Genomic DNA, 60148 nt, shown 5'->3' with positions numbered 1-60148 from the left:
ATAAGTGTGGTGTCATCTGCATATCTGAGGTTATTGATATTTCTCCCAGCAATCTTGATTTCAGCTTGTGCTTCATCCAGTCCAGCATTTCTCATGATGTACTCTGCCTATAAGTTAAATAAGCAGGGTAACAATATACAGCCTTGACCTACTCCTTTCCCAATTTGGAACCAGTCTGTTGTTCCATGTCCAGTTCTAACTGTTGCTTCTTGACCTGCAAACAGATTTCTCAAGAGGCAGAACAGGTAGTCTGGTATTCCCATCTCTAAGAATTTTCCACAGTTTGTTGTGGTCCACACAATCAATGGCTTTGGCATAGTCAATAAAGCAAAAGCAGGTATTTTTCTGGAACTCTCTTGCTTTTTCAATGATCCAATGGATTTTGACAATTTGATCTCTGGTTCCTTTGCCTTTTCTAAATCCAGCTTGAACATCTGGAAGATCACAGTTCACATACTGTTGAAGCCTGGCTTGGAGAATTTTGAGCATTACTAGCATGTGAGATCGGAGAAGGCAATGGCACCCCCACTCCAGTACTCTTGCCTGGAAAATCCCATGGATGGAGGAGCCTGGAAGGCTGCAGTCCATGGGGTCGCTGAGGGTTGGACACAACTGAGCGACTCCACTTTCACTTTTCACTTTCATGCATTGGAGAAGGAAATGGCAACCCACTCCAGTGTTATTGCCTGGAGAATTCTAGGGACGGGGAAGCCTGGTGGGCTACCATCTATGGGGTCGCACAGAGCCGAACACGACTGAAGCGACTTAGCAGCAGCAGCAGCAGCAGCAGCAGCAGCAGCAGCATGTGAGATGAGTGCAATTGTGCAGTAGTTTGAACATTCTTTGGCATTGCCTTTCTTTGGGATTGGAATGAAAACTGACCTTTTCGAGTCCTGTAGCCACTGCTGAGTTTTCCAAATTTGCTGGCATATTGAGTGCAGCACTTTCACAGCATCATCTTTTAGGATTTGAAATAGCTTAACTGGAATTCTGTCAACTCCACTAGCTTTGTTTGCAGTCGATGCTTCCTAAGGCCCACTTAACTTTGCATTCCAGGATGTCTGGCTCTAGGTTGGTGATCACACCATTGTGATTATCTGGGCCTTGAAGATCTTTTTTGTATAGTCTTCTGTGTATTCTTACCACCTCTTCTTAATATCTTCTGCTTCTGTTAGGTCCATACCTTTATTGTGCCCATCTTTGCATGAAATGTTCCCTTGGTATCTCTGATTTTCTTGAAGCAGTCTCTAGTCTTTCCCATTCTATTGGTTTCCTCTATTTTTTTGCACTGATCACTGAAGAAGGCTTTCTTATCTCTCCTTGCTATTCTTTGGAAATCTGCATTCAAATGGGTATATCTTTCCTTTTCTCCTTTGCCTTTTGCTTCTCTTCTATTCACAGCTATTTGTAAGCCCTCCTCAGACAACCATTTTGCCTTTTTGCATTTCTTTCCCATAAAAGTTAACAATGCTTAAATAGTGATATAACATCAATACATTTTTTTATGGTACATGGTAAGGTAACAGAAAGGAAAAAAGACAAGGATAGCTTGAAAAAAGTGAAAGTGTTAATTGTTCAGTTTTGTCTGACTCTTTGTGACCCCATGGGCTATAGCTGGCTAGGCTTCTCTGTCCATGGAATTCTCCAGGCAAGAATAATGGAGAGGGTACCCATTCCCTCCTCCAGAGGATCTTCTTGAGCCAGGGATCAAACCTGGGGCTCCTGTGTTGTAAGCAAATTTTTTACCATCTGAGCTCTCAGGCAAGCCCATGCATATAAATCCACACACAACTGTATTCATAATAAGATAAGAGTGAAATACTCATGACAGTTACAGTCCTTATTTCTATAGCTTGTCATGTGGTCATAGTTGATAATTGTAATGTCTTCTCCTATTACTTATTCTAGGGCTTCCCAGGTGGTACTAGTGGTAAAGAATCCACCTGTAATGCAGGAGACATAAGGGACGCAGGTTCTATCCCTGGGTTGGGAAGATCCCTTGGAGGAGGAAATGGGAACCCACTCCAGTATTCTTTCCTGAAGAATCCCATGGACAGAGGAGCCTGGCAGGCTATAGTCCATGGAGACTCAAAGAGTCGGAAACAACTGAAGTGACCTGGCACGCATGCACTACCGATTTGATGACTCCTTTGCCTTCAGCAAGCACCCAAACTGGTCATGTTTCTTACCAAGTGAAGTCACCCAAACCTTCATTCTTGAAGGGTCTGGACCATCTGTAGTCCTGTTTGAATTGGGTGGTTGTAGTTTTCCATTTACCTTAATCAGAAGGCATGATAATACTAACAGACATCCTAACAGATCTGCTGTATTCTGGACATACATTTCCTTACCTCCATGGTGGAATCATAGTTCAGTCTTCCCCTGGTAATTATGATCAGTCACCCCAGCCAACACAGTAATTCTCTTCTTTACCTGTCATGAGGGGCTCCAAGTAGCCAGGTGGCAGTATTAACCTCCAGTTCAATAGAATCATTGTTGAGTCATCTGGTGGAAGCATTTCCTTCTCTGGAATGAAAACATCGAAGTCAGCAAAGCATAAAGCCACAAATATAAGAAGCAAAAATTTTGCTATTGGGTCTCTAAGATTAACAGTGAGTGGTGCCACTACAGTTTCTACCCCTTGATCACTAGACTCATGAATCTAGGCTATCATATAAGTATGATATTGCACCATATAAATATGATATTGCATCATATATTGTACACGGATTTAGAGCATATGCAGCTTTCTGTAGAGCCTTACCCCAGCCCAGGAAAGTATTGCCACCTAACTGGCTTTGTAACTGAGTCTTCAAATCCTTTGTAACTGAGGATTCCACCATCCTGTCAAGCCAGGTAGTTCAGTATGGTGAGGGACATAGTAAGACAAGTGAGTCCCATAAGCATGGGTCCCTTGTAGCTCTTCTTTTGCTATGATTTGAGTTCCTTGATCAGAAGCAAGTCTGTGTGGAATATCATGGAAGTGGACAAGGTATTCTAAACACCAAATCCATATTTGGTGGTTTGGGCATAAGCATTGCTTGTAGAGAAGGCAGATCGATACCTAGAGTGTCTATTCCATTAAGAACAAAATACGACCCCTCTCATGACATATACCATCCAATCAATCAGCATGGATCAGGTAGTTGGCTGATCACCTTGGGGTATAATGCCATATGGGGCTCAGCATTCGTATCTGTCGTTGGCAGACTGGACACTCAGTGGTGGCCAGGGCCAGGTTGGTCTTGGTGAGGAGTCCATGTTGCTCAGCCCATGCATAGCTTCCATCCCTCTTTGCTGATGACCCTATGGGGCAATGACAGGGGTCTGGGGAAAGAGGCAGACTGGTGTTCACAGAATATGTCATCTGATCCTATTGATTATTATAATCCCCCTCTGCTGGCATCACCCTTCCGTGAGCATTTACCTAGGACACGAATATCCTCATGGTTTTGCACAGAGATCCATCAACATACTTCCTCCTGAAATGTCTTCATCATCCACTTTCCAATCATGCTTCTTCGAAGTGCCTGATCATCCAACAAAACCATGACTACCACCCCATGAATCAGGATAAAGGTTCAAGCCTGCCCTTTTCTTCTTCAGAACGAAGTGAATAAACAGGTGCACTGCCCAAAGTTCTGCCCACTGAGAGGGTTTGTTTCACCACTATCCTCAAGGGCTATTCCAGAAAGAAGCTGTAGGGCTGCAACTGTTCACTTGGAGGTGGTGCTTGCATATTCTGCAGAGCCATCTATAAACCAGGTCTGGGTCTTCCACTCCTCAGTCAACAGGTCATACATAATGCCCCATGAGGTCATAGGTACAGGCTAGGAGAGAGAAGGCAGCGGAGCAGGAGTGGGGATCTTGAACATTTGGGTCACTTCTTCATGTAACTTACTTGTGCCTTCAGGGCTCAGACCCAGTCATGTACACATTACTTCTATTTGCTGATGGAGTGTTGCTGCGAATGCCTAACTCTGTAACTTCACAAATCAGGTAACGCTTAGTTCATAATGGGATGCTCAGGTCACACGGTAAATCGTTCAGTCTCTACAAAGGCCCCATAGCAGGCCAGGAGCTTTCTTGAAAGGAAGGCAGTTATCTGCAAATGACAGCAGAGCCTTGCTTGATTATCCTAAAGGATTATGCTGCAAGTCACCTGTAGGGACCTGCCAAAGGCTCCAACAGCATCCTATGTGCCAACGACATTTCAAGGACCACTGGATCTTCTGAGCCTTATGGCCCACTTGGCAGACCAGCACACACAGCACAACTTTTTTCAGGGTGCAGAGAGTAAGCAGAAAAAAAGAAACAAATCACAGAAGTTATGCAAAGTCCAACAGGTGGTGATCTGGAATGGGTGATATTTAAAGAACAGGCAGGCATCCAGGAATTCTGCCCTAACTTAGGAAAAGGACTGGCAAGATAAGCAGATTTTTGGTTTCAGCAGAAATATACCTCCTGAGAAAGCAAAAATTAGCTTGGACTGAGAAAGTAAAAATTTCCCACCATTTGTCAGACTGAAAAATCAGACAGAAATGAAGCCAGCTGCAAATGTAACAGAAAATAACATCTCTCTCAAGGACACTGAATTTATAAAGGGTCCTAACAACCTCCTACTCTGAATGCTGTTTTTGTTGTTGTTCAGTCACTAAGTTGTGTCTGACTCTGCAACCCCATGGACTGCAGCAAGCCAGGCTTCCCTGTCCTTCTTCATCTCCAGCAGTTTGCTCAAGCTCATGTCCACTGAGTTGGTAATTCTATCCAACCATCTCATCCTCTGTTGTTCCCTTCTTCCCTTGCCCTCAGTCTTTGCCAGCATCAGGGTTTTTCCCAATGAGCGGACTCTTCACATCAGGTGGGCAGAGTATTGCAGCTTTATCATCAGTCCTTCCAGGGAACATTCAGGGTTGATTTCCTTTAGGATTGACTGGATTTGTCTCCTTGCAGTCCAAGGGACTCTCAAGAGTCTTCTCCAGAGTCCTGCTTTATTAATCACTGTGAAATTTTATTTTCTAAAACCATAGTTTAGCAGACACTTTTCCTTTTAAACTTATATTAGTGGGACTTCCCTGGTGGTCCAGTAGCTAGGAATTCATCTTGCATTGCAGGGGATGTGGGTTCAATCCTGGGTTGAGGAACTAAGCTCCCACGTGCCACGACTCCCTAGACAAAAGATCCTACAATACAAAAGGAAGAGCCCACGTGCTGCAACTAAGACCCAGCACAGCCAAAATAACTAAATAAATACCAAGCTTCTGTGTTTTCAAAAAATAAAATAAAAATATATCAGTAAAAATAAAACATCCAAATCTTGCCCAGAAGGTCTAAGGCACTTTGACACAAAGACTGAGTCTCAGTTTATAACCCAGGTACAGATATTCAGACCCAATGGTATGCATTCATCTTAACTTTACTTGGCACTTCCCAAGGACACAGGAACCTGAGTCTATTTTACAGTCCAAACCTGATGCTGACCCCTTTAGCCATAGCCTGCTTTGTTTTGCTCCTCTCAAACACAGCTTCCTTTAAAGTGACCTTTAAATCTTCCTTTAAAGGGTCATGTCTGACCCTTTGTGACCCTATGGACTGTAGCTCATCAGGCTCCTCTGTCCATGGGCTTCTCCAGGCAAGAATACTGGAATGGGTTACCATTCCTTTCTTCAGGGGATCTTCCCAACGCAGAGACTGAATCCAGGTCTCCGGCTCTGCAGGCAGATTCTTTACCATCCATACCATTTAAATATCACTTCAATTCCACCCTTTCCCCCAAATCCTACAAGAGTTCTATATTTTCCTTTGCTAAGACTCCAAAGCTGTTCTGGTGGGCAGTCTCCTTCCTTGCATTGGGCCTGGAAGCCTGATTGTATCAGACAGTTTGCTTCTGGTTGTCCAAAGCTGATGGGCCTGTGTGCTCAGGCTCTCAGTCATTTAGTAGCATCAGATTCTTTGGGACCCTATGGACTGAGGGCCCTCCAGGCTTCTCGGTTCATGGAACTTCCCAGGCAAGAATACTGAAATGGGTTGCCATTTCCTTCTCCAGGGGATCTTTCCTTAAGTTGACGGGGCTGGGTACAATTCTAATTAGTGTACATGCTAGAATGAGATAAGGAAGCTATGAGAAAGCCCACTTAGAAAGGGGAAAGGAGATTGTTGCTTGAGGACAAGGTAAGAATCCATTGAAGGGAGTCAGGATATTAGGATGAGACAAAAAGTATTGAATGCACTTTGGTGCCAAGCACAAGTGTTGGTTGTTTAGAGCCTCAGTATCTCCTGCCTTCAGTGCAGATTGAGTGAGGATAGCAAGGAAGATTCCAGGGTTTCAACTGTGGAAAGTATTCACACTAAAGAAGTAGGAGTCAGGCCCCACTGGTTGTGACTGAACTCTTAGAAGCAAGCAAAAGAGCCAGCAATACAAATTCAGGCAGAGTAGCCACTGGTGAGCCGGTTTGACTGGAGCCTCACACAGGGTGATGTGTGGGAATTAAATTCTGCAAGGGACAAAGTGTTTTTCTCCCCATAGACACTTCTTCATCTGTTTGCAGGGAAGATGCAGCAGGGAAATGCTAGGGAGGAAAAGAAGGAAAGAGTAAAGGAGGGGGACTTGCCTGGTGGTACAGTGGATAAGAATCCACCTGTCAACGCAGGAGACACAGGTTTGATCCCTGATGCAAGAAAATCCCACATGCCGTGGAGCAACTAAGTCTGTGCACCACAACTTCTGAGCCTGGGCTCTAGAGCCCGAGAGCCACAAACTGCACCCTTGTGCCGCAGCGACTGCAACCCGAGCTCCCTAGAGCCTGTGCTCTGCAACAAGAGAAGCCACCGCAATGAGAAGTCCCCGCACTCCAGCTAGAGAGTGTTCCTGGGCAGCAAGAAAGACCCAGGGCAACCAAAAATAAAAAACAAAACAAACAAAAAGAGCAAAGGAGGGAGAACTTTAGCTAGAGGCAAAGCCCCAAATAATGGACTTGGGAGTAAAGGAAGCACTTTCTGATACAGCTCTGTAAATACAGCGTTTCATGCTAGGGTTTGGGGCGGTGCAGACTGATGGAAAACACATTGAGCCTCCTGTATGGGTGACCTTTAGGCTTTATACCATTTTCTGAGCTACATGAGTGCCCTGTAGGAATTCAGGTTTGTATTCCTTTTTCTTTCTTTCTTTTTTTTTTTTTAAGTTTGAACCTAAGATCCCTGTTCAGAGGGGAGGGGTTGGGAACATTGAGTTGTTGGCTTGTTTCATTCTCCAGAGGATTTGCTTACAAGCAGCAGGGAAAGGATCACTGTGAGAACACAATGATATTTTCATCTGTGCCTGGGCTTTTCTGTTCTGTTTCTGCTCCTTTTAGGGAGAAGAAAATTGTTCTTGGTTATTTTGGGCTACAGATTTTCAGAACTTCCATTACAAATCATAAAGCAAATTTGACTTCTGGGAAATTCCACTCCAATTGATAATTTAAAATGTATTTCTATGGTGAGGTGAGGACTCTCTAAAGGTTATCTTTTAATAATCTGCTTTAGAAAATAGATTTTATAGCAAAAAAACCCCAAAAACCCTTACTACATTTTTTTGATTTGTGGTATGAGTAGGTGCAGAAGAAATTTCTGGGTCAGGTGCAGGATAAGATGACCTCTGAGAGCCAGTTTTAAAATCATGCATCTTAGTCATAGGCTTCCCGAGTTGCTCAGGGGTAAAGAATCCTGCCTGCTATGCAGGAGTTGTGGGTTTGATTCCTGGGTGGGGAAGATCCCCTGGAGGAGGGCATGGAACCCACTCCAGTACTCTTGCCTGAAGACATGGACAGAGGAGCCCGGTGGGCTATGATCCATGGGGTTACAAAGAGTCGGACATGACTGAGTGACTGAGCATGCATGCATCTCAGTCATACGTGGGGTAATTCATGCAACAAACATGAAACCTTAAAATCCCAATAAACCCACCATCAGCATCATGACAGCCTCCTGTTCAAAAGATGGCACTGTCACCTCGGCTCTTTTACTGTAGCACAGAAACCGGCCCCCCGCCGCCACCCTTCCCCCACCCCTCCACACACATATCACTCTTTCTTGTTCTATTGTTTTTTTTTTTAAACCACCACTTCGAAAGTAGGAAAGAGACTTAGAGGTTTGTAAGAAGAAAAGTGAAGATGAAAAGTAAGCCCATAATGATTACTAGCAGTAATAATGTTTTATAACACTTTTCCAAACCAATGACTTTTGCACCTTTTTTTACTGCAACCAACAGCATACGCATATTTAAACATATTTGTGTATGTGAGTACACAGAAACAAACAACATTGTTTCACAGAACACTACACATTGTGCACTAAAGGTTTTTCTTTCTTATTCTTTCATTTTGCAAAGTGTTACTCATGATATCATGATCGACTAAATGAGTGGCAACCTGCAGTTTAAAAAAAAAATAAGGCTCTGATGGGCAATAATTAGCAGATAGTTCATTAATCTTTAACCCAGAGAGTAACCTAAAAGCAATTTTATTTTCTAATACCAGATTTCTTGTGTTAAAAGGATCTACTCTTGAGACATTCTCTGGGAGTGTCTTCTTCATTTTTACCTGGAACACAAATGGAGGTCAAAGTAGACATGATTACAGAGGAAAATCAGGACCATAGTCTTACTTCCTGATTTCTGACATTGGCCGTAGATTCAGAACAACATCCACCCCAACACCCAGACCAGAAACACCTTTTAAAGTAAACTCTTTATAAGAACTGGCTGGAAACTTACCCAGCTTGACTCAGGTGACACCTGCAAAGTTTCTCAACTAGAAATAAAGGGTGACAGAAAAATAGGGACAGGTGAAATACCTAAGACATTTCATAAAATGAAATACAAAACGGCTGTGAAAAGAATGTCAGTCTGTGTGTAATGAACCCATATTCAAAAAGAGTAAGTTAAACATATCATGTGTGGTAGACTTCCACGTGTTTTTAAAAGGGGGATATACCTGTTTATATGTGCATAGAATATTTATGAAAAGCTCCACGAGATATTAATTGTAGTAATGGGAATTGTCTTTAGGGAAGAAAAATAGAAGACAGGGAGTCTGGAATGATAGTCAGTTCAGTCGCTCAGTCATGTCCAACTCTGTGACCCCCGTGGACTGCAGCACACCAGGCTTCCCTGTCCATCACCAATTCCTGGAGCTTACTCAAACTCATATCCATCGAGTTGGTGATGCCATCCAACCATCTCATCCTCTTTCGTCCCCTTCTCCTCCCATCTTCAATTTTTCCCAGCATCAGGGTCTTTTCTAGTGAATCAGTTCTGTGCATCAGGTGGCCAAAGTATTGGAGTTTCAGCTTTAGCATCAGTCCTTCCAATGAATATTCAGTACTGATTTCCTTTAGGATAGACTGGTTGGATCTCCTTGCAGTACAAGAGACTCTCAAGAGTCTTCTCCAACACCACATTTCAAAAACATCAAATCTTCAGAGCATCATATTTTTGTATACCTTTTCATTGTGTTTTAAATTTTTATTTTGTGTGTGTGTATATATATACATTAATTTTTCAATTAATTTTAGGAATTCCCTGGCTGTTCAATTGTTAGGACTTGGTGCTTTCACTGCTTGGGCCCACATTTAGTCCCTGGATGGAAATTGAAATCCTACAAGCCTCGAGGTGGACTGAAAAAAAAAAAAAAAAAACTAACTAATTTTTAAAAATATGATAGAGAACAGAAATATAGATCAATGGAACAAAATAGAAAGCCCATAGATAAATCCACGCACATATGGACACCTTATCTTTGACAAAGGAGGCAAGAATATACAATGGATTAAAGACAATCTCTTTAACAAGTGGTGCTGGAAAAACTGGTCAACCACTTGTAAAAGAATGAAACTAGAGCATTTTCTAACACCATACACAAAAATAAACTCAAAATGGGTTAAAGATATAAACGTAAGACCAGAAACTATAAAACTCCTAGAGAAGAACATAGGCAAAACACTCTCCTACATACATCACAGCAGGATCCTCTATGATCCACCTCCCAGAATATTGGAAATAAAAGCAAAAATAAACAAATGGGACCTAATTAACCTTAAAAGCTTCTGCACAACAAAGGAAACTATAAGCAAGGTGAAAAGACAGCCTTCAGAATGGGAGAAAATAATAGCAAATGAAGCAACTGACAAACAACTAATCTCAAAAATATACAAGCAACTCCTACAGCTCAACTCCAGAAAAATAAATGACCCAATCAAAAAATGGGCCAAAGAACTAAATAGACATTTCTCCAAAGAAGACATACAGATGGCTAACAAACACATGAAAAGATGCTCAACATCACTCATTATCAGAGAAATGCAAATCAAAACCACTATGAGGTACCATTTCACGCCAGTCAGAATGGCTGCGATCCAAAAGTCTACAAATAATAAATGCTGGAGAGGGTGTGGAGAAAAGGGAAGCCTCTTACACTGTTGGTGGGAATGCAAACTAGTACAGCCACTATGGAGAACAGTGTGGAGATTCCTTAAAAAACTGGAAATAGAACTGCCTTATGACCCAGCAATCCCACTGCTGGGTATACACACTGAGGAAACCAGAATTGAAAGAGACACATGTACCTCAATGTTCATCACAGCACTGTTCATAATAGCCAGGACATGGAAGCAACCTAGATGTCCATCAGCAGATGAATGGATAAGAAAGCTGTGGTACATATACACAATGGAGTATTACTCGGCCATTAAAAAGAATACATTTGAATCAGTTCTAATGAGGTGGATGAAACCGGAGCCTATTATACAGAGTGAAGTAAGCCAGAAAGAAAAACACCAATACAGTATACTAACGCATATATATGGAATTTAGAAAGATGGTAACCATAACCCTATATAGGAGACAGCAAAAGAGACACTGATGTATAGAACAGTCTTTTGGACTCTGTGGGAGAGGGAGAGGGTGGGATGATATGGGAGAATGGCATTGAAATATGTATAATATCGGGGGAGGAGCCATGATGGCGGAGGAGTAGGACGGGGAAAACACTTTCTCCCCCACAAATTCATCAAAAGAGCATTTAAACGTCGAGTAAATTCCACAAAACAACTTCTGAATGCCGGCAGAGGACATCAGGCACCCAGAAAAGCAACCCAACTCTTCGAAAGGAGAGAGAAGAAATACAGCTCCACCCACCAGAACACCGACACAAGCTTCCCTAACCAGGAAACCTTGACAAGCCACCTGTACAAACCCACACACAGTGAGGAAACCCCACAATAAAGAGAACTCCACAAACTGCCAGAATACAGAAAGGACACCCCAAACTCAGCAATTTAAACAAGATGAAGAGACAGAGGAATACTCAGCAGATAAAGGAACAGGATAAATGCCCACCAAACCAAACAAAAGAGGAAGAGATAGGGAATCTACCTGATAAAGAATTCCGAATAATGATAGTGAAATTGATCCAAAATCTTGAAACTAAAACGGAATCACAGATAAAGAGCCTGGAGACAAGGATTGAGAAGATGCAAGAAAGGTTTAACAAGGACCTAGAAGAAATAAAAAAGAGTCAATATATAATGAATAATGCAATAAATGAAATTAAAAACACTCTGGAGGCAACAAATAGTAGAATAAAAGAGGCAGAAGATAGGATTAGTGAATTAGAAGATAGAATGGTAGAAATAAATGAATCAGAGAGGATAAAAGAAAAACAAATTAAAAGAAATGAGGACAATCTCAGAGACCTCCAGGACAATATTAAACGCTACAACATTCAAATCATAGGGGTTCCAGAAGAAGACAAAAAGAAAGACCATGAGAAAATACTTGAGGAGATAATAGTTGAAAACTTCCCTAAAATGGGGAAGGAAATAATCACCCAAGTCCAAGAAACCCAGAGAGTCCCAAACAGGATAAACCCAAGGCAAAACACCCCAAGACACATATTAATCAAATTAACAAAGATCAAACACAAAGAACAAATACTAAAAGCAGCAAGGGAAAAACAACAAATAACACACAAGGGAATTCCCATAAGGATAACAGCTGATCTTTCAATAGAAACTCTTCAAGCCAGGAGGGAATGGCAAGACATACTTAAAATGATGAAAGAAAATAACCTCCAGCCCAGATTATTGTACCCAGCAAGGATCTCATTCAAGTATGAAGGAGAAATCAAAAGCTTTTCAGACAAGCAAAAGCTGAGAGAATTCTGCACCACCAAACCAGCTCTCCAACAAATACTAAAGAATATTCTCTAGACAGGAAACACAAAAACAGTGTATAAACTCAAACCCAAAACAATAAAGTAAATGGCAACGGGATCATACTTATCAGTAATTACCCTAAACGTAAATGGGTTGAATGCCCCAACCAAAAGACAAAGACTGGCTGAATGGATACAAAAACAAGACCCCTACATATGTTGTCTACAAGAGACCCACCTCAAAACAGGGGACACATACAGACTGAAAGTGAAGGGCTGGAAAAAGATTTTCCATGCAAATAGGGACCAAAAGAAAGCAGGAGTAGCAATACTCATATCAGATAAAATAGACTTTAAAACAAAGGCCGTGAAAAGAGACAAAGAAGGTCACTACATAATGATCAAAGGATCAATCCAAGAAGAACATATAACAATTATAAATATATATGCACCCAACATGGGAGCACCACAGTATGTAAGACAAATGCTAACAAGTATGAAAGGAGACATTAACAATAACACAATAATAGTGGGAGACTTTAATACCCCACTCACACCTATGGATAGATCAACTAAACAGAAAATTAACAAGGAAACACAAACATTAAATGATACAATAGACCAGTTAGACCTAATTGATATCTATAGGACATTTCATCCCAAAACAATGAATTTCACCTTTTTCTCAAGCGCACATGGAACCTTCTCCAGGATAGATCACATCCTGGGCCATAAAGCTAGCCTTGGTAAATTCAAAAAAATAGAAATCATTCCAAGCATTTTTTCTAACCACAATGCAGTAAGATTAGATCTCAATTACAGGAGAAAAACTATTAAAAATTCCAACATATGGAGGCTGAACAACACGCTGCTGAATAACCAACAAATCACAGAAGAAATCAAAAAAGAAATCAAAATTTGCATAGAAACGAATGAAAATGAAAACACAACAACCCAAAACCTGTGGGACACGGTAAAAGCAGTCCTAAGGGGAAAGTTCATAGTAATACAGGCACACCTCAAGAAACAAGAAAAAAGTCAAATAAATAACCTAACTCTACACCTAAAGCAACTAGAAAAGGAAGAAATGAAGAACCCCAGGGTTAGTAGAAGGAAAGAAATCTTAAAAATTAGAGCAGAAATAAATGCAAAAGAAACAAAAGAGACCATAGCAAAAATCAACAAAACCAAAAGCTGGTTCTTTGAAAGGATAAATAAAATTGACAAACCATTAGCCAGACTCATCAAGAAACAAAGGGAGAAAAATCAAATCAACAAAATTAGAAACGAAAATGGAGAGATCACAACAGACAACACAGAAATACAAAGGATCATAAGAGACTACTATCAACAATTATATGCCAATAAAATGGACAACGTGAAAGAAATGGACAAATTCTTAGAAAAGTACAACTTTCCAAAACTCGACCAGGAAGAAATAGAAAATCTTAACAGACCCATCACAAGCATGGACATTGAAACTGTAATCAAAAATCTTCCAGCAAACAAAAGCCCTGGTCCAGACGGCTTCACAGCTGAATTCTACCAAAAATTTAGAGAAGACCTAACACCTATCCTGCTCAAACTCTTCCAAAAAATTGCAGAAGAAGGTAAACTTCCAAACTCATTCTATGAGGCCACCATCACCATAATACCAAAACCTGACAAAGATCCCACAAAAAAAGAAAACTACAGGCCAATATCACTGATGAACATAGATGCAAAAATCCTTAACAAAATTCTAGCAATCAGAATCCAACAACACATTAAAAAGATCATACACCATGATCAAGTGGGCTTTATCCCAGGGATGCAAGGATTCTTCAATATCCGCAAATCTATCAATGTAATACACCACATTAACAAATTGAAAAATAAAAACCATATGATTATCTCAATAGATGCAGAGAAAGCCTTTGACAAAATTCAACATCCATTTATGATAAAAACTCTCCAGAAAGCAGGGATAGAAGGAACATACCTCAACATAATAAAAGCTATATATGACAAACCCACAGCAAACATTATCCTCAATGGTGAAAAATTGAAAGCATTTCCTCTAAAGTCAGGAACAAGACAAGGGTGCCCACTCACCATTACTATTCAAAATAGTTTTGGAAGTTTTGGCCACAGCAATCAGAGCAGAAAAAGAAATAAAAGGAATCCAAATTGGAAAAGAAGAAGTAAAACTCTCACTATTTGCAGATGACATGATCCTCTACATAGAAAACCCTAAAGATTCCACCAGAAAATTACTAGAAATAATCAATGACTATAGTAAAGTTGCAGGATATAAAATCAACACACAGAAATCCCTTGCATTCCTATACACTAATAATGAGAAAACAGAAAGAGAAATTAAGGAAACAATTCCATTCACCATTGCAATGGAAAGAATAAAATACTTAGGAATATATCTACCTAAAGAAACTAAAGACCTATATATAGAAAACTATAAAACACTGGTGAAAGAAATCAAAGAGGACACTAATAGATGGAGAAATATACCATGTTCATGGATTGGAAGAATCAATATAGTGAGAATGAGTATACTACCCAAAGCAATTTATAGATTCAATGCAATCCCTATCAAGCTACCAACAGTATTCTTCACAGAGCTAGAACAAATAATTTCACAATTTGTATGGAAATACAAAAAACCTCGAATAGCCAAAGCGATCTTGAGAAAGAAGAATGCAACTGGAGGAATCAACCTACCTGACTTCAGGCTCTACTACAAAGCCACAGTTATCAAGACAGTATGGTACTGGCACAAAGACAGAAATATAGATCAATGGAATAAAATAGAAAGCCCAGAGATAAATCCACGCACATATGGACACCTTATCTTTGACAAAGGAGGCAAGAATATACAATGGATTAAAGACAATCTCTTTAACAAGTGGTGCTGGGAAATCTGGTCAACCACTTGTAAAAGAATGAAACTAGACCACTTTCTAACACCATACACAAAAATAAACTCAAAATGGATTAAAGATCTAAACGTAAGACCAAAAACTATAAAACTCCTAGAGGAGAACATAGGCAAAACACTCTCTGACATACATCACAGCAGGATCCTCTATGACCCACCTCCCAGAATATTGGAAATAAAATCAAAAATAAACAAATGGGACCTAATTAACCTTAAAAGCTTCTGCACATCAAAGGAAACTATTAGCAAGGTGAAAAGACAGCCTTCAGAATGGGAGAAAATAATAGCAAATGAAGCAACTGACAAACAACTAATCTCAAAAATATACAAGCAACTCCTACAGCTCAACTCCAGAAAAATAAACGACCCAATCAAAAAATGGGCCAAAGAACTAAATAGACATTTCTCCAAAGAAGACATACAGATGGCTAACAAACACATGAAAAGATGCTCAACATCACTCATTATCAAAGAAATGCAAATCAAAACCACTATGAGGTACCATTTCACGCCAGTCAGAATGGCTGCGATCCAAAAGTCTACAAATAATAAATGCTGGAGAGGGTGTGGAGAAAAGGGAAGCCTCTTACACTGTTGGTGGGAATGCAAACTCGTTCAGCCACTATGGAGAACAGTGTGGAGATTCCTTAAAAAACTGGAAATAGAACTGCCTTATGATCCAGCAATCCCACTGCTGGGCATACACACTACGTGTACCCCAATGTTCATTACAGCACTGTTTATAATAGCCAGGACATGGAAGCAACCTAGATGTCCATCAGCAGATGAATGGATAAGAAAGCTATGGTACATGTACACAATGGAGTATTACTCAGCCATTAAAAAGAATACATTTGAATCAGTTCTAATGAGGTGGATGAAACTGGAGCCTATTATACAGAGTGAAATAAGCCAGAAGGAAAAACATAAATACATTATACTAACGCATATATATGGAATTTAGAAAGATGGTAACAATAACCCGGTGTACGAGACAGCAAAAGAGACACTGATGTATAGAACAGTCTTATGGACTCTGTGGAAGAGGGAGAGGGTGGGAAAATTTGGGAGAATGACATTGAAACATGTAAAATATCATGTAAGAAATGAGTTGCCAGTCCAGGTTGGATGCACGATACTGGATGCTTGGGGCTAGTGCACTGGGACGACCCAGAGGGATGGTATGGGGAGGGAGGAGGGAGGAGGGTTCAGGATGGGGAACACATGTATACCTGTGGCGGATTCATTTTGATATTTGGCAAAACTAATACAATTATGTAAAGTTTAAAAATAAAATAAAATTTAAAAAAAAAAGAAAAAAAAAAAAGAAATATGTATAATATCATATATGAAATGAGTCCCCAGTCCAGGTTCGATGCACGATACTGGATGCTTGGAGCTGGTGCACTGGGACGACCCAGAGGGATGGTATGGGGAGGGAGGAGGGAGGAGGGTTCAGGATGGGGAACACATGTATACCTGTGGCAGATTCATTTTGATATATGGCAAAACCAATACAATATTGTAAAGTTAAATACAATAAAAAAATAAACACAATGAAGAAAATATATATATATACGATAGAGGAAGTAAGTACTCACAAACTCATTAAGATGAAGTCATACAGATAGATGTTTATTATAGCACCAAAATTCATTTTCGCTCATTTGTATATCATATAATTTACAAAGAGTTTCATATTCATTGCCTGACCTAATGCCCATGACAACATTTTGAAATAGGTAGGACAGTTACTAGAAGCCACAATTTACAAATTGGGAAAACAAAAAATCCTGAAGCCTAAAAGAGTTAAAAATCTAGAGCATATTTTAAGGGAAGAAGTTTGGAGTCATTTCCATGACTATAATATAGTAGAAATCTGAAATTTTACAGTATTACGAGTTACCAAGTAGTATATTAATAGCCAAATTTTTAAAGCCATCAGCATTATTACTTGCAATATTGATCTCTTAACTAAGAAAATCTTGCATAAAGGAAGGAGGAAAAAAAACCCTACTGAAACTCTTTGTGTAAAATATGCCTAGTAGTAGAAAATAAATTGTCAACTAATGACTGGTTGAAAATTAAAATTAAAGAAGCTGCATTCAAAACTTTGCCATATAGAACTTTACCTTTGAATTAGAACAAATACAAAATGATTACCAAAGTGGAAAAAGAGGGAACTTACAAATCATCACTACTAAATCTTGAATAATACACTAAGGTTTATGGTTATGGTCGTTATATCTTCCAGAGTCCCAGACAAGCCAATTCTATACCTCCTTTCCCCAAGTAGTTATTCATAGCCGCCCTTTCACTTTCAAGGGTGTCCTAGTTTGGGTGATAAATTATATCAGCCTGTTAAACATCACACTCTAGTCTCACACATCTTTAAGATCCTCATGTTCTAGGGTTGGGACTTCATCTCAAAACTAAGAAGTGCCCTCACTCATGCAAATCACGCTCAGATTTTAGTTGAATGTACCAAAGAATATTCAGACTACCGCACAATTGACTCATTTTATATACTAGCAAAGTGTTGCTCAAAATCCTTCAAGCTAGGCTTCAACAGTGTATGAAGAGAGAACTTCCCATGTACAAGCTGGATTAAAAAAGCAGAGGAACCAGAGATCAAATTGCCAACAGCCGTTGGATCATAGAAAAAGCTAGGGAATTCCAGAAAAACATCTACTTCTGCTTCATTGACTACACTAAAGCCTTTGACTGTGTGGATCACAGCAAACTGTGGGAAATTCTTAAAGAGATGGGAATACCAGATCACTTTTCCTGCCTCCTGAGAAATCTGTATGCAGGTCAAGAAGCAACAGTTAGAACCAGACATGAAACAACAGACTGGTTCCAAATCAGGAAAGGAGTATGTAAAGGCTGTATATTGTCACCCTGCTTATTTAACTTACATGCAGAGTACCTCATGCAAAAGGCCAGGCTAGATGAAGCACAAGCTGGAATCAAGATTGCTGCAAGAAATATCAGTAACCTCAGATATGCAGATGACACTACCCTTATGGCAGAAAGTGGGGAGGAGTTAAAGAGCCTTTTGATGAAAGTGAATGAGGAAAGTGAAAAAGCTGGCTTAAAACTCAACATTCAAAAAACGAAGATCATAGCATCCGGTCCCATCACTTCATGGCAAATGGATGGGGAAACAATGGAAACAGTGACAGACTTTATTTTCTTGGGCTCCAAAAATTATTGCAGATGGTGGCTGCGGCAATGAAGTCAAAAGATGCTTGTTCCTTGGAAGAAAAGCAATGACAATCCTAGACAGCATATTAAAAAACAGAGATATTACTTTGCCTATAAAAGTCCATATAGTCAATTCTATGGTTTTTCCAGTAGTCACGTATGGATGTGAGAGCTGGACAATAAAAAAGGCTGAGCACTGAAGAATTGATGCCTTCGAACTGTGGTGCTGGAGAAGACTCTTGAGAGTCCCTTGGATAGCTAGGAGATCTAACCAGTCAATCCTAAAGGAAATCAATCCTTAATATTCCATTGGAAGGATGGATGCTGAAGCTGAAACTCCAATACTTTGGCCACACATACAAAGAACTGACTCATTGGAAAAGACCCTGATGCTGGGATATATTAAAGTCAGGAGGAGAAGGGGACGGCAGAGGATGAGATGGTTGGGTGGCATCACCCACTCAATGGACATGAGTTTGAGCGAACTCTGGAAGATGGTGAAGGGCAGGGAAGCCTGGTGAGCTGCAGTCCATGGGGTTGCAAAGAGTTGGACATGACTGAGCAGCTGAACAACAACAAATGAGTCTCAGATTTTAACAAAGTGAGCAGTTTCCAGACCAACTGTTGGCTTTATTAAAGAGATTAATAGGGAGTCTTCAGGGTCTGATTTGGGATTTTTCATCTACGGGGATTTAAAAGCAAATATGAAGCAGGTTTGACTTGGTGAGATGGAGGAAAGTAAAAGTGAAAGTTGCTCAATCTTGTCTGACTCTTTGCAACCCCAGGTACTGTAACAGTCCATGGAATTCTCCAGGCCAGATTACTGGAGTGGGTAGCCATTCCCTTCTCCAGTGGATCTTCCCAACCCAGGGATCAAATCCCAGATCTCCTGCATTGCAGGCGGATTCTTTACCAGCTGATCCACTAGGCAAGCCCGAGATTGAGGAAGACAACTAAATCCTCTTAGCAGAGTTCTGAACAGAGTTCAAAAAGTGCACACCCTCCAAGAGCCCTTCATTCATGAATTCGTTTATTTATTAATAGTTGGAGAGTGGCAACTTGAGGCAAGGCATGTTCTAAGTACTGCCTCAGTTTCGTCAATAATTTTACGAACTTTATGCTACATTTCCAGCAGTGCTTTGCAGGAATGTGATATTATATGTAAGATTTTGCTGTTTAAATGAGTCTCTAAATTCTTTTCTCTCTAGAACTCTTTAGAATTTCCATAATTTGTAGTTACTCTACTCACTAATTACAAAGATTATTCCCATGGTTTGGGTAAATTAAATGGTTGCTGTGATTTTTTTTTTATGTTGCAATATATTTCTTCCTTAGAACAAGCAAATGAATCGTAGCCAAGCTGGAGATCATGATGAGAGCATCTTTTACTCAGCAGCAAGCAGACCATCTACGTAGAATATAGATATAATTACTGCAAGATTAGGCTAATGCCACTGGTTATTTATAAGATGTGTTTGCGTGCTAATACATTTTCTAAAGCACTTGGCATTTAAATTGAAGTTATTAGTATGTGATTACTTGAGGTTTCTGTGTAAAGAACATTTTAATTGTTCTTCTATGTTTGCATTTACAGTTTTAACAAAATCTTTTCAAAATATATTTAACATGCATGTACACAGATTCTCTCTCTCAGGGTGTTGGGACCCGGTCCTGAATCCGACAACTTGACTCTTTCCTTGTGTCTGTAGATGTATGGATCTTTACATAGGTCTTCTCTTTATTCCTCCCCCTTCTTTACTTTCCTGGAAATCTGTGTTTCCTATCAATTACTCACCACACTTTTCACAAAAGGCATCTTGTGGGGTTTTCTTTAGTTCTAATCGTCACTTGTTGAGTGATTACTGTCACTGCCTTCACTGTCACTGTCACTGTCGCTGCTACCTCCATTGTGGTTGCCATTACCAGACTTGCTCTGGCTGTCACTGCTGTCGCTGCTGTCGCTGCTGTCACTGTCGGATTTAGTGTTGCTATCATTGCTGTCACTGCTGTCACTGCTGTCACTGTCACTGTTGTCACTGCTGTCACTGTCACTGCTGTCACTGCTGTCACTATCGCTGCTGTCACTACTGTCACTGTCGCTGCTGTCGCTACTGTCACTGTCACTGCTGTCACTGCTGTCACTATCGCTGCTGTCACTACTGTCACTGTCGCTGCTGTCGCTACTGTCACTGTCTGACTTACTGTCACTATCACTGCTATTGCTGCTGTCACTATCGCTGCTGTCACTGCTGTCACTGCTGTCACTACTGTCACTGTCACTGCTGTCGCTGCTGTCACTGTCAGATTTAGTGTCGCTATCACTGCTGTCACTGCTATCACTGCTGTTGCTGCTGTCGCTGCTGTCACTGTCTGACTTACTGTCACTATCACTGCTATCGCTGCTGTCACTATCGCTGCTGTCACTGCTGTCACTGCTGTCACTACTGTCACTGCTGTCACTACTGTCACTGTCACTGCTGTCACTGCTGTCACTGTCTGATTTACTGTCACTATCACTGCTGTCACTACTGTCTGATTTGCTATCACTGCTGTCACTGCTGTCACTGCTGTCTGACTTGCTGTCACTACTGTTGCTACTATCACTGCTGTTACTACTGTCACTGTCTGATTTACTGTTACTGTCGCTGCTATTGCTGCTGTCACTGCTGTCACTACTATCACTGCTGTCACTGCTGTCACTATCACTGCTGTCACTACTGTCTGACTTGCTGTCACTGCTGTCGCTGCTGTCACTGCTGTCACTATCACTGCTGTCACTGCTGTTACTACTGTCACTGTCTGATTTACTGTCACTGTCGCTGCTATTGCTACTGTCACTGCTGTCACTACTGTCACTACTGTCTGAATTGCTGTCACTGCTATCACTGCTGTCACTGCTGTCGCTACTATCACTGCTGTTACTACTGTCACTGCTGTCACTGCTGTCACTATCACTGCTGTCACTATCGCTGCTGTCACTACTGTCTGATTTGCTATCACTACTGTCACTGCTGTCACTGTCTGATTTACTGTCACTGTCACTGCTGTCACTACTATCACTGCTGTCACTATCACTGCTGTCACTACTGTCTGACTTGCTGTCACTACTGTCACTACTGTCTGATTTGCTGTCACTGCTGTCACTACTATCACTGCTGTCACTGCTGTCACTATCGCTGCTGTCACTGCTGTCACTACTGTCTGATTTGCTATCACTGCTGTCACTGCTGTCACTGTCTGATTTACTGTCACTGTCACTGCTATCACTATTGTCTGATTTGCTATCACTGCTGTCACTGCTGTCACTGTCACTGCTGTCACTACTGTCTGATTTGCTATCACTGCTATCACTACTGTCACTATCTGATTTACTGTCACTGTCACTGCTGTCACTGCTGTCACTGTCACTACTATCACTGCTGTCACTGCTGTCACTATCGCTGCTGTCACTGCTGTCACTACTGTCTGATTTGCTATCACTGCTGTCACTGCTGTCACTGTCACTGCTGTCACTACTGTCTGATTTGCTGTCACTGCTGTCACTACTGTCACTATCTGATTTACTGTCACTGTCACTGCTGTCACTACTGTCATTGTCTGATTTACTGTCACTGTCACTACTGTCACTGTCTGATTTACTGTCACTTTCACTGCTGTCACTGCTGTCACTGTCACTGCTGTCACTGCTGTCTGATTTATCTTTGCTGTTGCCTGATTTGCCACTGTCATCACCTCCATTGTCATCATTGCCATCACTACCATTATCATTAGCATCTGATGTGTTATCACTACCATCATCATCTCCTTTTGAGCCACTGTCATTGCCATTGTCATTTGATTCATCAGAGTTATAAGAAGCATCTCCTCGGCTACTGTGATTATTATCACCTTCAGAATTGGCATCATCACTGCCATTAGACTCATCACTGCTGTTGGGATCATCTCCTTGCATGGATTCATCGTCAAACTCGTAGCTGTCATGCCCATCACTGTTACTGTCACTATGTACTTGGCTGGGTCCAAGCTTGTTTCCAGACTCCAGTTTCTGGCCAGCTCCTTGTATAATGTCAATCTCTCCTTGTGTCTTGACATTTCCTTTGCCCACAATCATTCCATGTTGGCCTTTACTCTCTTTATCTTCATTCACTTTCCCAGCTTCTTTGGTAACATTGTTTCTGTGGCCACTGCTGGGACTTTCCATTTCCATTCCCTATGGAAAGATGGAGAAAAGAATGATTAATTAGTGAATGTTATGCTACAAAGTTGCATTGGTCTGAGGAAGACTGGGGAAATTGGCCAGAGAACAGGAGTTTGGATTCCAGTACCTCAGAAACACCTGTCTGTGAAAATGTGCTTTATTGTACTTGAAAGTACTCTAGTGTTTAGATTATAGACCATCCCATTCATGTTTTTATCCAGTAGGAACTTTTGTAAACAGTTACATGATGCATAAATTATTTAGCATAAGGTTTTTGAAGAACTGTAACCAAATCTTCAGAAATTTCAACTTTTTAAAATTGTTCCATAGCAATGTCTAGTAAGGACTCTAGCTTCCCCCCATTAAATAGTCCCAGTCCTAAATCAAGGTGCAAAAATACATGACTGTTCATCATGATTTATTTTTGTGCTACCATCACGGGCTTCACGGGCAGAGCAGTCTGACAGGCTACAGTCTATGGGGTTGCAAAGAGTTGAACACGACTGAGTGACTGAGCATGCACACACACACCATCTTGAAAGGAAGTGGGGGAGTTAAACTGCCATTGAAAGAAATCAGCTTCACAAGCTAACCTTATCTTGGTTCTTCCCAATAGCAGTTGGCTGTGACTTTTCAGTGAGTCTATTTTCCACAGCTTTGTTCTCTCTGTGACTGGGTTTTTGAGTGTCCTCTGTTTTCTGGCTACCATTGTCTTCTGGAATACCTGCAGAATCTTCCTCACTCTTGGAAATGTTGTCTCCATCAATGACATGGGAGTCTTCTTTGTCCCCAGGGCCATCATCTTCACTACTAACTGAATTTTGACCTAAGCTATTGTCCTCATCATCCTCTTCTCCGTGAGATTGACCCTCCTGGCCCTTGCTGGTATCACTACCCTTTTCTCCATTCCCTATTTCATCACCTTCACCATCACCAGAGCCCTTGTCTTCATCTTCATCTGCTCCATTCCCACTAGGACTTCCTTCAAAATTATCCAAACCAACATCTTCTCCATTTCCAGCTCCACTCCCTACTGGCAATACCCCTACCTCCTCATTCCCATTTCTCTCATCTTCTCTCTGAGGTGTTGTTTCACTTGTGTCAGCCCCATTTCTACAGGAATCCCCATTGATTTCAGCCTCCTGACCTGTACTGTTACTGCTTCCAGCTACTTGATGTCCATCTTCTTGGACAACAGTGGCGTCCTCATTTTGACTTGTATTTCCAACACCTGCGTTTTGGGAATTGTTCTCAGCAATCCCATCAATATGGCTCCCATTTGCCACTCCAGCATCGTGGACGATGCTTACTTGTCCCCTGAGGCCGTTTGCAGTGATGCTCTCTTCTTGTCCTTGCATCCCATCATGGTCATATGTTTCTGGTTTTCCTGTGCCCCCCTTTAGATCCTCTGTATTCCCCTTTTCGTTTGCTAACATGGAACCTGTAGAAGAACTTTTCCCTCCCAGCTCTGCCCACTCAGAACCATTTCTGTCTCCTTTGTAACCATCTTGGATATCCTGTTGCCTTCCTCGTTCATGTTCATGCATGAGGCCACCACTTTCTTTAGTGGTATTATTGTCATTTAATGCATCCTGAAAAAGAGAGACAATTCAAATTAAGTTGTGGATATCATCTTAAAGTAAAGCAAACTGAAAAGATGAGCATCGATTTTCTGGAAGTTAATGGGATCTAAAAGAGTTTAGAAATACATTTTACATCTTATACCTGTATTGGCACTTTTGATTTTGCTAGAAGATTTACGTTCACCGATTTGTCAACAGCATGTCTCTCCAACGGCTTGATTTGAGGAACCTACCAAAGTGAAAATACTGGAAATTGAAAATATTCTTATTTTGTGTACATGTGTGCACACATGCACTCACACACGTGTGCACAGACACACTCACACACATATTATCACTAAATGAAGAAAAAAAGATATAACATAAAGGCCAAAGTATGATCTACTTGGGTAGAAAAGAAAAGTGACTTGTTACATGAATTCCATAGAATTTAAACTTGGCATATAGATATTTTTCATAATAATATTATCAAGTTTACCAAGGTTTTAACCAGATCACTTATATCAACACTAGAAAGTGAATAGTCTTTTATTAAAGATGAGGAGACAGCCTGTAAATATGTTATCACACTTACATAATTTAAAAAATAAAAAAGAAAGAAGATTCCCTAAAAAAAAAAATAAACAAGCAACAAGAATATATTGTGTAGCACGGAGATCTACAGTCATTATCTTGTAATAACTTTTAATAAGGTATAATCTGTAAAAATACTGAATCACTATGCTGCATACCTGAAACTAATATAACACTGTAAATAAACAATACATAAATAAATTTAAATAAAAATGACATTGAAGAAAAAGTGAGGAGATAGACCTTTGGTGTTTCTGTATGACAAGTTTCTTGCAGCAGCACCAGATCCACCCTAAGAATAATCCTGGCCAAAACCCCTAAGAGAATAGTTGCTGCTGCTGCTAAGTCGCTTCATTCGTGTCCAACTCTGTGCCATCCCATAGACAGCAGCCCACCAGGCTCCCCTGTCCCTGGGATTCTCTAGGCAAGAACACTGGAGTGGGTTGCCATTTCCTTCTCCAATGCATGAAAGTGGAAAGTGAAAGGAAGTCGCTCAGTCATGTCCGACTCTTAGCGACCCCATGGACTGCAGCCTACCAGGCTCCTCCGGAATAGTAGGTCTGACCAAAACCAGGGCAGAAACAAAGGCAAGTCTATGCTACTTCTGTGCCCTCAGGAGCACAAGAGAAACAGTTAAGAAAATTCTCAACTACAGAAATACCATGAGGAAAGCATATCAAAATGGTAACTGTAGCAGCTGGCTAATAAAATTACAAATGACTTAATTTCCCTAATTTATCTTTGCTGGTGTTTATCTTTCAAATTTAACTTTCTAAGTGAAACATTAGTTTTCCCTTTGCTGAAAAAAATGTGATTTTTTTTCCTATTTTTCTTTCTTGAAACCTTCTTAAACAAGGCTTCATTGATAATTAGAATGAAATTCATAGGGCATGAGCAAAGATGGACAGGCTCCACAACTTCTAAGCATTAAATGTAAATTAATCTGAATGAATTTTAAAAGTAACAATCCTTCCAACAAGACAGGAGTTTCAATTAGAAGACTGGGAGCATGAGTCAGAGTGCGTATTTAGTTTTGTTGAGACCCCAAACAGATCCTATAAAGTCTTTCATGCAAATCTAAAAGTTTAGGCTCAGCTGATCTGCAAGATCTCAAGAAAAAAATGCACACACACATATATGTGTGTGTGTGTGTGTGTGTGTGTACACATATATGTGTGTGTATTAAGAGAGAGAGTAAAGTAAGAAGGTTTTTTTGAGGAAGGCATACTTACTGGAATGGCCCATGCTACTGCCCAAATGCAAAAATATACAATGATCTTCATTTTCTATAGGAATATTGATCCGTGGCTGTTATTGAAGAAAAAAGAACAGTGAAAAATTACTTCTAAAGCAAAGATGATAACCATATACTGTATTATCTTGGTCTCTAAGCGTGTGCCTCTTTCCTAGGTAAGGAGTATGAACACAACGTGAGAAGAAGCTGCCAAGACTCAGGGTTCCAGCACACATCTGAGTACATACAGTTGTCTGTGGTCAGTGCACGCCAGGAGTGGGGTCACAGACACGCGAGGGCACTATCCCGCTCAGCGCGATGACGCGCTGCCTAACCCCGTGCTTTTCCGGTGAAGGCGTACAGCCAGTTACAAAAGCCATAACTATAACTTTCTCCTTCTGCTGCTCCTGCTGGCAGTAACATCTCTTCTGAATAGTTTTCACCAAGGATCAACTAATTCTGCCAAGAGTATGCTTAATAGATGAAGGATTTATGATTCCCACACCAAATCCACACGCATCTGGGCTATGCTAGACTGCACAGAAAAGAAATTGCCAGCACGCAGACGAAAGGATATGGAGTTTGGATGCAGAGACCTAGGTTCCAATTCTATCTTTGTTACTTGATGTGCGAGCTTGAAGACTGTAAGTAGGTTTCTTAAGCATTTGATTCCTTGGTCTAGGATAATAATAGCTGCACTGCAGGATTATCCCAGTTATCTTAGCAGAAGATTTGTCTCTGAGAAGCTTTCTCTGGCTCCATGTCAAAGCACATTTGGTGGGATTTCCCTGATGGTCCAGAGTTTAAGACTCTCCCTTCCAATGAGGAGGCACAGGTTCGATACCTGATTGGGGAACTAGGGCCCTGAATGCCACGGGGTACAGCCAAATTTTTTTTTTTAAAGAAAAAAAGGTTATTTGGTGTCTCTCTCCTCCTTATACCTGGAAGAAGCTTTTAATACTGCACTGACGGCACTTCGCCGTTTTCACTGTTTTCGAGTAGGCTGACAGCTACTTATATGCTCCTCTGCCCTACTGAGAGCTCCTGAGGTCCAGGAGACTGTCTTGGTGATCACAATATTCTAAAACATAGCAAAAACATAGCAAAAGCCATTTTGTGAACACTGTGGATAAATAAACACTTACTGCTATAAGCAGTGTGTGGCATCATTCCAGCTATTTAACCATCTCTTAATAAATGATAGCAATTATTATGTGGGACTTCTGAAGACTCAGTCCTTCACTCCTGTTAGAATTCACCTTCAGAATCAGTCTAGTATACATTTTGTGTACATTGAGATAGATACTGAGTTCATGAGAATCAAAATTGTAAATAGCTATTTACTACAAACTATAGTTCTTTACATAATGATGCTAGTCCTATAGAAAGGAAGGACGAATTTTACTTCTACTTCATGCACTTCCACTGGATTTTGAGATTATAATACTGTAGATCATAAGCTTGCCTAGATTGAATTTAATGTTGATAGGGGAAGCATAATAAAGCCTCCATGAATATCAACTGTCTTAGAAGAATTGGCACTTTGCACAGAGGAGAAAATCCAGTTCCAGAGTTACTGAGGAGGTGGGGAAAATGTGCCTACTCTTAGAGCTGTTCAGCAGAAAGCCAAAAGTAGCTAAACTTCCTTAAAAATGCTAGAGATTAAAAATGAGGCTGATGAGACCTAAGGACACCATAATGCAGAGCTCTGGGGCATGGATGTGAAAGGGCAGCAGTTTAGTAAACAGAGGCTATAAGGTCCTCTGCAGTCCCAAACACAGTTATTACATAGACCTTACAGAAGACCAGTCTACACTATGGTTTGGAGGACACATGATCTCCTGGAAAGGAACTTATAGTGAAGGCCAGAGTTACGTGTATCCCATTTCTAAACTGCAGTCCATCAACCTGACCACTTTAGTTCTCTTTCATATCTACTCTAGAACAATTGCTCTATGCACAGCGTGCCTTGCACTGTATCCACAGGTAAGTAAAAGGCATAAAAGACACTATAGAAATGGCCTCAGTTTTATCAGCCTGAAAGCGGAGGCTCTGGGATTGTGTGAACCCCCTTCAGATGATTTCATGTATTCTCACCAATAAAGTGAGATTTTACTTAGTTAACTTGAACAAGTTAATAAAACCTTGAAAAGCAAGTTTAACTGAAGCCCTGTTTCAAAGTCCAAGTGTTAGTCGCTTGGTCATGTCCGACTCTTTGCAATTGTAGCCCACCAGGCTCCCCTGTTCATGGAATTCTCTAGGCAAGAATTTTGGAGTGGATAGCCATTTCCTTCTCCAAGGGATTTCTTGACCCAGGGTTCGAACCTACATCTCCTGCATCTCAGGCAGATTCCTTACCGCTGAGTCACCTGGTAGATATTTATATCTGGGTTGTCTAATGTTTATCAAAACTAATCAAAGTAGATAATTACCAAGTTTCTACCTCAGTTTGCCATTTTTTAAGTAACATGTCTTTTATTTCCCAAAACTATCATTATATCGTGAAACAGAAAAAGTGTGTGCAGAAGTGGACTCTCCAGATATCCTAAGTAGAAGTATTTTAAGCTAGTTTTAAAACCCTACTGTCAATTAGCAAAATAATAATAATAATTTTTAGGCCAAAGGTTGATTTTTCAGGGACCAAAAAATTAAATGTAGATTGAGATTTATTCATTCATTCAAAAACTGTTTGAAGGCCTAATGTGGGCCAGATACTGAGCCCTGGGACCAGATATGAACCCTGGCCTCATGGAAATTATCACTGACTGGATTAGCCAAACTTTGGAATAAATGTAATTTAGTGCATTAAATCACTTGCCAATGCAGGAGACCCAGGAAACGTGGTTCGATCCCTGGATCGGGAAGATCCCCTGGAGAAGGAAATGGCAACCCACTCCAGTATTCTTGCCTGGAGAATCCCATGGACAGAGGACGCTGGTGGGCTACAGTCCACAGAGTTGCAAAGAGTCGGACACGACTGAGCCCACGCACACACATGCAATGTGTTAAATCAAATTCCCAAATCCATGTTTATTTCTTAATAGAGTTAACATTTAAATGCTACTATTTGAAGGAGATTGTTTTCTTTCTTTTTCCCTTAAATCCCATCACACTTTATATTGCAATGATGAGGCTTAAAAAAGGGCTTTAACTAGATTCAAGGTCCTTAAAGATGGTTTTTTTGTGGATAAAAATAACAGTAATGGATATTTGGTGAATCATGTATGAAATATTCAAATCATTCATTCTGATATTAAGATGTTAAATATAAAATGTGTGCTTCATCTTAATATACTTTTTATGACTGTTAGCAACTGATATTTTAACATACTGGCTATGAAAAAAAGCCTTATTCTTCAGTGATACAATATTTTGCGAGGTGGAATTAGCAACCCTTACCACATAATGTTCTATTATCTATTAAAACATAGTCTGGATTCAACAAGTCAAAGGGAAGCAAAAAATCTAATCATAAGGGTTATTCATTTTTTAAAATCAAATTGGCTTCTCTGAAACTGGAATTTCTTTCTAAAGGCATCAGTTGGTTCCGAATAAAGAAGATGCTCCAGCTTACCTTAAAAGCCTTCAAAGGGACTTTGAAAATCCAGAATTTCTTATCTTTGAGGACTGAGAGTGGCACACTGTCCTGGACTTTTGCATGACAATTTTGTTCCTGCCGAAATTTAAAGTCAGTTTGATAATTATCTCAACCAATCACTGTTTGGATCCTTGATACAGGGTTATAAAGTGTCACCATGCCTATGAGGCACATAATAACTTCCCCCACTTCCTTCACCTGCTGATATGTATTTGCTCACAGCACCATTCGATTCCAAAGGAACTAGACTTACTTTTACTTAATTAAATAGCTCCTGGAAGGCTGTTCTGCATCTTAAATATAGACCATCAGTGTAACGTATCTGAAAAGAGCCACTTAAACTCTGTCACCCTGACATTTCTTGTCTTCCAAAGGTTGGCAATCTAAGAAAACTCTAGGTTTCTTTAGTAAATATACTGCCTATTTAAGACCCCTATCATTCCTGAGGTAGGTATTAACATTTCTGTGCTATAATTCAAGAAACTGTCCACATGCAACAGCCTTGATGTTGCCTAAGGGGTCTTTAACAATCTATAAATAGTAACTCCCAAGAAATCTTTCTGACCTAAATAAACTGTAATGTGAGGTGTTTTAAAATGTATCAACTTAGTATTCAAACTAAATTTTAAAAATAAATATTCAAAATACTAAAACTTATGGTAAGGTAGCTAGATTGCAGAAGTACATACCTACAATGGATCTAGCTCTCCATCATCTCTCAATTCTTTGTACTAGTTGTGCAGGACAACATAGAAAGCCGGACCTAAGTTCTAGCAGAAGTTTTGGCACTTGAACTCGCCATTCTCTTGAACTCCAAACGTATGCTGTAAAGAAGGTGAATCCCTAAACCAGTTCTCCAATCTGTGCATTGTAAACCTTGACAGTTTATGTCTCTCTGTGTACTTTTTCAAAATATTCCAGTTCTTTGTGAACCAAGTAAGTTAATACTACCCAACAGTGAAAACGCCACAATTTAGATATAGAACTATAATAGGGAAAGCGGTAAAGTTGAAATGGAGTGGAGGGAATGGAAAGGGGATTTGCCTTGAAGCTGTGTTTTCATAGCAAGTACTTTGTCCTTATTTAAACAGCATGTTTGTATGAGTGGCTTAAAGGGCCTAACCAAATTTTAAGGAGTCTTAAATCACTCCTGGGAGCAACATGACACCCTCACTCACACACAGATATCAGTCGAGGTTAGGGAACTGAACCTGCCTTCTTTTACTTTTTAATTTGAATTAACGTGAGTGGTCTGATCTTTTGTTATTAATAACCTTCCTAGATTGCAGCAGAGGATTGTAGCGTCACACCTTCAGCCTTTTTTCTAGATCATTCTCTCCTGATAGTGAATCTCTTAATTTTAACATTTTTTGCTATTTGGATAGGCAGACACCTTTCAATACCATCAGGTCCTGGTTCTTTTCCCTTTACCACATCTTCTCTCAATGTATTTCTCTCACATATTATAAGCAGCAAGAAAAAGCCAGGTAGCATCTTCCAAACTTGGCTCAAAAATCTTGTATGTCCAAGTTCGTTTTCTACAAGTTCTGCTTTCCACACCACAGAAGGACACAATTCTGCTAAGTTTTCTGCCAGAAGGATGATTAGAATCCTCTTCCTCCAAATTCCAGTAATGTCTTTCTCACTTTATCCTGAGATCTTACCAGGAGCATCTTTAACATCAATATTTCTACTATCATTTCCATTTCACCAGCCTCTACCCACTTCCTGATTCCAATTCCACTCCCACATTTTAAGAATTTCTTGTGGCGGCATCCCACTTTCATGTGCCAGAATCTGTATTCATCTTCTCTTGCTGCCTAACAAGCTGCCAAGTATACCTCTGCTTTTAGAAGGCTCATTTGGCTCACTCAGTTCAGTTCAGTTCAGTTCAGTCGCTCAGTCGTGTCCGACTCTTTGCGACCCCATGAATCGCAGCACGCCAGGCCTCTATGTCCATCACCAACTCCCGGAGTTCACCCAGACTCACGTCCATCGAGTCAGTGATGCCATCCAGCCATCTCATCCTCTGTCATTCCCTTCTCCTCCTGCCCTCAATCCCTCCCAGCATCAGAATCTCATCAAAATAACCTCTTTATCTCAAAATCGACTGATTAGTAAACTTGATTACATCTGCCAAATCGTTTTTGCCATATAACAAGACATAATCATGGAAATGGTAATTCATCATATTTATAAGTTCTTCCCACAAAGAAGAGAGGATTATACAAAGGTGAGGATCATTGCAGGTCACCTTAAATTTTTTCCTACCACACATTTTAAGCTACAGTGAAAGGAAATACATCAATAGCTTCATGTGGGGTGGGGTGGGGTATGCAGAGAGAAGGGATTTTAAAAGGCAAAAGATTTATATGATCTGAAGAGAAACCAGAGTATCAGAGAAAGGATTTTAAAGGGGTCATGAGGAAATTTGATAGATACTTTTGATTGTCTTAATTGTGGTGATTGTTTCATGTGTTTGTACATATGTCAAAACATCAAATTATACACTTGAAATACATATATTTTATTCTGTCAATTATACCTCGGTGAAGCTATTAGGGGAAAAAAAAATTAACCCATTTCAAATTCTGTGAGTTGAGAAGTTAAAGTCGTGGTTTTAATAAGCCTCCCCAAAGGGGAACATAAGCTTTAATTTATTATGGAAACCAAATAACTAAAATTTAAGATCTGGGCTTGGAAATCTACATCAAGTTAGTAACTAAAAAAGCTATCTATAAACCCTCAGTTAAGATTGTCATTCTGTTCTTTTTTTTTTTTTTTTAGAATTTTTAAAATTAATTTATTTTTTATTAAAAAATTTTTTTTCTATTTCTAAATTTTATTTTATTTTTTAACTTTACAATATTGTATTGGTTTTGCCATATATCGAAATGAATCAGCCACAGGTATACATGTGTTCCCCATCCTGAACCCTCCCCCTCCTCCCTCCCCATACCATCCCTCTGGGTCGTCCCAGTGCACCAGCCCCAAGCATCCAGTATCGTGCATCAAACCTGGACTGGGGACTCGTCTCATATATGATATTATACATATTTCAATGCCATTCTCCCATATCATCCCACCCTCTCCCTCTCCCACAGAGTCCAAAAGACTGTTCTATACATCAGTGTCTCTTTTGCTGTCTCCTATATAGGGTTATGGTTACCATCTTTCTAAATTCCATATATATGCGTTAGTATACTGTATTGGTGTTTTTCTTTCTGGCTTACTTCACTCTGTATAATAGGCTCCAGTTTCATCCACCTCATTAGAACTGATTCAAATGTATTCTTTTTAATGGCCGAGTAATACTCCATTGTGTATATGTACCACAGCTTTCTTTATCCATTCATCTGCTGATGGACATCTAGGTTGCTTCCATGTCCTGGCTATTATGAACAGTGCTGCGATGAACATTGGGGTACACGTGTCTCTTTCAATTCTGGTTTCCTCAGTGTGTATGCCCAGCAGTGGGATTGCTGGATCATAAGGCAGTTCTATTTCCAGTTTTTTAAGGAATCTCCACACTGTTCTCCATAGTGGCTGTACTAGTTTGCATTCCCACCAACAGTGTAAGAGGCTTCCCTTTTCTCCACACCCTCTCCAGCATTTATTGCTTGTAGACTTTTGGATCACAGCCATTCTGACTGGTGTGAAATGGTACCTCGTAGTGGTTTTGATTTGCATTTCTCTGATAATGAGTGATGTTGAGCATCTTTTCATGTGTTTGTTAGCCACCTGTATGTCTTCTTTGGAGAAATGTCTATTTAGTTCTTTGGCCCATTTTTTGATTGGGTCATTTATTTTTCTGGAATTGAGCTGTAGGAGTTGCTTGTATATTTTTGAGATTAGTTGTTTGTCAGTTGCTTCATTTGCTATTATTTTCTCCCATTCTGAAGGCTGTCTTTTCACCTTGCTTATAGTTTCCTTTGATGTGCAGAAGCTTTTAAGTTTAACTAGGTCCCATTTGTTTATTTTTGCTTTTATTTCCAATATTCTGGGAGGTGGATCATAGAGGATCCTGCTGTGATGTATGTCGGAGAGTGTTTTGCCTATGTTCTTCTCTAGGAGTTTTATAGTTTCTGGTCTTATGTTTAGATCTTGCTTAAAGAAAGAGTTTGGGCTAGAACTTTTAATCTAGAGGCGACTCTATTACCACGACTTTGAACTATCTGTCTTCCTGTTTTCTTAAATTTGGATAAACAGGAGCTGAGCCAAATGTCAAAACTAAGGCAAGAATAGCAATAGCAGTACAGACACAGAGAGAAGTGTCCCAACTAGAATTATTTTAAGTTGGCTCAAACTAGTTCACAAACCAGCAGAAGCTGCTTGAGTAGGTCTTCCCTGTGTGAGCAGATGTACAACATCCCTGTGGGGCATCTTTGATTGGTGGAAGTTTAAATGGCAAAAACCTTCAATTCAACTGCTCAATACTGAACTGCTGTCAGTGCAAGTTAAAAAACAAATAGAGTTTTAATTTTTTTAAGCAACCATAGCCTTTTAAAAAGTGGTAACCATTTCTTCCAGATTCCATATTCTATTGCCACGAAGGCTCTAGTTGACATAATGTACTCTGAAATAGGTTAATTAAAGAAGACATTATAGCTGAACCACAAGTAATAGACTGTTGTCCGTCTTGGCTTCCACTGTCTTATTATGACTGAGACAGAAACTGCTAGACCACGTAATTTTTTCTTCGTATGAAAAGAAAAAATAACTTCAATTTTAAAATACATGGGTATGTATTTTATTTTCTCCAGACCTGTGACTCAGATATTGAGAACTAGTGGAGAGTAATGATATAGATTTGAAGATGTGAAGTCAGATATATCTTGTTCAAACCCCTGCCTTTTCCTATGTGACCTTGGAAAAGTAACCTAAATTTTCTAAGATTCAGTTTCTTCATCTGTAATATTGTTATAATAACAGCTAGCACATTGAGCACGTATAATAGGATATATCCTGCACAGAGGAACCAAAGCCCATTATCTCATGTAGTCCTTAAACTAGATAACACTATTTTATCTCCATCATAGGGATGAAGAAAGTGGATCCTAAGGTGTCAGAATCAGTGAGTGACAGAACCCAGACTTGAACCCCTGAATTCTGACCTTAGAACCTAGCTCTTAGCCACTGAACTAAATTAAGGATCATTAAATTATGATTCTTCATAATGACACCATGAAGGTAATGTATGGAAAACCACTCAGGGTCCCACACAACACATGACTCCGCATAGGGGAAGCTATTATGAATTTCATGGTTCTTTGCCAAGTCTGAGTTTTCACTTTGTCATTGCCCAAACTTTCTTAGGATCATTGGCAAAGTGATGTCTTTTAAATCAAATATAAATAAAATTAAATTTAAAATTTTGATGGTTATTTTATGTAATACAAAAGTAAATTACTAATTTTTCTTATCCTGATTGCTAAATCTAACAGGCATGCCTGGTTCCAATCTCTGAGCCCTAGTCCTGAATCTCTCACTCTGATGCCTGAGTGATCTTTCTAAAACGCAATTCTAATCACGTCACTACTCCATCCGAACTTCTCAGTGTCTCTTTTTGAGATTTCTCAAACTATCCAGCTTTGCCTTGAGCTGGTCCTCTTTGAAAACCTTTGAGACTCTGGAAGATGACAGAGAAGCAGGGCCAGAGATGCAGCTGGAGCTGAGTTGCCTAAAGTCCTGAATACACAGGACATGTCCTGTATTTAAATGACTTTTCCTGTTTCCGATATGGACTCTGTCAGGTCTACCTAAATATCCTATATTCAGCTCGTCTCAATAATTACCAAAAGCTATTTTTCCACCAGTAATTGGTGCTCAAATCTCTTAAATGGCTGCAGTAGCCAAAATCATTCCTCTGAGTCCCAAAAGAAGGGACTTAGAACTAAAAAACATATTTTTTAGGACTTGTCTGGCAATCCAAGACCTCACCTTCCAATGCAGGGTGGGGTATGGGTTTAATCCAGGGTTGGGGAGCTAAGATCCCACATGCCCAGGAGCCAAAAAAAAAAAGTAAAACAGAAGCAATGTTGTAACAAATTCAATAAAGATTTTAAAAATGGTCCATATCAGAAAAATCCATTTTAAAAACTGAGTATTTTTTAATGTATAAGAAAAGATTGTTCTTTGGCCAAAGTCCCAAGTCATAAACCAGCAACCATCATTAATTAGTGATAGATCAGTGCTGGGAAGCCTGGTGTGCTACATACCATTCTTGGGGTCACAAAGAGTCCGGACAGGACTTAGTGACTGAACAACAACAACATGTTCTGAAAATCACCCAATCAGCAAGAACCTCACTCCATAACTTCTTCTGAAAGTCAGCAAATCAATGACATCTAAGCTTCCACAATTCATTCAATCAGTGACAACCCCATGTGTCTACAGCCAGTCAGTAACTGCCTCATTCCAGTGACCTCACTAGCACATCTGCTAGTGGAACCACCTCATTTCTGAAAGTCCACCGATCCCTCAAAGCCAGGCTTCCCAAAACATTAAGTCAGTAATGCTGTGCCTTATACATTCAACTCTTCCTTGAAAGCAAAAGGAAAGTTCATCTTTTTATGCCAGATATTGGGTTCTATTTATTGTTAGTTCCACTGGATCATGGAAAAAGCAAGAGAGTTCCAGAAAAACATCTATTTCTACTTTATTGACTATGCAAAAGCCTTTGACTGTGTGGATCACAATAAACTGTGGAAAATTCTGAAAGAGATGGGAATACCAGACCACCTGACCTGCCTCTTGAGAAACCTGTATGCAGGTCAGGAAGCAACAGTTAGAACTGGACATGGAACAACAGACTGATTCCAAATAGGAAAAGGAGTACGTCAAGGCTGTATATTGTCACCCTGCTTATTTAACTTCTATGCAGAGCACATCATGAGAAATGCTGGGCTGGAAGAAGCACAAGCTGGAATCAAGATTGCCAGGAGAAATATCAATAACCTCAGATATGCAGATGACACCACCCTGACAGCAGAAAGTGAAGAAGAACTAGAGCCTCTTGATCAAAGTGAAAGAGGAGATTGAAAAAGTTGACTTAGTGCCAGTACCATACTGTCTTGATAACTGTGGCTTTGTAGTAGAGCCTGAAGTCAGGTAGGTTGATTCCTCCAGTTCCATTCTTCTTTCTCAAGATCGCTTTGGCTATTCGAGGTTTTTTGTATTTCCATACAAATTGTGAAATTATTTGTTCTAGCTCTGTGAAGAATACTGTTGGTAGCTTGATAGGGATTGCGTTGAATCTATAAATTGCTTTGGGTAGTATACTCATTCTCACTATATTGATTCTTCCAATCCATGAACATGGTATATTTCTCCATCTATTAGTGTCCTCTTTGATTTCTTTCACCAGTGTTTTATAGTTTTCTATATATAGGTCTTTAGTTTCTTTAGGTAGATATATTCCTAAGTATTTTATTCTTTCCGTTGCAATGGTGAATGGAATTGTTTCCTTAATTTCTCTTTCTGTTTTCTCATTATTAGTGTATAGGAATGCAAGGGATTTCTGTGTGTTGATTTTATATCCTGCAACTTTACTATAGTCATTGATTATTTCTAGTAATTTTCTGGTGGACTCTTTAGGGTTTTCTATGTAGAGGATCATGTCATCTGCAAATAGTGAGAGTTTTACTTCTTCTTTTCCAATTTGGATTCCTTTTATTTCTTTTTCTGCTCTGATTGCTGTGGCCCAAACTTCCAAAACTATGTTGAATAGTAATGGTGAAAGTGGGCACCCTTGTCTTGTTCCTGACTTTAGAGGAAATGCTTTAAGCTCAACATTCAGAAAACTAAGATCATGTCATCCTGTCCCATCACTTCATGGGAAATAGATGGGAAAACAGTGGAAACAGTGGCTGACTTTATTTCTGTGGGCTCCAAAATCACTGTGGACGGTGATTGCAGCCATGAAATTAAAAGACGTTTACTTCTTGAAAGGAAAGTTATGACCATCCTAGTGAGTAGTAGTGAAGTCACTTAGTCGTGTCCGACTCTTTGCGACCCCATGGACTGTAGCCTACCAGGCTCCTCAGTCCATGGAATTTTCCAGGCAAGAGTACTGGAGTGGGTTGCCATTTCCTTCTCCAGGGGATCTTCCCAACCCAGGGATCAAACCCAGGTCTCCTGCACTGCAGGCAGACGCTTTTCTGTCTGAGCCACCAGGGAAGCCATGACGAACCTAGACAGAATATAAATAGCAGAGACATTACTTTGTCCACAAAGGTCCGTCTAGTCAAAGCCATGGTTTTTCCAGTGGTCATGTATGGATGTGACAGTTGGACTATAAAGAAAGCTGAGTGCCGAAGAATTGATGCTTTTGAACTGTGGTGTTGGAGAAGACTCTTGAGAGTCCCTTGGACTGCAAGGAGGTCCAACCAGTCCATCCTACAGGAGATCAGTCCTGGGTGTTCATTCGAAGGACTGATGTTGAAGCTGAAACTCCAATACTTGGGCCACCTGATGCGAAGAGCTGACTCATTTGAAAAGACCCTGATGCTGGGAAAGATTGAGGGCAGGAGGAAAAGGGGCCGACAGAGGATGAGATGGTTGGATGGCATCACCAACTCAATGGACATGGGTTTGAGTAAACTCTAGGAGTTGGTGATGGACTGGCGTGCTGCAGTTCATGGGGTCGCAAAGAGTCAGACACAACTGAGTGACTGGACTGATTGAATTGTTAGTTCACAAGTTTGCAACTCTTTCAATTGTTCAACCTCTGCTTATAGCTAGTTATGAGTTCTGACTTGTGAATGACAAACATACACTCATCATGACTGTAATGTCATCAAATTCAATTTTCATTCCTTGCTATGGCCGCTCTTTAAGTTGTGTGTATGTGAATCCCCAAATGCCAAAACATAATCTAAATTTTGTGATAAATTTTCTGATCAGTGAACATTATTAAATGAGGAAAAATCCTCTGGACATTCTCTGTACAGTTCCCAATTGTTGATTTAATGTCTTAAAAGTTGTAGAAATGTAGATATGCTGCTGCCAAGTCGCTTCAGTCATGTCCGACTCTGTGCGACCCCATGGACTGCAGCCTACCAGGCTTCTCCATCCCTGGGATTCTCCAGGCAAGAACACTGGAGTGGGTTGCCATTTCCTTCTCCAATGTAGGTATAAATCAGTATAAAATAATAACTAAACATAAGAAACATAATTTCCTCAATTACTGCCAAAGATGTGACAAAATAATGCATTTTTATGAGACATTCCCAGATAAGAAAGATAAAATAATCACAGAAGATGGTTTTATGCAATGGCTTTCCACACTGGATATCATCAGCTGCTGCTCAAAAAAGGCTTCCCTGGTGCCTCAGATGGTAGAGAATCTGCATGCATTGCGGGAGACCTGGGTTTGATCCCTGGGTTGGTAAGAGCCGCTGAAGGAGAGCATGGCAACCCACTCCAGTATTCTTGCCTGGAGAATCCCATGGACAGAGGAGACTGGCAGGCTACAGTCCTTCAGGTCACAAAGAGTCAGACACCTCTTAGCGACTAAACAACAACAGCTCAAATAACTGTTAAAACATGTTGCTACCAGAAGTATTTTCTGATTCCAAAATTGCAGATAAATTATCAAGATGAAATCTACTACAACAGTAAAAAATGTAGTAGTTCCACTTATTGTTGCAGAGCTTGTGGAAGATCTAATGTCTTATATTTTTACAACATACAGACACAAGTAGCCATAAAGCAGAAAATAGTTCCTTTGTACCATACTTTTTTCATGAAAAACGTGTTACTTACAAGGCAACTCTAAGTACCCCGTGAACCACAGCACGCGAGGCCTCCCTGTCCATCACCAACTCCCGGAGTCCACCCAAACTCATTAAAATCTTTTTTAAATGAGACTTCAGAAAGGTTCTATTATTGCCATAGGAATTAATGAGAAAAATTGTACTGTTTTTGGTGGCAAAAATATGAATAGAAATTTTGCTAGATATTTGCCTGAAAGTGCAGACAATGTTCACTCAAAGCTGAAGCAAACATGAATGGAAGTTGTTGGCTATCCTGCCACTTGTGCAAAATGCTGCTCAAACAGCATCTAACATCCTTTCTATTAACAAGGAGGTCATTGCCATGAAAGTTTTTTTCTACTTCAGCATTTATAGTGTTCGAACTGAGCAATTAAAAGATTTCTGTGAGAATTGTCAAAAAGAGAAGTTAAGAAAACAAACCCACTTACAATTGCATCAGAAAGAATAAAATGTCTAGGAATAAATTTAACCAAGGAGGTGAAAGACATCTACTTTGAAGATTATAAGACATTAATGAAAGAAATTGAAGAAGACATAAATATATGGAAAAATATTCTGTGCTTGTGGATTGAAAGAATTAATATTGTCAAAACGTCCATACTGTCCAAAGCAATCTGTAGGTCTGATGCAATCCCCAACAAAATTCTAATAGCATTTTCCACAGAAATAGAAAAAACAATCCTAAAATTTGTATGGAACTCCTGTGTCTCTTGCATTGTAAGCAGATTCTTTACCTGCTGAGCCATCAGAAGAGCCCATATGGAACAACAAAAGATCCCTAAAAGCCAAAGCAGTCTTGAAAAAAAAAAGGAAATTTTGCCATCTATGACAACATGAATGAACCTTGAATGCATCATGCTAAGAAATGTCAGAGAGAAAAAGACAAATACCGTATGATCTCACATATATGTGGAATTTTTTAAAAAGACAACAACAAAAACAAGCAAAACTAAGCTTATAGATATGGAGAATAGATCGGTGGTTGCTAGAGGTAAAGAGTGGAAGATAGGAGAAAATAGCGAATGGGTCAAAAGATACAGACTTCCAGTTATAAAATAAATAAGTCCTGGGGATGTAAGATTCAGCAAAGACAATAATATTGTATTGCATATTTGAAAATTGTTAGAGTAGATTTAAACATTTTTCATTTTGAAATCAACTATAGTTCAATAAAATTTAATTTTTTTATTTTGAAAGATATGCACAATGACAGTCATTCTTTGTTGTATCAGCAAAAAGATGAGAACAATATAAATGTCCATCAGTAGGGGACTAGATAAATGAAGAATGATATACTTGTATGATTGCAGTTAAAAAGGAAGAAACTAGAACTCTGCATATCAAAATGGATGGATCTAAAATAAATAGTTGGAAAACAAACAGCTAGCAACCAACATGTGTTTTCCGTCCTTATCAATTTGCCTTTCTAAAATGTTGTATGAATTAAATTATATAGTATGCAGTCTTTTGATTCTGACTTCTTTCACCTAGTTTACTGCATTCAAGATTCATCCATACCGTTGCAGGTATCCGTTCAGTCACTCAGTTGTGTACAACTCTTTGCAACCCCATGGACTGCAGCATGCCAGGCTTCCCTGTACATCACCAACTCCCTGAGCTTACTCAAACTTATGTCCATTGAGTCGGTGATGCCATCCAACCATCTCATCCTCTCTCATCCCCTTCTCCTCCCATCTTCAATCTTTCCTAGCATCAGGGTCTTTTCCAATGAGTTAGTTCTTCGCATCAGGTGGCTAAAGTATTGGAGTTTCAGCTTCAGCATCAGTCCTTCCAGTGAATATTCAGGACTGATTTCCTTTACGATGGACTGGTTGGATCTCTTTGAAGTCCAAGGAACTCTCAAGAGTCTTCTCCAACACCACAGTTCTAAAGCATCAATTCTTCAGCATTCAGCGTTCTTTATAGTCCAACTCTCACATCCATACATAATTACTGGAAAAACCATAGCTCTGACTAGACAGAACTTTGTTGGCAAAGTAATGTCTCTGCTTTTTAATATGCTGTCTAGGTTGGTCATAGCTTTTCTTTCCAAGGAGCAAGTGTCTTTTAATTTCATGGCCACAGTCACCATTTGCAGTGATTTTGGAGCCCAAAATAATAAAGTCTCTCACTGTTTCCACTGTTTCCCTCCCCATCTATTTGCCATGAAGTGATGGGACTGGATGCCATGATCTTAGTTTTCTGACTGTTGAGTTTTAAGCCAGCTTTTTCACTCTCTTCTTTTACTTTCATCAGTAGGCTCTTTAGTTCTTCTCTTTCTGCCATTAGGGTGGTGTCATCTGCATATCTGAGATTCTTGATATTTCTCTCAGCAATCTTGATTCCAACTTGTGCTTCATTCAGCCCGGCAGGTATCAGTAGCTCCTTCTTATTGTTCAAATATTTGCCTGATTTCTTTTTTTTTCTTTAATTTTTTGCCATTTTATTTTTTAATTGAAGGATAATTGTTTTACAGAATTTTTTTGTTTTCTGTCAAACATCAACAAGAATTAGCCATAGCTATACCCATGTCCCCACCCTCCCAAACCTCCCTCCCATCTCCCTCCCCATCCCACCCTTGATTGTCACAGAGCACCTGTTTGAGTTCCCTAAGTCATACAGCAAATTCCCATTGGCTATCTATTTTACATATGGTAGTATAAGCTTCCATGCTACTCTCTCCATACAACTCACCCTCTCCCTCCTTCCCTCCCTCCATGTGCATAGGTCTCTTCTGTATGTCTGTTTCTCTATTGCTGTCCTGCAAATAAATTCATCAGTACCATCTTTCTAGATTCTACATACATGTGTCAGTATATGATATTTATATTTCTCTTTCTGACTTACTTAACTCTGTATAATAGGTTGTAGGTTCATCCACATTATTAGAACTGACTCAAAAGTGTTCCTTTTTATGGCTGAGTAATATTCCATTGTATGTATGTACCACAGCTTCTTTATCCATTCATCTCTCTATGGACATCTAGGTTGCTTCCATGTTCTAGCTATTGTAAATAGTGCTGCAATGAACATTTGGGTACATGTGTCTATTTCATTTTTGGATTCCTCAGAGTGTATGACTAGGACTGGGATTGCTGGGTCATATGGTAGTTTTATTCTGAATTTTTTAAGGAATCACCATACCATCTTCCATGGTTATTTTGCCTAATTCCTTACTGGGCTGTTATGTATGTAACTTTGCTCTAAAAAATAAAGTTTTGAGAAGTTTTTTTAAGGATTTTTGTGGTACTGCTGGCATTCAGCAATCTTCAGTTGTCTTACATCCAAAACTCATTGGCTTTCTTGAACAGTTATTTGCAAACATCCTAAGTTAATTTGAAGCACTTAAATCCTACTTTAAGTCTGAATCAAAGGCTCCCCAAATTTTGGTTCTTTTAAAATTATCCATTGAGTGAATCGTATTTATTTGTTGATCATACTTTTTGATATCTCTTTATTACTAGGATTATGCAAATTGAAGGAAGAGCAATGTTATTGAAATACTCCAATCCTTGAAGGAAATTGTGGAATAAGTTAAATAAAGAGTTATAGTAAAATTTTACCCCTTTAAGTATCAAGACTGTTTATAAAAGGAATATTATATTACCTATGTAAAGGAAAGGCTTCCCTGGTCACTCAGATGGAAAAGAATCTGTCTGCAAGGTGGGAGACCCACATTCGCTCCTTGGGTTGGGAAGATCCCCTGGAGAAGGGAGTGGCAACCCAATTCAGTATTCTTGCCTAGAGAATTTTGTGGATTGAGGGACCTGGTGGGCTACAGTCTATGGGGTCACAAAGAGTTGGATATGACTGAGTGAATAACACTTATGCAAAGGAAAAAAATTCCAACTTGCAGTAAATTATTATGATACTTGTCATGACGGCTTGTAAAATGACTTTATCCCTTGAAGAGTTTTATTTTTTTAATCTACAGATATTTCTAAATACTCTTTTAGTATGTGAACAAGTAGAACAAGTGGAAGAAAGGAATAAACATCAAAGACAATGCTTTTGTAAGTGGGCAGCATTTTAAAAAATCACTAATAAAGGAATGAAATATAATTTTGAAGAATGGAAAAGTATGTTATGCATTGAAAGATGGTATTTTGTGCTTCAATAAACCAAATTACAAGACTGATTCTTAGAGCTTATGCAAGTGTGTGTGTGTGTGTGTGTTAGTCACTCAGTCGTGTCTGACTCTTTGCACCCCCATGGACTGTAGCCTGATAGGCTTCTCTGTCCATGGGACTCTCCAGACAAGAGTACTTGCCATTGGCAAGTGAGTTGCCATTCCCTGCTCCAGGGAATCTTCCCAAGCCAGGAATAGAACCCAGGTCTCCCACATTGCAGGCAGATTCTTTACTGTCTGAGCCATCAGGGAAGCCATACAAGTACATATTGGCCCATAATGTTAGTATTGAATGTGTTTTTTCACAAATAAATGTTCAGTGGATGAGGTAAGAGACCAAAAAAATGGATGTGCACCACTGTAGAAGCTATGTCATAATACAAATTAAACATAGACTGTAACTGTGAGACAAGATTTTCTAAGTAAATCTTGTGAAATAAATAACTGCAAACAACAGAAAGGAAATATAATTTTTAAAAGAAGAATGAAATTTAGATATTTTTATACTTATTTCAGATAAACAGCAAATACTTTAGTATAAGCGTGTCCTATGCAATAGATAGAATATTAAAAAGCAGAGACCTTACTTTGCCAACAAAGTCTGTCTAGTCAAGGCTATGGTTTTTCCAGTGGTCATGTATGGATGTGAGAGTTGGACTGTGAAGAAAGCTGAGCGTTGAAGAATTGATGCTTTTGTACTGTGGTGTTGGAGAAGACTCTTGAGAGTCCCCTGGACTGCAAGGAGATCCAACCAGTCCATCCTCAAGGAGATCATCCTGGGTGTTCATTGGAAGGACTGATTTTGAAGCTGAAGCTCCAATAGTTTGGCCACCTCACGTGAAGAGTTGACTCACTAGAAAAGACTCTGATGCTGGGAGGGATTGGGGGCAGGAGGAGAAGGGGATGACAGAGGATGAGATGGCTGGATGGCATCACTGATTCGAGGCACATGAGTTTGGGTGAACTCCAGGAGTTGGTGATGGACAGGGAGGCCTGGCATGCTGCGATTCATGGGGTCACAAATAGTCAGACATGACTGAGTGGCTGAACTGACTGACTGACTGATGCAATATTTGGGGGCTTCCCAGGTGACTCAGTCAGTGGTAAAGAATCTGCCTGCAATGCAGGAGGTGCAGGAGACATGGATTCCATCCCTGGGTCAGGAAGATCCCTTGGAGAAGGAAATGGCAACCCACTCCAGCATTCTTGCATGGAAAATCCCATGGACAGAGGAGCCTGGTGGGCTACAGTCCTTGGAGTCACAGAATCAGACATGCCTGAGCACGCATGGGCAATACTTCTCTTTTATCTCAATATACATAAGCATAGATAATTAGAAATCACTCAAATTTAACTGGACATTTTGTAATTTCATTTGCTCAATCTGGTGACCCTCAATTGGATTCTATCAACAGGTGTAAGGTTGCTTCCTGTGGTCATCTTGTGATTTAGTTTTTTTCCTTTGCAGGAGAGGCAATCAGATATCTGCAGGGTGTCAATGATCTCACACTCTGGTACAAGCATTCATTAGACTGACTGGGCTACAAGGGATCCCCAATCTCATATCTCACTACTTCCCAGGCCAATTCTGTAGGAAAAGACTAGGACTAGACTGTAGAAAGTGTTAGCCACTCAGTTGTGTCCAATTCTTTGCAAACTCTGGTACTGTATCCCACCAGGCTCCTCTGTCCATAGAATTTTCCAGGCAAGAACTGGAATGTGTTTCGAGGTGATACAGGTAGTAAAGAACCTACCCATCTGCCAGTGCAACAGGCATAAGAGATGTGAGGCTGATCCCTGGATCAGGAAGATCCCCTGGAAGAGGGCATGGCAACCCAATTCAATATTCTTGCCTGGAGAATCCCATGGACAGAGGAGTCTCACAGGCTACAGTTCATAGGATTGAAAAGAGAGGGGCACAGCTGAAACAACAGCACTCACACACTCATGCAGACTGTAGAAGTGTTTAGACAGAGCTGCCATAACTGAATCTTCTCTCAATCTGAGCAGCTACTCCTGGCTGTAATAGAACTCATCTAAGACCAGTTGTACACCTTTGGCTACCAATCATTTAGTCAGCAGACTTGTAGAGAAAGGCATTGGACTAGACTCCATGAAGGACTCTTATAATCTGCCATTATGGAAGCTCCATTCTTTGAACCATCATTGGCATTTCTGCTAATTACCTATTGTGTGGCAGAATTTGCAGGTCTCCCCTATAGTATCTTTTAATACTATTTACGTAGTATATATATATATATATATATATATATCAGTTCAGTTCAGTCGCTCAGTCGTGTTCAACTCTTTGCAACCCCATGGACTGCAGCATACCAGGCCTCCCTGTCCATCACCAACTCCTGGAGTTTACCCCAAATTCATGTCCATTGAGTTGGTGATGCCATCCAACCATCTCATCCTCTCTCACCCCCTTCTCCTCCCGCCTTCAATCTTTCCCAGCATCCGGGTCTTTTCAAATGAGTCAACTCTTCGCATCAGGTGGCCAAAGTATTGGAGTTTCAGCTTCAACATCTGTCCTTCCAATGAACACTCAGGACTGATTCCCTTTAGGATGGACTGGTTGGATCTCCTTGCAGTCCAAGGGACTCTCAAGAGTCTCCTCTAACACCACAATTCAAAAGCATCAATTCTTTGGCACTCAGCTTTCTTTATAGTCCAACTCTCACATCCATACATGACCACTGGAAAAACCATAGCCTTGACTAGACGGACCTTTGTTGGCAAAGTAATGTCTCTGCTTTCTATCACACTGTCTAGGTTGGTCATAACTTTCCTTCCAAGGAGTAAGCGTCTTTTAATTTCATGGCTGCAATCACCATCTGCAGTGATTTGGGAGCCCCAAAAATAAAGTCTCTCACTGTTTTCACTGTTTCCCTCCCCATCTATTTGCCATGAAGTGATGGGACTGGATGCCATGATCTTAGCTTTCTGAATGTTGAGCTTTAAGCCAACTTTTTCACTCTCCTCATTCACTTTCATCATTTTACATATATTTATTTATATAAATTTATTCATAGATCATTCTGCTTTTAATTGTGGCAATCTCTCAATATGCAACAGCTTTGATATCAATCCTGATTTTTCAAAGGTTCCATATTTGCTAAGTTAGCAGCTTGCTAACATTTATTTGTAACTCTGAAGTCAATTGTTACTGTCATTTTATGGTCAACCAAGGACATGTGCATGAACAGAGCAAAAAAAAAATAATTGAGTTGTTTTCTATGCACATTCCTAGCTGAGGTCAAATAAGGTAACACTTAGCTTTCTTGTTTCAACTCTCATACTGTAAATGTGTCCTTTTGTGGTCTATTTAGTGCCACATTTTTGTATTTTGTGCTTTTTGTTGGTGATTTTGCTGTTTAAAATGACTTCCAAATATAGTTGTTATTGTTGTTCAGTTGCTAAGTCATGTCCAACTCTTTGTGACTCCACGGACTACAGCATGTCAGGCTACTCTGTCCTCCACTGTCTCCTGGAGTTTGCTCAAATTTATGTCCATTGAGTGGATAACACCATCCAACCATCTCATCCTCTGCTTCCCTCTCTTCCTTTTGCCTTCAATCTTTCCCAGCATTAGGGTCTTTTCCAGTGAGTCGGGTCTTCACATCAGGTGGCCAAAATATTGGAGTTCCCAATGAATAATAAGGAGGCAAGCTCACGGTGTCAATTACTCCTACATTCATCTCATAAGACCTTGAACTAACATTTTTCATAATGTGGCTCCTAGGCAAATTGAATCTGAATCAACTTGATTCAAATTGTTAAATATAAATTTGTTTAATACGCAGTTTTCAAAGAACCAGCTCGGACCTATTGAATTAGAATCTAACTAGGCAAAGATCAGAAACCTGCATGTTGAGGTGCTTCTTAGGTTATTCTTATGTGCACTAGTATTTGAGAACCACTGCCAATAGGAAGGCCAAAGTATCTTCCACTTGAAAGCAAAGTCTGCCTGTGATTACAAAATAAGCTCAGATCTAACAGCCAATTTCAATCTTCTTTTCTAAATGAGAAAAGCCAAGGATAGAAAATTCTAGGATTTAAATTGTCATCATGTTGGCTGAAAGAGATGATGACAGAGCCCAGACGATCAAGGCCAGAAAAGGAAGAAAGAAGGACAGGCTTAACTTGGACTCCAAAACTCCTCAAAAATCTATTTTGGATGTGTGTTTGTGTGTGTGTGCATATAAATCTCATCTCTACAACTTCCTTTCCCGTTACATTTTCTAATTCAACTCTTCCTTGCTGACTGAACAAAAGCCACCAGTCTACCTAGCCGTTTTGCTTACATGAAATGATGTAAATAACATCATCATCACAGGTTGCTCTGAGGATTCGAGAAGATAATGTGTATGACTTGCTTAACTCAGTCCCTGACATCCAGGAAGCTAAATCAATACCAGCAATTATCAGCATCTAACACAACCACCAACAGACCTATAGCATTGTTGGGCTCTAAAAGGAATCCCACAGCAGGCCAGGAAATTGAAGGCCCTGATATATCATTTCTCAAAGAAGGGCCATGAATGGGTGATATGTGTCCCCAGTGGGTGCACCATGGCTTCCACCAGGAAACGAGCTGGGAATGCTAGGCCACCCAAGCACACCCTGTCCTGTGGAGTAGTGCCAGGGTAAATGATACACAACCCAACTCTGCCCAACACTACCACCCAATACACCCACTCAGAGAAGCTTTTAAGCCAAATGTAAATCAGTGGATAACTTGCCTACATTTGCCTCTTATAGACATGGCCTTGGAGTCTCCTCAAACAACAAACCACCCATCAGTTGAGAAAATGATAGGGTTCAATTTGAATGGGTCTATCTGCCCCCTCACAGGGATGTGGTCAGGAAGAGAGAGAGAGAGAAATGTTAGTGGGGGTGGGGGTGGGGGGACGGTGTTAAAAATGCCTAAAGCCACAGGAAGAATTATGCTACAATACACTTTGCGTGAACTACTATGAGTTTAAGTGAGCAAAGGCTAACTAAGACAATGTCCCCCTTTAATTTGGGTATGTAAGATCTGAGAAAAGCTAAAAAGAAGACTGTTGCTTAGCATGGAAAAGAAAGATTTTTTTCCGCAATATTATCAGAATGGTCACAGGAAAGGGAAAATAGCATACTGTGTATTTCAAACTGTAGGTCACAAGCCCCACTAATGGGTCTTAAAATCAATTTTAGTGTATTTTTAATGAAAGTATAGAATAAGGCATCATCAGTTCAGTTCAGTAACTCAGTCGTGTCTGAGTCTTTGCAACCCCATGAATTGCAGCACGCCAGGCCTCCCTGTCCATCACCAATTCCTGGAGTTCACCCAAACTCATGTCTGTCAAGTCGGTGATGCCATCCAGTCACCTCATCCTCTGTTTTCCCCTTCTCCTCCTGCCCCAAATCCCTCCCAGCATCAAGGTCATTTCCAATGAGTCAATTCTTCACATGAGGTGGCCAAAGTATTGGAGTTTCAGCTTCAGCATCAGTCCTTCCAATGAACACCCAGGATGATCTCCTTTAGGATGGACTCATTGGATATCCTTGCAGTCCAAGGGACTCTCAAGAGTCTTCTCCAACACCACAGTTCAAAAGCATCAATTCTTCAGCACTCAGCTTTCTTCACAGTCCAACTCTCACATCCATACATGACCACTGGAAAAACCATAGCCTTGACTAGACGGACCTTTGTTGGCAAAGTAATGTCTCTGCTTTTCAATAAGCTATCTAGGTTGGTCATAACTTTCCTTCCAAGGAGTAAGCGTCTTTTAATTTCATGGCTGCAGTCACCATCTGCAGTGATTTTGGAGCCCCCCCCCCAAAAAAAATTCTGACACTGTTTCCACTGTTTCCCCATCTATTTGCCATGAAGTGATGGGACCAGATGCCATGATCTTCGTTTTCTGAATGTTGAGCTTTAAGCCAACTTTTTCACTCTCCTCTTTCACTTTCATAAAGAGGCTCTTTAGTTCTTCTTTGCTTTCTGCCATAAGTGTGGTGTCATCTGCATATCTGAGGTTATTGATATTTCTCCCAGCAATCTTGATTTCAGCTTGTGCTTCATCCAGTCCAGCATTTCTCATGATGTACTCTGCCTATAAGTTAAATAAGCAGGGTAACAATATACAGCCTTGACCTACTCCTTTCCCAATTTGGAACCAGTCTGTTGTTCCATGTCCAGTTCTAACTGTTGCTTCCTGACCTGCATACAGGTTTCTCAAGAGGCAGGTCAGGTGGTCTGGTATTCCCATCTCTTTCAGAATTTTCCACAATTTATTGTGATCCCCACAGTCGAAGGCTTTGGCATAGTCAATAAAGCAGAAGTAGATGTTTTTCTGGAACTCTCTTGCTTTTTCCATGATCCAGCAGATGTTGGCAATTTGATCTCTGGTTCCTCTGCCTTTTCTAAACCCAGCTTGAACATCTGGAAGTTCACGGTTCACATATTGCTGAAGCCTGGCTTGGAGAATTTTGAACATTACTTTATTAGTGTGTGAGATGAGTGCAGTTGTGCGGTAGATTGAGCAGTCTTTGGCATTGCTTGTCTTTGAGATTGGAATGAAAAGTGACATTTTCCAGTCCTGTGGCCACTGCTGCCTTTTCCAAATTTGGTGACATATTGAGTGCAGCACTTTCACAGCATCATCTTTCAGGATTTGAAATAGCTCAACTGGAATTCCATCACCTCCACTAGTGATGTTTTCTAGGCATCTTACCTGGTATGAATATTGGAAAAAATGATTCTCAGTGTGTATGTGCATTTGGGTTACAACTGATATTTATTCATTATAATCAATTTATTTGTTTTTATAATGGACTTTCGTGTAATTGTTGCTGTTCAGTGGCTAAGTTGTGACCAACTCTTTGTGACCCCATGATGGCACACCAGGCTTCCCTGTCCTTCACTGTCTCCAGGAGTTTGCTCAAACTCATGTCATTGAGTTGGTGGTGCCATCCAGCCATCTCATCCTCTGTCACCCTTTTCTCCTCCTGCCCTCAGTCTTTCCCAGCAGCCTGATCTTGTCCAATGAGTCAGCTCTACGCATCAGGTGGCCAAAGAATTGGAACTTCAGCTTCAGCATCAGTCCTTCCAATGTGTATTTAGGGTTGGTTTCCTTTAGGATTGACTGGTTTGATCTTTTACATAATTAAAATGTTATGAAATGTTTATTTTTTATAATGACTATAGTGGGAAAAGACTGTTTTAATTAAGGGCTTAGTCTGTTTTTTTAATTTTTGGCTGCACTGGGTCTTCATTGCTGCACTCAGACTTTCTCTAGTTGTGGCAAGTGAGGTCTACTCTCCATTGTAGTCTGCAGACTTCTCACTACAGTCAGTGGCTCCTCTTGCTATGGAGCACGGGCTTAGCTGCTCTATGCATGTGGGATCGTCCTGGACCAGGGATTGAACCTGTGTCCCCCGCACTGGCAGATGGATTCTTAACCCCTGGACAGCCAGGAAAATTCGGAAAAGTTTTAAAAAGGATGGTAGAAAACTAAGTGCTCCAGATTCGTAGGGACTTTGAATACAGGCCCATCACTTGCTCATTTTACGACTCTTCAATTTCCTCGGTTGTAAAATGGGAATAATACCTATGAGAATTCTGGGAAGTTAAATGGGATCATTCATATAAACTTCTCTAGGACATTGCCCGTCATAAACAGTCACCCAATAAATGTCAGTTTCCTTCTTTTATGCACTTCAGGGATTATGTATATACAGATTCTGGCATCCCAGCAACAGTTCTAATAACCTTTGGCCTCTGTGTCTTCCTTCTGAAGAAAAAGAACTAAACTAGATGAACTAGCACCTTGCTTGCTTCTGGGTTAATTACAATGGTCACACTAGTATCACATTAGAGAGATTCTCTTGGAAATTATTGCAAATCCCAATAGATTTTTAAAAAATGTATCTTTTTGTTTTGAGGTAACTAGATCCATAGGCAGTTGTAAGAAATAAAACAGAAAATTCTGTGTACCTGTGATAAGAAATAGTACACGGTCTTTGTCCCTGATTCCCGGCACACAGCTCCTAAAGCCTTTGGGATCAGCCCTGTGAGTTGGAGGTTTCCCAGGTGGCACTAGTGATAAAGAATCTGCCTGCCATGCAGGAGACACAAGAGACATGGGTTCAATCCCTGAGCCAGGAAAATCCCCTGGAGAAGGACATAGTAACCACTCCAGTATTCTAGGAAATGGCAGTCCACTGCAGTATTCTTGCCTGAGAAATCCCATGGGCAGAAGAACCTGATGGGCTATAGTGCATGGGGTTGCAAAGCCTCTGACACGACTAAGTCATTGAGCATACAGCGCGCACTAACACACACGCACACACACACACACACACTCTCCCTCTCTCTCTCTCTCAGTGATTGGGTGTCTTTTGCACGCCAAGGAGATGACAGGGGGCTGGGGGCTCCTGTATAGCTTTAGAATGGAGATCAGCCACCAGAAGCCATGATTAGAAGGCGGGAGCTTTCAACCTTACCTCCCTGCCCTCAAGGGAGAGGAGAGGGGTGAAGTCGGAGTCAATCACCAATGGCTAATGGCTTCATCAATCATTCCTACATAATGGAATCTCCAGAAATACCTAAATGACAGAATTCAGAGAGGTTTCCAGTCAGTGAAATATCAAAGTGCTGGGAGGGTGGTACCCCCAGAAAGGACATGGAAGCTCCCTTCACCCCTTCTTCCCACACCTTGCTCTAAGCATTTTTTCCATTTGGCTATTTCCGAGTTCTATCCTTTACAATAAGCCCATGTGTGTGCACGTGTTCAGTCTTGTCCGACTATTTGTGACCCTGTGGATTGTAGCCCACCAGGCTCCTCTGTCTATGGGGTACTCCAGGCAAGTATGGGTTGCCGTTTTCTTCTCCAGGGATCTTCCCAACCCAGGGATTGAACCCTGGTCTCCTGCACTGCAAGCAGATTCTTTATCAGTTCTTTACCAGCTGTGCCACCTGGGAACCAGTGTGGTGCCTTTCTAAGTTCTGTGAGCAGTTCTATCTAGCAAAGTATCAAATCTGAGGAGGGGGTCATGGTCACCCCTGATGTATACTCAGTCAGCCAAAAGTGATGGGAGGCCTGAGAGTTGCGACTGGCTTCTGAAGTAGGGGCAGTCTCATGAGACTGAGCCCTGAGCTTGTGGAGTGTGACTCTAACCTCAGGGAGATGGTGTCAAAACTGAATTGAATTGCAGCACCCAGCTGGTGTAGAATAGGTTGCTGTAGGGGAAATTCTGACATGTTTGATGTCAGATGTTTTGTGAGTAAAAATAGCTCTGGGGTACCCTTCACCCAGTTTTCCCCAGTGGTAATATCTTACAAAACTGAAGTGCATGCTAAGTCGCTTCAGTCGTCTCCAACTCTTTGCAACCCCAAGAACTGCAGCCCGCCAGGCTCCTCTGTCCATGAGGATTCTCCAGGCCAGAATACCGGGGTGGGTTGCCGTTTCGTTCTCCAGGTGATCTTCCCAACCCAGGGATCGAAACCGAGTCTCCTGTGGTGCCTGTAGTACAATATCTCAACCAAGATGTGAACTTCGATACAATAGTAGATCTTAGGCAGGTTTAGGATACTTTGTGGTGCCAAGTGTGGTTGATCAGTCGTGGATGGCTGCAGTGCCAGCACGGAGGCTGCTTTGAGTCCTAATTTCAAGGAAGCAAATGTTTCTCACAATCAGCAATGCCCACCCAGGACTAGGAGAGGGGTCACATGAGGGCTGCAAGTGTGCTCATGTTTGCAGTGAGTGAACAAGACATTTTTTTCTTTACAACTTTTTAAAAAGTTTATTATCATTGTTTTTGGCCATACCACTGAAGCTTTGTGGGGTCTTAGTTACCCAACCAGACCAGCGGCAGTGGAGTCCTAACCTAATCAATGGACCATCAAGGAGGTCCTTACACAACTTTCAAATATATAACACTGCACAGTTAACTATGGTCAACTTACATACCTAAACCCCCAGAAAGTGTGCCCTTTGCCCACATTTACTCATAAGTCTCAGCACCTCCCTCCCCTGCCCTAAGGAATGATGACTTCACTGAAGCAGGTCTGAACGAGGGCACGTTTCCTTTATTAACAGAAAAGTGCTGTGTGAGCTACTAGCTACTGGTCTAATCTAGTAGCTCCAGTGACACTGAGCCAACTAGGGAACACATATTAAATATATAACATATGATACATATATAAGTTATAAATTAAATACATAATAAATGTGTGTGTGCTAGTCACTCAGTAGTGTCCAACTCTTTTCGACCCTGTGGTCTGTCCATGCAATTCTCCAGGCAAGAATACTGGAGTGGGTTGCCATTCCCTTCTCCAGGGGATCTTCCCAACCCACGGACCGAACCCAGGTCTCTCTCATTGCAGGCAGATCCTTTACCATCTGAGCTACCAGGGAAGCCCTCCAATATTATATTTTATATTTACATTAAATGTATACTATATAAATGAGAATAAAAATTATCTCTTCACCCCGTACTTGTAGGAGTAGTTCCAACGTATTTTTAGGTAGATAACCTACCCTTAGCAGCGAGAACAAGCTTTCAGAAAAATCAACCATAAAGTTTTTCTCCTGGCATTTTTGCCCAATTGAAATACTTTCATATTGAATGCCTGAATTACTGCTTTATTGTTAAAGGACAAAAGCAACCTTGAATAGGAACATGTATTTGTTAAATTTTTTCAACCAACTCTGCAAAAAACCATAAAAAGAAAGGAAACAAACTTTTCTGTACTGTATTGAAAAGGGAACAGATTTCTTGACAAGTCACTGTCAAGATGAGAAGATTAAAACAGATTTTAAAACACATCATCCAATGTACAAGTGAATGATACTAAGAGAGTCTACTCAATAGGTCACTTCACTCAGCTACTTGACCCATATTTGCAAAAAATTCAAACTGGCCTTTATTCAGATGTTCTTCTCCTCAGACTCTGAGCCGTTATTTCTTTATAGATGAGGCAGACAACAGATGTAATTATCCTTCAGATTATCTCTTGTCAATTTGTCATATTAGAACACAGAACCCTGGGATCTCCATCAGATTCTTGTCTAGACACTTATGCACAGCCATAGGCTTTCCTGTGATAAGAGTCTTCGTGCTATGTCTGCTGGTAGAGTAAAGAAAACTGTCCGTATCCTTAATTTTCTTACCTTTGCCCCCTCTTACTTGACAGCTCAAGCATATAGATTTTCCTTCAGTGAGACCCAATAGCTGTTTTTCAAACCCTAAACAGAAGCCTTGATTTAGAAGTAAGTGTGACCAGGTGCCTGCTAAATGTCTGGTTGAGGGAGTGACATTGAGAAAGTCTGAGGAGCATGTTAGATTTCCAGGCCTCTGAGGGTTTTTTTTTTTCATCCTCATAAAAATGGGAGAAATAATCCCATGCAGTCATGTCTGACTCTTTGCAACCCCATGGACTGTATAGTCCATGGAATTCTCCAGGCCAGAATACTGGAGTGGGTAGCTGTTCCCCTCTCCAGGGGATCTTCCCAACCCAGGGATTGGACCCAGGTCTCCTGCACTGTAGGCAGATTCTTTACCAGCTGAGCCACCAGGGAAGCCCAGTTATTTGGCCAATAAACCTGCTAGCCTCTGCCTCTGCATGGAATCCTCAAATACTTTGCTGCCTTAATATCTTCAGCCACCTTTCTGGCTTCTCCACTTTGAGAAAGAGAAGGGAAAGGGGCAAGACATTGTCTTTTCAATTCATTTAATGACATTTTGCATGGTACCAATCTGGCCAAATTTCAATTCCCACTGATTAAATTTTGATATTTTTCAGATAGGGTTCAGAATATCCTGAACAAATGTAGGTTTCATATTGTGGATAGTGATGCTTATGATTAATCAAAGACAACAATAAAGTCCTAATTAGTATCTTGATTAAGGAGAAAGAATGGAGGGAGCATATAATCAAGATATTGAAAGTATTTGATAAAAGAAAGAAAAAACAAGGTTAGGAACATAAAATGAAACAAAAAATTAGGGATACAAAAGAACATCTTGTAGACTTCTTGACTGAGTGATGACTTCGATGACTTCTTTAGCCTTTAGACTCTAGGTTTCCTTACTCATTCTGCCTGGGTTGGATCTTGACTCCACTATTCACTACATCAGGTCCTGGAAAAGGCTTTTAACCTCCTTGTGTCTCATTTTTCTCTTGTGCAATTGAGATAAAAATAAAGGTCAACCTCATGGGACTGTTGTGAGAATTAAATAGTTAATCCATTTAATTCCTGTGGCTCTTGGTGTTTAGCACATAAATTCTCTATCAAGTCTAGCTATTATTATTGGTTGGCATGGGATTATTTCTCCCATTTTTATGAGGATGGGGAAAAAAAAACCCTCAGATCTTGGTTTCTAAATACCATTCTCCTCTCAAGGAATCAAAGCTTCTTGGAAAATAAATACTGAGTCAAATAAAGAACAAGGTGAGCCTCGTGTATCTTGTAAAATCAGAAAGTATGTAAATATTCAAAAAAGGATGAGGACTATCAAAGAGGCACAGGAGCCAGTGTGAAGGGGCTCCCCGTGGCCACAGTGGGAACAGTTTGAACATCAAAACAAATAATGATAGTAACAGATTACAACCCACAGTAAAATAGGAATCCATGAGAACCTACAGATATAAGAAAAAAGGAATAAGCGGAATAGAAGAGAATTTTTTTCTTGCAAAATGTCAACCCCTCAATGTAGAAAACAGAGAATAGCCATTTTTCAACCATCACACACAACAAAAGGTTGATTGAGACAGGCACTATCAATGGATGCTGAGGCTGGTGGGCAGAGACTGAACGAGGTAACGGATATTAGCACAATATTAAAATAACTCCCCATCATAGAAAACCAAAATACAAACCAATTGCAAAGTGGGAAATGGTGGCTTTCAGGTGGAGCAATTTGGTAGGGAGCAACATGCCAAGTGGTCAAGGTTTACACCACCTGTGGAAGGATGGGTGAACATCATGTCTCCCTAATGTGAGGTACTAAGGAGGGCACTGCGTCTTCAGTGGTATCACAGTCAACAGCTCGTGGCCTGAGCCCAGTCATGAGAATGTGTCATATGGACTCCACTGAAACCTCTCCTACAGGAAGCTAAGGCTCCTACTCTTTAAAAACCATCAAATAGTTGAAAGGCAGACAAAGAGGAGAAACTGTTCCAAATCGAAAGGGAGAGGGTGGGAAGAATTGGGAGAATGGCATTGAAGCATGTATAATATCATGTATGAAACGAGTCGCCAGTCCAGGTTCGATGCACGATACTGGATGCTTGGGGCTAGTGCACTGGGACGACCCAGAGGGCTGGTATGGGGAGGGAGGAGGGAGGAGGGTTCAGGATGGGGAACACATGTATACCTGTGGCGGATTCATTTCGATATTTGGCAAAACTAACACAATATTGTAAAGTTTAAAACTAAAATAAAATTTAAAAAATAAAAAAGAAAGTGTCTTAACAGGCAAGACAGCAAAATACAACATGTTTTCTGGGATAGGATCCTGAATCAAAAAAGAGAGAGAAAGAGGGAGAGATTTGGCAAAAGTTGGATGGAGCCTTTGAATTAGACAGTTGTATTGTACCAGTGTTGACGGTTTATTTGGAGACCTGTGGGTTGCTTTTAGATGTGTCGTTGTTTTTATGAAATAACACTGGAGGATCTGGGGTTGTTGGGACATCATTTCTGCAACTGGCTCTCCAAACATTTCAAAAACAGATTAATGACAATCCACTACGGGTGGTCAGCAAGCCCAGGAAAATGCTAACATTTGAGGAATCTGGACGAAAGAGGTATAGCAATTCTTTTACCTGTTCTGGCAGCTCTCCTGTAAGTTTGAGATTGTTTAGCAAGAATATAACTAAATTTTTAAAGATATCTTCATTGTATTGATAGAATCTTAAGACTATTTCATGAAAAGCAAACAACTCAAAGGATTATACTGCCGCACACACTATTTTAACTGTTTTTCTTTTTAAAAAAATTAATTTATTTATTTTAATTGAAGGATAATTACAATATTGTAATGGTTTTTGCCATACATCAGCATGAATTGGCCACAGGTATATATGTGTCCCCCCCATCCTGAATCCCTCTCCCACCTCCCTCCACCCTATCCCTCTGGGTTGTCCCAGAGCACAGGCTTTGGGTGTCCTGTTTCATGCATCACACTTGCACTAGTCATCTGTTTTACATGTGGTAACGCACATGTTTCAGTGCTATTCTCTCAAATCACCCATCCCTCACCTTCTCCCATTGAGTCCAAAAGCCTGGTTTTTACACCTGTGTCTCCTTTGCTTCCTTGCGTGTAGGATCATTGGTCCCGTCTTTCTACTGAAGGGATCCCTGGTGCAAAGACACCTACTCCTTGCCACAGAAAGGAACAGGCAGGTTAGATTTAGTTTTGTGTGTTTACCTCTTGACATCAGTCTCTACCTTTGAGTCAATTAGTGTGTCTAGTTTTGAAAGACAATGTAAAAATTATAACTATCTGTCTATGGCAACACTGCTTTCTGTGAAAATGCTGTTTTATGGGAAGCAGTCTGTATGATGCCATCTTAAAACATACACACTGGTGACATAGAACAGCACAAAGACCCTTTTATAAGAAGTCACTGTGGAGTTTAGACAGAACAAGTGAAACCACTGCTAAAGTACACAATATGAACCTGCTGTTTCTGCTGACATGATAACTTTTCTTAGATGTGCTGGTCTCATTACATGATGTATTTTCCTATTTTATTGGCTTAAAATATTGTAATGGCTGAGCCACACTTTATCAAGTCTTTGTCATTCATTTATTTATTTATCCCTTCATGCAACAAGAAGTCAGTGAATTGCTAATATAACCATAGTAACTTGGATAACTCCTTGAGACTTGCAAAGAAGGCACATAACACGTTATTCTTGCCTGTGAGCTCTGTAAGCTCATTCATCAGACTGCCTCAAAATGTGCCAGAAATGTGTATCTTGTGGACTTGGGCTGAGCAGAAAGACCAGTGATATTTAAAAACTTGGACTGTGAGGTTTGCAAGTTACTGGAGCTCTCCTGGAGTCTGAATGCCTATAGGACATGAGTGTTTAAAAAAAATCCTATGACTTAATCATTCAAAAGAATGAAATAATGCCATTTGCAGCAACGTGGATGAACCTAAAGATGGTCATACTGAGTAACGTTAAGTCAGACAGAGGAGAAATATGATATGACATCCCTTATTTACATATTCTCAAAAGAAATTATGCAGATGAACTTATTTACAAAACAGAAACAGACTCACAGACTTAGAGAATGAACTTATGGTTGCCAGGGAGGGGAGAGTGAGGTGAAGAGAAAGTTAGGGAGTTTGGGATTGATATGTGCTATATTTAAAATGGATAACAACAAGGACCTACTGTTGTTATGTGTAGCACAGGGAACTCTGCTCAATGTTATTTGGCAGTCTGGATGGGAGGGGAGCTTCCAGGAGAATGGATACAGGTACATGTATGACTAAGTCTCTTTGCTGTCCACCTGAAACTGTCACAGCATTGTTAATTGCCTATGCTGCTGCTGCTAAGTCCCATCAGTCGTGTCCGACTCTGTGCGACCCCGTAGATGTAAGCCCACCAGGCTCCCCCGTCCCTGGGCTTCTCCAGGCAAGAATACTGGAGGGGGTTGCCATTTCCTTCTCCAAAGCATGCATGCATGCACGCTAAGTCGCTTCAGTCGTGTCCGACTTTGTGTGACCCCATAGACAGCAGCCCACCAGGCTCCTCTGTCCCTGGGATTTTCTAGGCAAGAATACTGGAGGGGGTTGCCATTTCCTTTTCCTCCAGTTCTATGCTGATCTATATTAATACTTTTGTTTCTTAGCTTTCCCTATTCCAGACTTTCACATGAACTGAATCACTTATTATGTAGGCTCTTGAGACTGGCTTCTTCACTAATGTTTCCAAGGCTCATCCTAGCTTTAGCATGTATCAGTCCTTCATTCCTTTTACAGTCAATTACTAGTCTATTGTATGGACATCCTACATTTTGTATATCCATTCATTAATCCATTGATGGACACTTGCGTACTTTCTACTTTTTAGCTATTATAAATAACTCTGCTCTAAGCATTTGTGCACAAGTTTTTGTGCAGACATGTTTTTCTTAGATATATACCTAGAAATGGAAATCCTGGGTCATCTGGAAACTCTTGTTTAACTGTTAGAGGACAAACTGTTTTCCAAAAGTGACTACACCATTTCACCCTTTCACAGCAGTGCAGGAGAGTTCCAATCTCCCCACATCCTCAACACAGTTCATCTGGCTTGATTTCAGCTATCCTAGTGGTAGCTCACTGTGGTTTTAGTGTGTACTTCCCTGATAACATTTTGCATCTTTTCATGTGCTTATTGGCCATTTGCATATCTTCCTTGGAAAATTATCTATTCAGACCTTTGTCTTTTAACTGGGCAATTGCCTATCCTCCAACATAAATAAAAAGTTAAAAAAATAATTTCTGAAATAATCTTTTCTAGTATTAGCAACAAATTTTTAGATGTTTTATTTAATTTCAGAGTCCCATAAGTTAGGCTAAGGGTGAGAGTAGAACTGAAAATGAGTCAGTTCCAGAGCAAAATGTGCTTGCTTTTTAAATTAGGGAAGAGTCAAGCACAGCAGGGTCCAATCACCATTTACAGCGCCTGCCTTCTCCTCCAGTTCCCCCTCTACCCACTCAGCCAGGGTGC

The 60148-nt window shown here is 40.4% G+C and overlaps 1 protein-coding gene across 1 annotated transcript; it reads right to left on the bottom strand.

The window, feature by feature from the left end:
• Window positions 1–18742: 18742 nt before the first annotated feature.
• Window positions 18743–25991, bottom strand: DSPP (dentin sialophosphoprotein). Its single transcript, XM_061421236.1, has 4 exons — window positions 25920–25991; window positions 24257–24343; window positions 23125–24123; window positions 18743–22543 (listed from the first exon to the last, which is right to left on the bottom strand). The coding sequence occupies exons 1-4, from the start codon at window positions 25968–25970 to the stop codon at window positions 20171–20173; spliced, it is 3510 nt and encodes a 1169-aa protein (XP_061277220.1). The 5' UTR covers window positions 25971–25991; the 3' UTR covers window positions 18743–20170.
• Window positions 25992–60148: the final 34157 nt, after the last annotated feature.

This window comes from Bos javanicus, chromosome 6 (assembly GCF_032452875.1).
Source record: "Bos javanicus breed banteng chromosome 6, ARS-OSU_banteng_1.0, whole genome shotgun sequence".
Lineage (NCBI taxonomy): Eukaryota > Metazoa > Chordata > Mammalia > Artiodactyla > Bovidae > Bos > Bos javanicus.
Note: the sequence above shows the minus strand (reverse complement) of the source record. Positions and strands in the feature narration are given on the sequence as shown.

Bases quoted from the DNA above. Each gene is read 5' to 3' on its own strand.
- DSPP (XM_061421236.1), bottom strand. From the start codon at position 25,970: ATGAAGATCATTGTATATTTTTGCATTTGGGCAGTAGCATGGGCCATT. The intron at 24,344-25,919 runs GTAAGTATGCCT...TCACTTTGGTAG, and splicing joins CAGTAGCATGGGCCATTCCA to GTTCCTCAAATCAAGCCGTT. The intron at 22,544-23,124 runs GTTAGCTTGTGA...ATCTTTCCATAG, and splicing joins TTGGGAAGAACCAAGATAAG to GGAATGGAAATGGAAAGTCC.